General features: G+C 41.0%; 1 protein-coding gene across 1 annotated transcript; it reads left to right on the forward strand.

Moving 5' to 3' along the window:
• Positions 1-32,458: 32,458 nt before the first annotated feature.
• FSCB (fibrous sheath CABYR binding protein) lies at positions 32,459-37,801 on the forward strand. The gene is made up of 5 exons (XM_070407826.1): positions 32,459-33,433; positions 33,854-34,024; positions 34,787-34,918; positions 35,246-36,523; positions 37,493-37,801. Exons 1-5 carry the CDS (start codon positions 32,459-32,461, stop codon positions 37,799-37,801), a joined length of 2,865 nt encoding a protein of 954 aa, XP_070263927.1.
• Positions 37,802-72,089: the final 34,288 nt, after the last annotated feature.

Below are 72,089 nucleotides of genomic sequence, written 5' to 3' on the forward strand. Positions count from 1 at the left end.
ACTAATGCAGTGAACAATAAACATACTTCTAATTATGGATACATGTTTGTGTAGTAAACAAGTATCCAAAAATCAAAACAATGAATTAAGAAAAAAATCCTCTGTTAGCCATAGGGCTTTCTTTTTTTAATTTACAATTCCATTTAGGGGAAAAGTGTGAACTTCTTTACATGGAAAAATAGAAATGGATTGGTTCTTTGGTTTTTGTGCTCATAAATTTACATCTCATCCACTTTTGCTTGTCCATTTTCCAAAAATGTATTCATTGATGTTGGTTACCATAGAAACCAGAAGTGCTCCATTTGTATGTAATTCTTTACACATATTCCCTTCCATTTTGTGCTTTCTAAGTCAGCTAAATTGCCTTATGTGGCATTTTATGTAGAATAACCTTTATTTGCTTTATGTCTTTTATAAAACAAAGTTTAATAACTTCAAATGTGTTACTTTATATTAAATAAATCATAATTTTGATTTGTGAATTTTGTTCAAAAATGGCTGACTGAATAAAACAAGATGTAAAATAGCCACACACACTTTAGAGTTAAAATTGAATAAGAAAACCAAAACATCTGTAGATTATTTCAGAAAAGCTCTAAATGTTATACTTTGCTATACCAAAAAGAAAAGTTTTAAAATAATTTGAATATTCTAAAGGTGAATGTTTTGGCAGGCATTACAATCAGCTACTTGGGAAGCAGCTATTGTATGCCCAGCTTTGGGCTAGGTCAAGGGTATTCAAAGACTTGAAAAGTAGAATGGAAGCTGTGGAAGTTAAATATTTTTAAGCCCTGTCTTTGAGAAATATGCAGAATACATGTGTATCTTACACAATGATTAAATACGCTAATCTGTGTCTACTGCCCCTTCTATGAGGTTAGTCACACACCTGTAAAAGATATCCTCCCCACCATTATTTGTGTTACATATTTTTTCTATGTCAGTTTTGATTCCAGATTGTTTGCCTTTCATTTATAACTCCCCAATAATCCTAAGGGAGGGCAGCATGCTAGTATAGAGCTAAAAGAGAATGCTGGACCTGTATACAAGAAACCAGAATTTAGCCCTATGTCTGCCACTAATAGCTGAGTATCTGTGTGCCCTTGAGTGGTCACTAACTTCACTTTATTTCTTTGTTTAAATCAATAAAGTAAGAGACTAGAGGAAGATTGTTTTAAGGTCCTTTGTCGCTCTAGGAAATGAATTCTAATTCTGTTATCCTAAAAAGGTATTTTCAGATACTATTGAATTCTAAGCAGTCTATATATGAAGAATCTGTTGGAGTTCCCCAGAAATGCCTTGAAGTTGTGCCAGGAGTGTCAGTTGGGAAGGAGGGCAGTGGAAAGGCCTTCTTGGCACAAGTTACCTTGCAGCTTCATATGTTGACAGGTGTGCAAAATTCCCATATTTTAGGGGCTGTTTTCAAATATGACAGGACCTCAGTGAAGCTGCATGATATCTGGGCATCCATGGTCCACACTATCTGCCAAGGTAATGTTTGGTTTAATTAGAATGTTGCTCCTCCAAAGATCCCTTTTCTAAAAAAAAATTCAGATACATTATCAGCTCAGAACCCATCTAAGCTGATAATATGAAGTCATCTAAATGTTTATAATATGTTTTCTCCAAGGCCTCATTTAGCTTTCTGTAGATATATTCACTCTCTTAGCAATTGTCAAATATTAGGGAGCTATTGCGTTAACACTAGGTTTGCCTATGTCTTCACTTTCATTGTGAATATATGTTATCTGCCAGTTTCATGGTTTTATTATGAATAACAAATAAGACCATTAATGTGAAAGAATTTTGTATATATATATATATATACATATATATAAATATATATGTATATATATGCATATATATGTATATATATACCCTATATAATAAAAGGCTAATATGCAAGTAGAGCAAACAGCAGAAAAACAGGTCACTATGATGTGCACTGACCACCAGGGGGGCAGATACTCAATGCAAGAGCTTCCCCCTGGTGGTCAGTGTGCTCCCACATGGGGAGCACTGCTCAGCCAGAAGCCCTGAACCAGGTTCATGGCTGATGAGAGCAGCAGCAGCGATGGCGGGAGCCTCTCCAACCTCTGCAGCAGCACTAAGGATGTCTGACTGATGGCTTAGGCCCACTCCTGGACTGCAAAAGGGCGCAGGCTGGGCTGAAGGACCCCTCACCCCCAGTGCATGAATTTTGTGCACCGGGCCTCTAGTATATATATAACGTGTGTGTGTGTGTGTGTGTGTGTGTGTATGCATGTGTGTTTTGATGTCCTTCCCATCAGGAAACTATTGTCATTATAATCATAGTGTTTCTACTTTGGGTAAGTGGTAAATCCCTCTTTCACACCTGTGTGTCTGCTTTCTCTAAATTGCTCCCATTATCACCTGCAGCACAGTATCCTCAGCTTCTTTTCTGATTGAGGCTATCATATTTTTCATCTAACTTAAACTTGCCCCCCACCCAAGACTTGGCCTCCCTCACAAACCTCTCAATTTGTAGCTGTTTTCTCTTTATGTCCTTCATACCACTGGCCTGGAGATGAGGCAAGTGTCTGTTACTCATTGTTGTTTGCACACCTTTATCTCTTTTTTACCTTAACCACCACCCACTTCCCCCAACCTAAGTTCTTCATTGCCTTTGCCATTAAACTATACAACCTTTAACAATAAGACACTATGTTCTAAGCACTTTATAGTTATCCACATATTTAACCTTTACAGCAATCCCATGAGGTTGATTTTTTTAAATCATTTTATTATCTCCATTTGACACAGAAATCAACTGAAGTGCAGAGAATTTAAGTAACTAACCTACTATTGTAGAGATGGTGAGAAGCAGAGCTAGGATTCAAACCTTGGCAGCATGGCCTCCCTTTCTAGGCTATATCTATATTGACTCTATCTATGTTACCTCTGGCCATTTCTCTCCATCCCCTTATCCTGATTTATTTTTATTCAAAGCACTTTTACCACCTAAAATCTTACATATTTACTTGTCTATTTGTTTACCATCTGTATCCCCCTATCAAAATGTTACCTCCATCAAAGCAGGAGCATTGTTCTTTTGTTCAGGCTTACAGGTGCCTGGAATATAGTAGGTTTTAGAAATATTTGGGGAATGAATGAATGAATGAATGAATGAACATTACACCATGTGTTAGTTATTTAGCAACTGCCTCTCAGCTGGAGCTAGGATACTGAAAACCACCTTTGGTTTGGGACACTGGCTGGCTCTCTGTTAGAATCTGTAATTAAGGGAGAGGGAAGGGAAAGACTCAACTCCACCCTGTCTGTTCTTCTGTTAGCATCTCCCCAGCAAAGCTTCTTCACTTCAGCCACAGCAGTTCCATTCTGTAGCTGCATTTGATATCAGATTGCAGTTTTTCTAACATTGGCAGAACCAACCCCATCCTGACCCCTCAGAGATACAGCACCAGTTGGGCAGTGTCACCGCTTCAGAGATCTGGTTTTAGGTCTCTGGGTCCCTCCTCCTAGCATCTCAGTTTTAGTCACTGTATCTTCTTTAATTTGCCACCCTATCTGTTGATGGTAGTTATAACTTCTTGCAATTACTATCTCCATGATTTCTGGGTATTCCCTTTTTGCTTTTTTAATTTTCCAATACATGGTTAATATTTTTATTAGATTTTCTTTGCTCCAATAAATACTATATATGGTTTCTGTCTTCTGACTTTTTTTTCTGACCAAGAATTGGTAGTCTCAGGAAATAGAACCTCAAAGATGAGACTTTATGATTGACCTGGTTGTACCTGAGTTTGCACAGTACTGGATCTGTGCAAATGTGCAAGGGGATGTTAGTAATCTATGGTCTGCAATATTATTAGAATTAATCAAAATTTCATCTGCCCTTGATTGTGTTGAAGTGCCTAGCAAGTAAGTACATTGACAGCTGCTGATAGTTATGGAATTAATGATGACTATAAGCATTGTGGCATAGGGTGACTTCCTTTGATGTTATGGGAGTACTCAGAGAAGAAATTCAAACTCAGACATTTAATCTCTCAGCCAAAGTAATTTTCAGAAAATCTGAGAGCTTCTTAAAAGAATATCTTATTTCTTACTGAAAATCAGGCACAAAATGTAATTGTGCATGCAGAATTACAACCTAAGTTTTAGTCTTGCTCAGTCTTCTATGCAAAAGAGAATTCATTGGGAAGACATGAAGCCTTGAGATTCCAAGTGGAGACATCTGTTTGGATTCCCAATAAATATGAAATATTAGTCAATGAATATAACCATAAAATCAATAAAAATCAGGAGGAAAAAATCATACTTTAAATGACTATTAGTAAAACTATGTACATTAATGTTCATTAGTAGAGAAATCTCAGTGGATTAGCCCAAATTTTGCATTGTCTTTTCCCAAAGAGTCACTGGAAAAGGAAATGTTTGAGTCTAAAAAATGGCATCAGTGGGCTGTACTGTTAGGAACCATTACTGAAAGATTTGTTGTAATTCATGAAGTCTGCTTGTCATTGGCAGTTGTCAGAATGCCTCCCTGCTTCAATGCTCACAACTACATGTATAAAATCCCCAGGCTTGCTCCTACTTTTCGTCACCATCCTACTGTTTTATACCATCTTCTCATTCATTCTGAGATGGAAGGGTGACAGTTTGCACCAATTGTGTCATGTATTGACCCCAGTAATAGATTCTTCTTTTGTAATAAATAAATGGTAAGGAGTTGAAATGTTGGGTTTATAGTAATATCAACCCATGAGAGAAGAATTATTGCGTAGTAATTAAATGAATAGATTTTGGAATTGGAATAATTTTGAATTCTGGTACAGGCACCTGCTAGCTGGATAAATTTAGGCAAGTTAACTAAAGTAAATTCTCTAAGACTTAGTTCCTTTATCAGTAAAATATCAATAATAATTAATTCATATAATTTTTTGAATACTAAATTAAATAATATAATACTCAATGTTTTAGTTTCTGAAGGCTGCTCTAACAAATTATCACAAATTTAATGGCTTAAAATAACACACATTTTACTCTTACAATTCTGGAGAGGAGAAGTCTGAATTGGGTCTTACTAGGCTAAAATGAAGATATCAGCGGAGCTGTATTGTTTCTGGTGGTTCTAGAGGCGACACATTTCCTTGCCTTTCGAACTTCAAGAGGTCACATAGAAATAACTAAATGAGTAGACTTTGGAATCTGACAAGCAGACTCCATGAATGACAACAAAGCTTTCCTTGACTTCTAGTTCCTTCCTTTACCTTCAAAGTCAGCAGTGTAGCCTCTTCAAATCAAATATTTCACTCTACTGCCTCTTTTTCACTTATAAGGACCATTGGCCTTAATTTGTAGATTAATTACATTTGGACTACCTGGATAGTCCAGGATAATCTCTGCAGCTCAAGGTCAACTGATTGACAGCTTTAATCCCTTCTGCAAACAATTCTTTTGCTGTGGAAGCTAACATGATTACAAGTTAGGATTTGGACATCTTTAGGAGGCCATTATTTTGCCTACCACACTCAAAAAATATTCATTAAATAAATAATACATATGAAGTGTTTAGTACTGTGCCTGGCACATGGTCAGCCATTAATAGAGATATTATTTTTCAGTTCCATTCAAAGTTCTTAAAATCTTTCTTTATTTGAAGTTAATAAAAATTATAACTAAAGATAATTTAAAAGGAACATGAGCAATATGGGGGAATTTAAGAAAGTGGTGGCTATGGATGAGTCCATTTTTTGTTTGGAGACAAGGGCAATGATCACTAAATTACTGACTTTCACTGATGCCCATCTTGTCCTCTTTCCCACTCCAAGCTTTATCAAAATTATCTCACATGGAAAAATGCCATATCTTTTAAAGCTGTTTTTGTTAATTTCACCAGATGTTCTAATATCACTGATATTTACCTGGCTGAATAGAAGAGTTAAACATTTATTTTATGACCATTCAGAAAACTTGGCAGTGTTGCTAATGCAACTCAATATTATTGAAGATATATGTTTACTGGGAAATTTGCTTTCTGGCAAAAACATAAATGGTGTGACAATTATTTTTTTTCTCATATTCTTTTTTGTGTTATATGTTAGGAACACATGCTAGTTGATATTTTTAATGATATCCATAAACAGGTTATTAGAGGCAGTACTTAGAGTGTTAATGTGTTTTTGAATAATTTTCTATGATGAGATTGAACCTTGGCAAAATTGTGAAATAGGCAAAGATTTTTTTTTTGCAGTATCTTCCATCCCTTTTTACCTTGTGTTTCCTATTTTCTCCTTTTTAAAGATATTTAGGACCTACATGTTTTCTTCCTTCTGTCCACTATCAAGGTCTATTCTGAAAAACAAACAAACAAACAAACAAACAACACCAAAATATCATTTATAAACTTATTGTAAAAAGAAATCAATCATTTTCTTCTCTGAAGGACATTTGTAAGTAGATTACATTTCTTTTTTTTTAAATCCACTTTATTTTTTTTATTTTTTCATTATTATTTTTTAATATGTCTTATTGATTTTTTACAGAGAGGAAGGGAGAGAGATAGAGAGTTAGAAACATCAATGAGAGAGAAACATCGATCAGCTGCCTCCTGCACACCCCCCACTGGGGATGTGCCAGCAACCAAGGTACATGACCTTGACCGGAATCGAACCTGGGACCCTCCAGTCTGCAGGCCGACGCTCTATCCACTGAGCCAAACCTGCCAGGGCAGATTACATTTCTTATAGAACGGCTTTGTCTCTTATTAAATACACTTTTAGCAGCAGAGTTGGGAGAAGGCCTTATGTTTAGAATCACATTAATATATATGTAGAACTATCCCCCCCAATACAGATATGTGTGCACTTTCTGATTTAAACAATCTGAGTCAAATCACATTTAAAAATTTAGAAATGTCTGTTTCATCTCATTTGATGCAACATCAGTATTTAGTTTGTATTGACATACTTGTCTTCAATTAATGCCTACTTGGAATCTCTGCTGCAGGTTAAGCCTATTTTGGCTGGACTTCTGTTACTTCAATCTGAAAGTGCCATTGCAAAGTATTATTTTACCATAGCTTTTATTTGTTTTTCTTTTTTTCTTTTTAAAATTTGTTTTATTGCTTAAAGTATTACAAAGAGTATTACATATGTCTCCTTTTTTTCCCCCTTGACCTTTCCCCAGCCTCCCCTACCCCCCGTGTCTTGTGTCCATTGGTTATGCTTATATGCATGCATACAAGTCCTTAGGTAGCTTTTTTAAAACAACAGAACACAAAACAGAAGCATAGTTGTATAAGTGCTTGTTTGTATGATTGAAGCGGAAAACTTACATTTCAAGTTGAGGTAAGGATGCTTTCCAGTTTTCAAAATACATCATCAAATTTTTCTCTTGAGCCCTATGGGCTTCACGCTTAAAGAGATCTAGCCATGCACTGAATGTGATATAGCCTAACGTCAGGTTGAAATTCAGGAGAGAGGGGATCCCATTTCCTCAGCCTGCCTTTTATTGCCGACAGTGGTTTTTAGTGACTCCTGGTGCCAAGTAGTTAGGAACAATGTTATCATCAGAGAACAGTGCTTGGGTTTTAATGCCTTTCAATGCTAGAGCTGACAAGTCATACCTTTAGAATGAATCTCCAGAGTCATGTGCTATGCTCCATTTGCATGTGCAGTAGCTTCTATAGTCCACAGAGAGCTTTGACCTTTCAGCAGGAGCTGAGCATGTCCAATACAAGGAGTTATATTGTTCAGCTGAGTTAGAACTTTAGTTCTTTATACATTCAATCCCTTAACAATGATTATTTTAAATGTCTTCATTTCATAAGGATATATATTTTTTTCTCAGCTGCTCTAATGCTACTTTTGTTACGTGTTTATAAGGTCATACATTTCAGGAATAGTAGATGTAGGGATTTTTTAATCTACATGACACCATGGGGCTATTTGAAGCAGGAGGCTCTGGAAGTTACTTGGGAGGTGCTGTTCCTGTGGACAGAAGAGTCAGGAAGCACTTGCGTTTTAAGGGTCAGATATAATTTGGGTAAAATACAGCCACACCTTAGATCCCACAATCCTATTGCAAAAACTTTGGTCCAAAAACTTTGGTTCAACTCTTTTCACCTCTTCAAATGTAGACTTGTAGGGCAGAGAGGCAAGAAGGTAGGCTTATTCTGGAAAGGATAGCAGGTATTGAACAAGTAGAGTTTACCTCATTCCCTTCTTATACAAACTTCTGGTGAGTGTATTTATGGAAATGGTCTGCAGTCATCCATCATCTAAAGTCAGAATGAATAGAAGGAACTCTGATATCCTTTTAAAGTTCTTTCTCAGCAAGTACAAAATGTGTCCCTGGAGTATATTTCCTAGCATCTTTCTCTCGGCATTTTAAAAACTTTGTTCTTCTCTTCTTTAATAAAGAATTTTAATAGCCTTTCAAATAGCTGAATATCCATTTTTAATAGTATTTTTCCTGCTTGAGTATTTCTGCCTCTATATAATTAGGACATCTCAAAGTAGAATTTATGTGTACTTTTTCACATTTTTATCAAAATAATACTTTTTATAAAGTTAAATAAAATGTTTTAAAAGTAGTGACAAACCAAATAAAAAGTTTCACTCAAAGAGTTCACTCAAATTGCTGTACATGAACAATTAATTCTTTTTTTAAAAAAAAATATATCTTATTGATTTTTTACAGAGAGGAAGGGAGAGAGATAGAGAGCTAGAAATATCAATGAGAGAGAAACATCGATCAGCTTCCTTCTGCACATCTCCCACTGGGGATGTGCCCGCAACCCAGGTACATGCCCTTGACTGGAATCGAACCCGGGACCCCTTAGTCCGCAGGCCGACGCTCTATCCACTGAGCTAAACTGGTTTCGGCGACAATTAATTCTTTAAGCAGGCTTATATGTCATTTATCTAAGGAGAAACTGAAGTTAGGATGATCCTTAAAAGTCATTCACAAAGGTATGAAAATTGTTATTAATACAATTTGACTCTAATATTCTCTAGATCTGAAGAGATTAGATTATTTATTTATTTATTTATTTATTTATTTATTAATCCTCACCCAACCATATTTTTTCCATTGATTTTTTTTTTTTTTTCGGAGTGGAAGGGAGAGGGAGAGGCAGAGAGAGAAACATCCATGTGAGAGACACATTGACTGGTTGCCTCCCACATGCGCCTTGATCAGGGCCAGGGATTGAGCCTGCAACCTAGGTATGTGCTCTTGACTGGAATCAAACCGAGACCCTTCAGTCTGAGGGCCAAAGCTCTCTCCACTGAGCCAAACTGACTAGGGCTGGAGAGATGATACTTTAGATTTAGAGATGATCTAGAGGAATACTTTACTGTTTTATTATATTTCATTTTTCCCTGTAATTTTTCAGAGGTTTTAAATCTACATATGAGATTTTCTTAAGTTCTCTTCACAGTTAATTGTCTTAGGAGAAGAAGAAAAAATACTAAATGTTTAATCTGTATAGGGATTTTAAGTCTTTAGATGAAAAAAGGGAATGTTAAGACTTTATATTGAACAGCAATTGCTTCCTCCAAGAATGTTTTAATCCTTCATATTAGAAATATATTTAATAATTAAGAAGAAACATTTTCAATTTTTGTAAATAAAAATTTAATTCTAATTAAATTTCTATTCTGATGTAGTAAATTTTTAGGTTAGACCAAGGAGCAGAAGACACTTCTGGTAATGAAATGACTTCTGTAACACTACAAGCAGGATTACTGGATATGCATCCTACTTTTTCACAAAACTCATATCCTCTGTAAAAGAGGCTAATCAGGGCCTAGTAGCAACTATGCTATGGCGTCAAAGGAATTATTGCTCTCCTCCTCGTTGCTACGTTATATCCATCCCAAAGGAGAATTCTACGTTATAAAGGAGAATCATTATAGTAGAACTAGGGATGGGAATATGGAAGATGACTGCTGTCATTGAGGCCACTCCCTCTGATTCCTGCAATGTAGCCTATTTATTAAGAGCTTTATTGATAATATAACCAATACCTAATTTTATTTTTTCCGATGTGAGTAGATTAAAAAAATGGCATAAACTGATTCCTCAATTCCCTTATTTCTCTAGCTAAACTTGTGTATAATCTGAAACAAACTACTATTTATCAGAAATATATAGAGAAAGAAGTATTTTTTTAACTGTACATTTTTTATTATCTGGGATTCGTAATTTAAACCATATACCATATAATGAGTTTGAAATTTATAATATAATAACATCCTCAAATCCTTAAACTTATACACTGAGTGGCCAGATTATTATGACCACCTGACATTTGTAGGCAAATTAGCTATAATTTCACGCTGAAGTTGCTAGAGGGCCAGATCATTATAAACGTCCGAATAGCTCAACATACATAAGTATCGTTGCTGATCAAGTTCATCCTATCATGTTGATGGCGTATCCCAATGGAGATGGCTTCTTCCAACAAGACATTGCGCCATGCCATGGTGCTCATATTGTGCAGGAGTGGTTTCAAGAACATGAGGGAGACTTTACCTTGCTTAGGTGCCCCCACAAACACCAGATCTCAATCCAATTGAGCATTTGTGGGACGAAGTTAAAAGAGCTCTCAGGCAGCTGGTTCCACAAGCATCAATCTCACAGAACTGGACAGTGCTACTCATCAGGCATGGTGTCAGATTCCTCACATCACCTTTCAACATCTCCTGGAGTCAATGCCAAGAAGAATTGCTGCAGTATTGAAAGCAAAAGGTGGCCCAACAAAGTACTTATGGGGTGGTCATAATAATTTGGCCGTCATAATAATCTGGCCACTTAGTGTATATGTATCATTCTGTAGAGGAAAATACTGTTTGGGCAATTTAAGGAGAGTTTCATAAAGGGAGTATTAATAAAAGCCTGGGCAGAGGGTGGGGAATCATAAAAAAATAGTATAGAACCCTGAACTAGTAACATGACTGTTACTAGGCTGAAAGGGGCAGGTAAAGGTCTTAGGTAACAAGGGAGGGAGGGAGAGAAAGAGAGAGGAGGATGGAGTTGTATGGAGAGAGTTCTCTGCAAAGGATCCTATAGAAGCTATGACATTTGAGAGAGACTCAGCCAGCTTTGAGCCACTCTTAGTAATGATGATGGGAAACCTTCCTCTTCTGCCTCCTTTAGCCTTCCTGTCAAGTATACTCCATTTTCTGAATCCAACCAAAGTGGAAAAGCAAGGTTACCTGCCATTGCAGTCCATTTGGACCAGATTCCTGAGGTACAATTTAGGGTGGAAAAGAAGTAGTAAGAAAATCTAGAATGGCAAACAGAAAACATCATAACAATATGTAATTTAAATTTTGAAGATTCAGAAGACAGTGAAATATTGCTGCATGTTCGTGGATAATCAGCTTGAGTATTGGTTCTCATCCTATCTAATAGTAGACAAACATGGTAATTAACAGTACCTCCGACATGCTTCCCATTGGCTAATCAGGGTGATATGCAAATTAACTGCCAACCAAGATGGCCGCCGGCAGCCAGGCAGCTGAAGCGAACAGGAGGCTTGCTTGCTCCAGTGATGGAGGAAGCCAAGGTTCCCCGCCTGCTGCTGCCGGCCTCTGAGCTGCACTCTAAGAAACAATGTTGCAATTATAGAAGCTAAACAAACCCCAGAAACCTGCTTTCAGCCAGCCAGGCCTCAGAGCTGGAGCTGCAACAGTGTTTCAATTATAGAAGCAAAAATAACCCAGATACCTGCTTTCAGCAGCCAAGGTCTGAGAACTGGAGCCGAGCCTCAGAGCTAAAGCCGGCTCTCAGTTCCAGTGACAGCCATAGAAGGTAAATAAATCCCAGAATTAAAAAAGAAAAAAGAAAAAAAGGAGAGGTTGGGAGCTTCAGTCACTCGCCAGCCTGAAAACAGCCCTCAGCCCCTCACCCAGACTGGCCAGGCACCCCAGTGGGGACCCCCACCCTGAAGAGGGTGTGACCACCTGCAAACAGCCATCATCCCCTCATCCAGGCTGGCCAGGCACCCAAGCAGGACCCCCACCCTGATCCGGGACACCCTTCAGGGCAAACCAGCTGGCCCCCACCCGTGCACCAGGCCTTTATTCTATATAGTAAAAGGGTAATATGCAAACTGACCCTAACAGCAGAAAGACTGGGAATGACTGGTCACTATGACACACACTGACCACCAGGGGGCAGACGCTCAATGCAGGAGCTGCCCTCTGGTGGTCAGGGCATTCTCACATGGGAGGAGCTCTGCTCAGCCACAAGCCAGGCTGATGGCTGCCAGTACAGCGGTGGTGGTGGGAGCCTCTCCTGCCTCCTCAGCAGTGCTAAGGATGTCCAACTGCAGTTTAGGCCTGCTCCCCGCTGGCAAGTGGACACCCCCCAAGGGCTGCCGGGCTGCCAGAAGGATGTCTGATTGCCATCTTAGGCCAAATCCCCCGGGGAGCCGGCCTAAGCCAACAGGTGGTCATCCCCTGAGGGGTCCCAAACTTTGAGAGGGTACAGGCTGGGCTGAGAGACCCCCCTTTCCCCCCCGAGTGCACAAATTTTTGTGCACTGGGCCTCTAGTCATATAATATTTGAAGAAATTATGCACTAACTATTGTAGTCTGGAAGTAAAAGTGAAGGATTGTGTTAGGGACAGAAATAGAATATTAGAAATTAACTATAATTATAAGAAATATTAATCATGCTCTGTTAACCATGATTATTCTTTTCTGATTAAGAGAAAGTAATTCTAACCTTGCTGAGAGTTGTATGCCCTGGGACATGGGCGCTAACATCGGAATGCAGTCCCTCCTCCTGAGAACTGCCTATCATTATGGAAAGATTTACAATTCCGAGGCACCTAGTCCTGGAGACAGCTGCTTTTTACAACCCCCTACCCCTATTACCTGTAATCTGGTCCCTCTGTGACTACCACCTACCCCCCTCACCCCCCACCCAGCCCGCATGACTTGTAACCTGTAATGATTATCCCATACCCACTTTCCCATACCTGTAATTCCTACTTCCCCTTCTACCCAATATAAGCTGTTGGCTTATGGTGGGGTGCAGAGCAGATTTTTGTGGAGGACCTGCTGCTCTCCCATACTGCCAGCATTATTGGAATAAATGCTCATATATGATTCAACCCTGTCTCTGCTTAATTGGCTGAAGTAGTGACAGGCAGCTCAGGTCACTTGGTTGTCCAGTTACAATTGCACGAGCATCCACTAAGAAAGCAATATCCTCTACCCCATTTTTCTAGTTACTTAAGTTTACAGTTTCTAGGTGTTTCAGCTAGTAAAATAGTTACAAAAATAGTATCTTAAAAACAAATTCTGCCATATATACAGTTACAACTTTTTACCATAGACACTTAGTAAAAAGAAGAGTGGGGCAAAGATAATTCAACAGTGGCCTGGTGCATGAAATTAATGCACATTAAAAGGGGATTAATTAGAGGAAATATTTTAATATTGCTATTTTCCCTTTCTCTATAAAAGAAGTGTCAGAGATGAAAGAAAATCAGTAAAATGTATTTGAAAATCTTCCTCTTGTCAGAGTCTGGGGCGCACCATGGGACCCAGAGTCAAGTCCCTGCCTACCAATATGGGCCTCAAAATCGCAGGAGACCCAGACCCAGCCGCCCCCCATCCATTGGGCTAGATCCAGACCTAGCCAGTTCCATCCTTGTCAAGCCCCGCCAGGTGGGGGGCGCAGCCTCAGGTGCCCTGGCCCAGCACTGGGGCAGGGGGCACGGCTTCAGGTCCCCTGGCCTGGTGCTGGGGCGGGGGGCATGGCCTGAGGTCCCCTGTCAAGCTCCACTGGGCTCTGGGGCTGGGGGCACGGCCTGAGGTACCCTGGCCTGGTGTTAGGGTGGGGGGAGCAGCCTGAGGTCCCCCAGCCTGGTGCCAGGGCTGGGGGCATGGCCTCAGGTCCCCCATCAAGCCCTGCCAGGTGGGGGCATGGCCTGCTCGGTCCCAACTGCCCCCCGTGCTGGCCTGATCACCTCCACCTGTCCCCCCCTGTGGGCCTGCTTGCCCCCAACTGCCCCCTCTGCTGACCTGATCTCCCCTAACTACCCCCCGTGAGGACCTGCTCGCCCCTTCCTGCCCCTCCTGCCGGCCTTCTCATCCCTAACTGCCCACCCTGCTGGTCTTCTCGCCCCCACCTGCCCCCGCTGCTGGCCTGCTCAACCCCAACTGCACCCCCTGCTGGCCTTCTTGCCCCTCTAGTCCCCCCTGCTGGCCAGCTCACCCCCAACTGCCCCCCCGTCTGACCTGATCACCCCCAACTGCCCCCCCCCGCCATCCTGCTCTCCCCCAACTGCAGCCCCCAACCCCCCTGCTGGCCTGCTTGCCTCAACTGCCTCCCCGCTGGCCTGGTCATTCTTAACCTGCCTCTGCCTCGGTGCTGCCACGGTGTTTTTATCTGGAAGATCTCCTGGAAGGTCTCCTGGTCTAATTAGCATATTACCCTTTTATTAGTATAGATCATATCCTTTATTTTATTGGAAAACAAAGCACTTTGCCTTTTTTATCTTAAATTATAGCATCCCACGTTCTCACCACCTGTTCTTATATTTTTCATTTCCTTACTTCTTTGCTTCCATTATTCTTGTTCATTGAGCCTAGCCTCTTTCACTTCCCCCTACATCTCCATTTGTATTTGTCTTCACTTCCTATCGGAGCTAGCCTTAGTTTAGCATTCTAGATGATTTTCATAATTTTTTTTTTTTACCTCCTGTGGTAGGCAAATATTTAAGATGACTTTGAGAAGCAAGATGGCGGCGATATAGGCAGACGCGTCCCAGGTCTTGTCCCGGAGCAAACAGAGTAAGCAGCTGAAACTAATAACACCCACCCCGAATTGGCAAATTTACTCAGCTGGTGAGACGGTTTGCAGCCGGGAAGGGCAGACCTCCCCTGGAAAGGTTAAAAACCAGGGATCTGGGCAGGAAAGTTTGCCAGACCTGAGCCCAGAGGGTCGGAGGGAGACCGCATGGCAGACAGCCGCGTCTCTTGGGACAGACACAGACCCTGACCGGGGTAAGGAGTTCCGCGGGTTTGCTGGTGCCAGGAGATTTGAGATTTGGATTTTGTGATTGCGGAGAACTGAGACTAAAGGGGGCATCCTGAGGAACTGATCAGACCATGCAGTGCCCATAAGAGAGGAGCGTTTCCCAGACCATGCAGTGCTGGTAAGAGAGGAGCGTTTCCCAGACCAGTAAGAGAGGAGCGTTTCCACGGCCGGCCGGCGTTTGTCTGTTTCTTTGTTTTCACTGAACCCTGCTCATAGGACAGTTCGGATACAGACACTCACCTGTGCTGAAGAGAGGGTGAAGGTGCAGACGAGGGGAATCTGGGGAGAGGCTGAGGAAAGAGGGGGAGCCGGAGGAGGTGGCAGCGAATTGAGTGCTGAGACCCCCCTGGGCCCAGGACTGGGGCAGCCATTCCTCCAGAGGGTGGAATTCCTCCCCCCAGCCCCCCCAGGCAAGGAGCACAGCCACACCCAGATTCCACCCTGTATGAGATAAAGGATTAAAACAAGCTGATTAGTCCCTGGGAGTTACCAGGGTCTGGCCTATAGAGGGATTTTCAGTCCCACCAACAACACAGAGCAGGGTAAGGATTAAAAAAGGATAGAGAAGCTGTATAGCCTCAGAGGCCAACCCAAAAACTCTGCCACCCAGAGGCTGAGCCACAAACTGACTCTTAGGGGAATACAAATTAAGGCAGACTGGATCACAAATACGGCCTGCTTTAAAATCAGGACTGTGATTTACAACACGGAGGAACAGTGTAATGCAGGCAAATTCAACACTCTCCTAAATACCTGGCAGGACTAAGGCGAACCAGGCTGAAGAGTAGAAGAACTGAAAGACCATCACTACTGCAAATTTTTTCTTTTTCTTTTTCTTTTTAATTTTTTCACCTTTTTACTAAGAAACCAATTTTTTTTTCTCTTTTTCTTCTTTTTCCATCACCTGATTTTACCCTTTCAATTACCACATTTTTATTTTTAACCAGTATTATTACTGCTACCATTTTACCATTTTTTAAAGTGCCATTTTATTTTCTCTTTATTTTCTTTTGGGATTAGTGTTCTCCATTCTATTTTCATCGTTCCTTTAGCATTAATTTTCCCTATCTCAATTTCACCTCTTTGCTAAAACCCTCTTCCTTACTTTTCCCCTTTTGGTGTCCTGTTTCTCTTACCCTATTCCTGCTCCAGACTTTCCCAATTCCCTCTTTTTACCCCCTGTCTAATTCCACCCTACTTATATATCCTATTTCCAATCTACTGCTCTAAATCCTTATACACCTATTCTTTATCCTTCTTCACTTTCCAAACATTTTTTTCTCTCTTATCTTTCTATTGTTTTCTTGATTGTTGAATATATTGGGCTTTTTTTTTTTTTTTATTTGTTTGTTTGTTTTGTTTTGTGTTTTTTCTTCTTTTTTAGGACTGGTTGTGAGGTTGTTTTTCTTTTTCTTTTTCTTTTTTTTTTTTCTGCTGGTTTTTCCCTTCCCTCCCCCACCCCACCCCGGTTATTTTTGTGCTTCTGTTTTCCCTTACCCCTCTGGATATTATTGGTGGTTTGTAGTTTGCATTCATCTCCAGGGATCTGTTGCTGGAATTTGTTGAGATTAGTGGCAGTTCTATTGGAGTTTGCTCCTCATACCAATAGTCTCTTCCCCGCTTCTACTTCATTCTCTTTTTTCGCTCTCTTTTTTTCCCCCATCTTTTTTCCCAATTCTATTTTTGCACTCCTTTTTTGTTTGTTTTTTTCTTATTTTTCTTTTCTGTTCTCTCTTTTATCTTCTTCTCTTCTTTCTCCCTTATCCCCTAATTCTCTTAATTCGGGTGGTCACCTTTATTTGGGGTTATTAATATTGTGAATATACTTGTGTTCAGTGCCTGGTACGTTGTGCCTTGCTCTGTTGTATTTTGTGCCTTTAAATCATCCCAGCAGATCCAAGCAACAGCAGCCCCCTGATCACCGCAGCCTCCTGATCACCACAGCTTCCTGATAACCACACCCTCTGTCTGTGGAACAGCAGCTGTACGTGAAGCCTCCCCCCACCAGCCAGAAGAGCCAACACAGCTGTGAACAACACCCACCAGAGGAGCTGCTGCCAACTGGAAAGCAGCTGCTACCGCAACCGTCTGAGCAGCAACCACAACCCAAGGAGACCCTGCCACCCAGGGAGCAGCCACTGAACATCTCAACATCTACATATGTCAGCGAGATCAAACATGGGTAGGCAAAGAAACCCCCAAAGGAAAGAAAAGGAGGACTCGCCAGAAAAGCAGCTAAGTGAGACAGAGATATGCAACATGACGGAAAAAGAATTCAGAATAAGGTTCCTAGAGTACATGCACCAGATGTTCAAGAAGCAAGAAGAAACAGATGAAAAACTCAACTACTTATGCAAGAAGCTAGAAGAAACAGATGAAAAAATCAACAACTTAAGTAAGTCCCAAGAAGAAATGAAGAGTGACATAGCTTCAATAAAAAACTCCATTGAAAGTATCAACAGTAGACTGGGAGAAGCGGAGGACCGAATTAGTGAATTAGAAGACAAGGAAGCAAAACACACTCAAACTGTACGGCAAATGGAGAAAAAAATTAAAAGACAGGAGGAGAGCCTAAGGGAGCTTTGGGACAACATGAAACGAAACAACATACGAATAATAGGGGTGCCAGAACAACAGAAAGATGAACATGGATTAGAAAACCTATTCGAAGAAATAATATCAGAAAACTTCCCTGAGGTGGGGAAGAAAAAAGTCACACAAGCCCAGAGAGTCCCAAACAAGGTGAACCCGAAAAGACCCACACCAAGACACATCATAATTACCATGGCAAATGTTCAGGATAAAGAGAGAATCTTACAGGCTGCAAGAGAGAGACAGAAAGTAACATACAAGGGATCTCCCATTAGATTATCAAATGATTTCTCAACAGAAACACATCAGGCCAGAAAAGAATGGACGGAAATCTACAAAGTGATGCAAAGCAAAGGACTGAATCCAAGAATACTCTATCCAGCAAGGCTATCATTCAAAATTGAAGGGGAAATAAGAAGCTTCACAGACAAAAAAGGGCTAAGGGAGTTTATCACCACCAAGCCAGCCATGCAAGAAATGCTAAAGGGACTGGTGTAAAAAGAAGAAATAAAAAGCTCAGAAAGAAAACAGCCACACACACACACACAAAAAGAAATGGCTACAAACAAGTACCTTTCAATAATAACTTTAAATGTAAATGGACTAAATGCTCCAACCAAAAGACATCGAGTGGCTGAATGGATAAAAAAACATGACCCATACATCTGCTGTCTACAAGAGACCCACCTCATTAGAAGGGACTCACACAGACTGAAAGTGAAGGGATGGAAAAATATATTTCACGCAAATGGAAAGGAAAAGAAAGCTGGGGTAGCAATACTTATATCTGACAAAATACATCTCAAAGTGAAGGCCATAACCAGAGATAAGGAAGGCCACTTCATAATACTAAAGGGATCAATACAACAAGAAGATATAACCCTGGTAAACATATATGCACCCAATGCAGGAGCACCCACATACATAAGAAAACTTCTGGAAGATATCAGGGGAGAGATCGACAACAATACAATCATAGTAGGGGACTTTAATACACCACTGACATCACTGGATAAATCCGCTAGACAAAAACTCAGCAAAGAAACAGCAATCCTAAATGACTCACTAGATCAGATGGACTTAATTGACATCTTCAGAACACTTCACCCCACAGCTGCGGAATATACATTCCTCTCAGGTGCTCATGGGACATATTCAAAAATAGACCACATATTGGGTCACAAGCAAAGTCTCCACAAATTCAAGAAGATTGAAATCATAAAAAGCTTCTTCACAGACCACGATGGCATAATGTTAGAAATAAACTACAATAAAAACAACCCAAAATACTCAAACACTTGGAAGCTGAATAGCATGTTATTAAATATTGATTGGGTTACCGATGACATCAAAGAAGAAATTAAAAACATCCTGGACACTAATGACAATGAAAACACAACAATCCAAAACCTCTGGGACACAATGAAAGCAGTCCTGAGAGGAAAGTTTATAGCTCTACAGGCCTATCTCAAAAAACAAGAAAAAATGGTAGTCAATCATCTAACTCTACAACTCAAAGAATTAGAAAGAGAGCAACAAGAAAACCCCAGAGTGAGCAGAAGGAAGGAGATAATAAAGATTAGAGCAGAAATCAATGACATAGAGACCAAAAAAACAATACAGAAAATCAATGAAACCAAGAGCTGGTTCTTTGAAAGGATAAACAAGATTGACAAACCCCTAGCCAGGCTCACCAAGAAGCAAAGAGAGAGGTCCCAAATAAACCAAATCAGAAATGATAGAGGCGAAATAACAACAGACCCCACAGAAATACAAATGATTGTTAAACAATACTACGGGCAACTCTACTCCAACAAACTAGACAACCTGGAGGAAATGGACAAATTCCTAGAAAAATACAACATTCCAAAACTCAATCAGGAAGAATCTAAAAACCTCAATAGGCCAATAACTATGGAAGAAATTGAAGCAGTCATCAGAAAGCTTCCAGCAAACAAAAGCCCAGGGCCAGACGGCTTCACAGGGGAGTTCTACCAAACATTCAAGGAAGAACTAAAACCTACCCTCCTCAGACTACTACAAAAAATTCAAGAGGAAGGAACGCTTCCAAGCTCATTCTATGAAGCCAGCATCACCCTAATACCAAAACCAGGTAAAGACATCACAATGAAAGAGAATTACAGGCCAATATCCCTCATGAACATAGATGCCAAAATCCTCAACAAAATCTTAGCAAATCGGATCCAGCAGTACATCAGAAGGATCATACACCATGACCAAGTAGGATTTATCCCAGAGATGCAAGGATGGTACAACATCCGTAAATCAATAAATGTGATACATCACATAAACAAATTGAAAGAAAAAAACCACATGGTCATCTCAATTGATGCAGAAAAAGCATTCGACAAAATCCAACACCCATTTTTGATAAAAACTCTCAGAAAGGTGGGAATAGAAGGATCATACCTCAACATAATAAAAGCCATATATGACAGGCCCACAGCCAACATCATACTCAATGGACAAAAACTAACACCATTTCCCCTAAGAACAGGAACAAGACAGGGATGCCCACTCTCACCACTCCTGTTCAACATAGTACTGGAAGTATTAGCCATTGCAATTAGGCAAGAAGAAGAAATAAAAGGCATCCAAATTGGAAAAGAGGAAGTAAAACTGTCCTTATTTGCAGATGACATGATATTATACATACAAAACCCTAGAGACTCCATCAAAAAGCTACTAGACTTAATACATGAATTTGGCAATGTAGCAGGATACAAAATTAACCCCAAGAAATCTGAGGCATTTCTATACACCAATAGTGAACTTTCAGAAAGGGAGATCAGAAAAACAATCCCATTTACCATCGCACCAAAAAAATTAAGATACCTAGGAATAAACTTAACTAAAGAGGTTAAAGACCTCTACTCAGAAAACTACAGGACGTTGAAAAAAGAGATAGAGGAAGACATAAACAGATGGAAGAACATACCATGTTCTTGGATTGGTAGAATCAACATCATTAAAATGTCCATACTACCCAAAGCAATCTATACATTCAACGCACTTCCCATTAAAATACCAATGGCCTTCTTCAAAGATCTAGAACGAACTCTCCAAAAATTCATCTGGAATAAAAAAAGACCCCGAATAGCTGCAGCGATCCTGAGAAAGAACAAAGTAGGTGGGATCTCAATGCCAGATATCAAGCTGTATTACAAAGCCACTGTTCTCAAAACTGCCTGGTACTGGCACAAGAACAGACATATAGATCAGTGGAATAGAATAGAGAGTCCAGAAATTAGCCCGAACCAATATGCTCAATTAATTTTTGACAAAGGAGGCATGAACATAAAATGGAGCCAAGATAGTCTCTTCAATAAATGGTGTTGGGAAAATTGGACAGACATATGCAAGAAAATGAAACTAGACCACCAACTTACACCATACACAAGAATAAACTCAAAATGGATAAAGGACTTAAATGTACGACAGGAAACCATAAAAATTCTAGAAGAATACAAAGGCAACAAAATCTCAGACATATGCCAAAACAATTTCTTCACTGATACAGCTCCTAGGGCAGTTGAAACTAAAGAGAAACTGAACAAATGGGACTACATCAAAATAAAAAGCTTCTGCACAGCAAAAGAAACCATCAACAAAAAAACAAGAAAACCCACCTCGTGGGAAAACATATTTGCCAACGTCATATCTGATAAGGGCTTAATCTCCAAAATTTATAGGGAACTCATACAACTTAACAAAAAGAAGATAAACAATCCAATCAAAAAATGGGCAAAGGATCTAAATAGACACCTTTCAAAAGAGGACATTCAGAAAGCCAAGAGACATATGAAAACATGCTCAAAGTCACTAATCATCCGAGAGATGCAAATCAAAACAACAATGAGGTACCATCTCACACCTGTCAGAATGGCCATCATCAACAAATCAACAAACGACAAGTGCTGGAGAGGATGTGGAGAAAAAGGAACACTTGTGCACTGCTGGTGGGAATGCAGACTGGTGCAGCCACTATGGAAGGCAGTATGGAGGTTCCTCAAAAAATTGGAAATGGAACTCCCATTTGACCCTGTGATCCCACTTCTAGGAATATATCCCAAGAAACCAGAAACACCAATCAGAAAGGATATATGTACCCAGATGTTCATAGCAGCACAATTCACCATAGCTAAGATCTGGAAACAGCCTAAGTGCCCATCAGTAGATGAATGGATTAGAAAACTTTGGTACATCTACACGATGGAATACTATGCTGCTGTTAAAAAGAAGGAACTCCTACCATTTGCAACATCATGGATGGAACTGGAGAGCATTATGCTAAGTGAAACAAGCCAGTCAATGAAGGAAAAATACCACATGATCTCACTCATTCATGGATAATAAAGACCATTACAAACTTTTGAACAATAATAGATACAGAGGCAGAGCTGCCTCAAACTGATTGTCAAACTGCAGTGGGAAGGCCAGAGAGAGTTGGGGGGCAGGAGGGAGGGGAGTAAGAGATCAACCGAAGGACTTGTATGCATGCATATAAGCATAACTAATGGACATAAGACACTGGGGGGTAAGGGAGGGTAGGGGTTTGTCAAGGGCGGGGGGGAAAAAAGGACACTTATGTAATACCCTTTGTAATACTTTAAGCGAAAAATAAAAAAAAAAAAAAATTAAAAAAAAAAAAAAGATGACTTTAAAATTTCCTGCTACCTGGTCTCTATGCCATGTAAAATCACTTTCCCTTGAGTGTGGGTGAGACCTTTGAATATCATGGGGTATAGTAGATAATATAGGATAATTGATTAGGTTACGTTATATGATAAAAGTGATGTCATTTCCCGTAGTGTTCTTGTCAGGCTTTGCTGTCAGGATAAAGCTTGTGATAACTCTGCATTATATGAGATTCTGCTGTAGCAAATGGAAAAGAGATTGTCCTACTTACTGGCTTTGAAAAATTAAATTGGCATATTGTGAGAAGGCCACATGGCTAGGAATTAAAGGCAGTCCCTGGTGGTTGAGAGCTAATCTGGCTGATAGTAAGCCTTTCAAACCCAGTCTAGGGTTTTGCTGTTGTTCTTGTAAAAAATGTGTATATTCATGTAAAAGCTTTATCTCAGACTGTAATTAAATATTCTTCAAGGTGATTGTGTGATTATTGTCTTCTTTCTTACTAAGTGTAAATAATACATACATCACAATCAAGTGGGCACAAGGATGGTTCAACATATGAAAATCAAGCAATGAAATATACCACATTAACAAAGGAATGAATAAAAATAATAATCTTATCAATAAATTCAGAAAAAAACATTTGATAAGATATAACATCCACCTATCCATTTATGATTAAAACATTTCATAAAATAGGAATAGAAGGAAAGACCATCTATGACAAACCCTCAGCTAATATCATGCTCAATGGTGAAAAACTGAAAGTTTTTCTTTAAGATAAGGAAAAAGACAAGAATGTCCACTCTCACCACTCTTATTCAACATCTGCTAGAAGTCCGAGCAAGAGCAATAAGGCAAAAAAAATAAATAAAAGACATCCAAATTGGGAAGGAAAAAATAAAAGTGTCAGTTTTTGCTGACAACACTACCCCAAGAAACTATTTGAAAAAATAAACAAATACAGTAAATCGCAGGATATAAAATCAATATACAAAACTCCACTGCTTTACTGTTTACTAACAACAAAACTTCAAAACAGTAAATGAAAAAGAATCCCCTTTGAAATTGCGACCAAAATAATAAAACAACTAGAAATAAACTTAACAAAAAATATGAAAGACCTATATACTGAAAATTACAAAGCATTATTGAAAGAGATTGAAAAAGATACAACAAGATGAAAAAATATCCTGTGTTCATGGATTGGAAGAAACAATGTAGTTAAAATGGCCATATTACCCAAAGCAAAACTCAGATTTAATGCAATCCCCATCAAAATCCAAATGTCTTTTTTTAAGGAAATAGAATGAAAAACCATCAGATTTGTATGGAGTCACAAAAGATGAGAAAAAGAATGAAGCTAGAGTTATCATGCTACCTGACTTGAAATTATACTACACAGCTACAATAATCAAAATAGGATGATATTGGTAGAGAAACAGACACACAGATCAATGGGACAGAATAGACAGCCCAGCTATAAAACCACATGTATACGAACAGATAATTTTCGACAAAGAAGCCAAAAACACTTAATGGGGTAAAGATAGTCTATTCAATAAATGGTGCTAGGAAAACTGAAAAGCCACATGCAAACGAATGAAAACTGGATTATAGTTTGACCCCATGTACAAATATGAATCCACAATGGATCAAAGACCTAAATATAAGATCAGAAACAATAAGTTACATAGGAGAAAATATAGGTACCAAGCATATGGATCTTGGTAATAAAGAACATTTTATGAACTTGACCCCAAAGGCAAGGGAAGTAAAGGCAAAAATAAATGAATGGGACTAAATCAAACTAAAAAGCTTCTGCAAAGCAAAAGAAACTGACAACAAAATAAAGAGACAGCCAAGTAGATGGGAGATAATATTTTCAAACAGTAGCTCTGACAAAGGTTTAATTTCCAAAATATATAAAGAACTCATAAAACTCAAAACCAAACAAACAACCCAAGCAAAAAGTAGGCAGAGGACTGAAAATACACATCTCCCAAGAAGACATATGAACAGACAATAGATATATGAAAAGATGTTCAACCTCACTAGAAATTAGGGAAATGCAAATCAAATCTACAATAAGATACCACTCACACCAGCTACAGTGGTTATTATCAATAGGACAAGCAATAACAAGTGTTGGAGGGGTTGTAGAGAAAAGGGAACCCTCATTCACTGCTGGTGGGAATGTAGACTGGTAACACCACTCTGGAAAGAAGTCTAGTGATTCCTCAAAATATTAAGAATAGAGCTATCATACGTCCCAGCAATCCCTTTCTTGGGCATATATCTGAAAAACATGAAATAATGTATTCAAAAAGATATATGCACTCCTATGTTCATTGCAGCATTATTCACGGTGGTTAAGACATGGAAACCAAAAAAAGTGTACTATGATGGAGGGCTGCATGTGTGATATGCACAATGGAATACTACTCAGCCATAAGAAAGAATAAAAAAACTGCCATTTGCAACAACATGGATGGACCTTGATAATATTATGATAAGTGAAATAAGTCGGTCAGAAAAAACCAAGAACCATATGATTTCACTCATATGTGGGATATAAAACTGAAACTCGTAAACACAAACAACTGTGTGGTGGTTGCCAGAGGGAAGGGGCTGGGGGTAGAAGAGATTTTGGGAGAAGATTTGACTTTGGGTAGTGGGTACACGGTACAATATAGAGACCTTGTAACATATAAACCCACACCTGAAACCTATATGATCATGTCAACCAATATCACCCTAATAAATTTAATTAGAAAAATAAAAAAAGAATTTTTTGCATACATGCTCGTCAGTAATATTGGCCTATGATTATCATTTCCTGTAGTGCTCTTGTCAGGCTTTGGTGTTAGGATAATGCTGGACTCATAAGATGATTTTGGAATTGCTCTCTTCAAGATTTTTAAAGAGTTTGAGAGGATTAAATTCTCATTTAAATGTGTGGTACAATTTACCAGTGAAGGGAGCATTCCTAGGTTTTTTTTTGTTGGAGGGGCAGTTTGATTACTGACTTAATCTTATTTCTTATCATTGGTCTGTTTAGATTTTCTTTTTCTTCATGATTCAAAGTTGGTAGATTGTATTTTTCTAGAAATGTATCCATTTCTTCTAGATAATTTAATCTGTGGGTATATAATTGTTAATAGTAGTCTGTTATAATCCTCATTATTTCTATTACATATAATGTCTTCTCTTTCATTTTTTATTTTATTGAATGTTTTTTTTTCTAAGTCTGTTTAGACATTTGTCAATTTTATTTATCTTTTAAAATATCTTCATTTTTTAAGTCTTTCTACTGTTTTTCTAACCACTATATCATTTATTTATGCTCTGTTCTTTGTTATTTTCTTTTTTCTGCTGACTTTTGGTTTAGTTTGTTATTTTCCGATTCCTTGAGGTGTAAAGTTAGGTTTTTTACTTGAGATCTTTCTTTTAAAGAAAATGTAGGCATTTATTGCTATACACATTCCTTTTAGAGCTGCCTTTGCCACATTCCATAAGTTTTGGTATGCTGTGTTTACTTTTTTCCCCCCTCAAGATATTTATATTTCCCTCTTTTTTTAAATATATATATTTCCCTCTTGATTTCTTCCTAGACCCATAGGATATTCAGCAATTTTTTGTCTAACATTCAAATATTTGTGGATTTTTGTTATCTTTTGTAATGATTTCTAATTTCACATCATTGTTATTTTAAAAAGATGCTTGATATGATTTCAATCTTCTTAATTTTTTTTCACAGTTGTTTTGTCAGTTAACCTGTGATATAACCTGGAGAATGTTACATGTGTGTGCTTGAAAAGAATGTTTATTTTGCTGATGTTGGAAGGAATAGTAATATATGACCCTTAGGTCCATCTGATTTAAAGTGTAATTTAAGTCCAATGTTTCTTTATTAATTTTCTATCTTGATAATCCATCTATTAATAAAAGTTGTGGCCCTGGCCAGTTTTGTTAGAGTGTCAGCCTGCAGACCGCAGAATCACAGGTTTAATTCCCAGTCAAGGGCATGTACCTGGGTTGCAGGTTTGATCCAGAACCCTGTTCGGGGTGGATGTGGGAGGCAACCACTTGATGTGTCTCTCTCATATCAATGGTTCTTTCTCTTTCTCTCTCTTTCTCTCTCTCTTCCTCCCTCCCTTTTACTCTCTCAAAAATATCAATGGGAAAAATATCCTCAGGTGAGGATTAACAATCCTATATAATAAAAGCCTAATATGCTGTGTCCAGTTGTCTGTTCAACCAATCAAAGCATAATATGCTAATGATATGCTAAGGCTGCTCAATCACTTGTTATGACATGCAATGACCACCAGGGGGAAGACAGTCGGCTGTTGACTAGTCACTATGATGTGCACTGACCACCAGGGGGAAGATTCCCCAACTGGTAAGTGAGCTTGCCGCTGGAGTTTGGCATATTGGGACTGAGCAAGATGGGCCAGACACACCCTGGAGCCCTGCCGTGGTCCCTCCCCAGATGGCTAACCTCCTGAGTGCCTCCCCAGCCTGATTGTACACCAGTGGGGTCCCTTCAGCCTGGCCTGCACCCCCTCAAAATCTGGGACCCCTCAGGGAATATCGGAGAGCCAGTTTTAGCCCAATCCCACAGGCCAGGTTGAGGGACCCCACTGGTGCACAAATTTTTGCACTGGGCCTCTAGTAAATAAATAAGTTGTGTAATCAAGTCAACTACTATATTATATTGTTGTGTACTTGTCCCTTCAGATTTATTAATAGTTGCTTTATATGTTTAGGTGCTGTCTTGTTGGGTGCACAAATATTTATAATTGTTATATCAAAACTAACAATACTTCAGAGAGTCTGTGGGTCAGTGCATAATCAGGCCTCTAGCTACTTCTTCAAGCAAATCTCATAAATGCTCTTTGCTCACTTTTGCCTTTTCTCCTGCCATGGCGGATTTCTTTCAGTTCCTAGAATATGGCATTTTATTCCTGTTACATCTTTAGATGATTTCTCAATTAGATGCTCTCTCCTATAGACCCACTTAGTCCTATTACTCTAGGTAAGGATAAAGTATATTTTTTCTTCAGAACTTAGCAATATTTTTCACAATTTTTATACTTCTTTATTCAGTTTCTTCCATTAGACTGTGATATTCACAAGGATAGGAAAAAATATCTTTTTGTATTTGGTTGTCACCCCAATACCTAGTAGTTGTTCCTGGAATAGATAAGTTCTCAATACATATTTCTTGAAGGAACCATTATTTCCAAAAAATTAAGTTTCTTATAAGTAGAATTTTTGGCAAATGGTATGCACATTTAAAAAACTTTTGATATTTACTTTCAAATTATCCAGAATAAAGATTATATCAATTTAAACTCCTGCTAGTAATTAATGTAGGACCATCCATTTAATAATATGCTTCCTTTTTGGGAGGTAGGGTATTATCTTTAAAAAAATATTTGCTAAAAAATTCTGCTAATTTTACATTGGTATTATTTTAATTTTAATATTATAAGTAAATTGTATCTTTTATATATGCTTATTGGTCACTTATTTCCTTCTATACATTTTCTACTTATGTCCTTTGTTAATATTTCATTGTTATATTTATTTTGATTTCTAAGATCTTTTAGTATTTTAAGTATAGTTCTTTGTGATATTTTTACATACTTATTTTTCATGTTTTTTATTGTATTTTAATTTTGTTTCTTTTTAATTCACAGATTTAGAATTTTATGTCTTCTATTAGAGGCCCAGTGCACGAAATAAGTGCATGGGTGTGGTTCCTAGGCCTGGCCAGTGATTGAGTGCCTGGCATGGAAGGACAGGTCCCAGCTGACCTCTGGGCCCTGCGCAGCACCTGGGCCACTGGAATCCCTACGTTCCCCCCTCTGCCTGAGTCATGGCGCCAGAGTCCCCTTGCAGAGATGCGGTAAGTGTGGCTGGATGCTGGATGCCGTGGGCCAGGGCACAGCATGGGCCTCTGGGCCACCCATTGGCGCTGCACAGAAGCTGGGCAGGCAGTGCACTCTTTCCTGGCTGGCCTCGCAGATCAGCTCCTGCATGAACCCACAGGAAGCCTGACTGGCCCCTGTGGTCCTCGCTGCTGCAGCCCGGCTCATCTGGAAGAGGCCGTGAGAGCCCTGGCGTCCTGGGGGAGGGTAGCAGGGGGAGTTAGAGCAAGCTTGGCAGACACCCCGTATTCTCATCATACCTCCATTCCTGTCACCCCTGCCCCCATGTAGCTGGCAAGAGGTCACAGCCCCTGCTTGGGCACTGAAGGAGGTTGGTCACTGCCACCCACCCCCAGTTCCCAGTCCCAGCCTGGGGTCTGGCCCCAGTTGGGCGATCAGGGCCTGTGGATGCTGGTTCCTATCTGCAGGGCGATCAGTCGGGGCCAGGATCCCTGCACCCTGCCACCGCCACTGATCACCATACGCAGGGTGATCGGCAGGGCGATCGGCCCCCTGCTCACACTTGCCTTGGCCTGGCGCCGCCTACTCACCTGCTCCAACATCCTGCCACGGTCCTGCTGTTGTCAGGGTCCATTGGGGACTGCAGCGTCTCCACTGCTGCCCACTGCCAGTGCCACGTCGCCAATGCCTGCCATGTTTGTGCTGCCCCCTGGTGGTCAGCGCACATCATAGCGAGCAGTCAAACTCCCAGTAGAACTGCCAGTTGAGGGGACAATTTGCACATTGGGCTTTTATTATAAAGGATCTTCACCCTTACACTGAAATTGCTCTTACTAAAATGACCAATGACTTAGTAGTTGTTATATTCAATGGGAATTTTTCAGACTTCAACTTCTTTGATCTACTTAATTAAGAACAAAGCCATATAAGTCACAGTTTAGATATTTGGTTTATATTGATTTGAAACATCTCTGCTATCTATAAAATAATAGTTTTTAAAGTCATTAAAATTATAAATAAAATTACGTGCCACTCAACAAATTTGTTTTTGGTAAAATTAAATGTAAATCATTTGGCAGAGGCCTTTTAGTAAATCCTTTTGGTTTTATGATTATAGAATAAGCCAAATATTGTGTGAAACTAAATGCCAGACCTGAGTTAGAGATAAAGAAATTAGCCCTGGAGATTGATAAAGAGTCAGAAGTACAGCATGATAGGTAGGATTAAAATATATGAGGCTCTGAAAAGAAGTTGTATTAGTTTCTTAGGGTTTCCATAAGAAAATAGCACAAACTGGGTTAAAACAACAGTCATTCTCTCACAGCTGTAGAGACCCAGATGAAGGTGTTGGCAGGGCCATAATCCCTCTGAAGCCTCTAGGGGAGGCTCTTTCATTGCTTCCTCAGGCTTCCATTATCTCTGGGTGTTCATTGTTTTATTGAAGCATAACTCTAATCTCTGTCCTCATCTTCACATGGCCATCTTACCTCTGTGTCTTTTTGTAGTAAAATTTTCTTCTTTTTATAATGGTACCATCTTAACTTGATTACATCCAGAAAGACTCTTTCCAAATAAAGTCACATTAGCAGGAGATTAGGACTTATCTTTTTGGGCTACACAATTCAAGATGTGAACCAAATGAAGTAGAGAGAGCTGAATTATGAGAGGTTGCCAGAACAAGGGGTAAAACACCAAACCCTAAATTGACAGCATAGATTCATGATTAGTTGGTTAGGTAGATCATCAAGACAAAAGGAGCATTTGTGAATGTTAAAAGATATGATGAGAAACTGCTACATGAAATCCTTCATAATTCTATTTGAAATCTCAAGTAAATTTTAACAGATTATTTAGGTGCGCTAATTTGCTTTTATGAATAAGCTAGTGCAAAAGGCAGCTTACTATGATAGCTTGGTGTATAATTAAGAAAGATCAAGCTTTTCATTATTTCCTGGATGAAAAAAATATATAAATATTAAAGAATAGGAAATTGCTAATTTAATTTAACTAAATTAGAAATTCAGTTTATGTCTCTGGAAAATTTGATAAAATTTTATTTAAGTTGTGGCAGCAAAATTAGTTTGATACATGCAGTTATATTAACTCAATTATTATAAATCCCTTTTTGACACTTATTTCTTGTTATAAATGGGCCCAAAATAGACACTGGAGATACTAAATAAAATGTCAGAAACTTGAGTATAAAATACACATGCAATAGTTTACAGATGCAATTGCAAGGAACACTAGACACAAAGAGGATGATAAATAACCTAGTTTTCAAACTGTATCAGATATGATTAAAACCTATGTCAATTCAATTGTAAATGACTATTTGAAAGATATAACACAATGAAGTAGAATGGACAAAAATGAGAGCAGAAGTAGTTGAGATAAAAGACAAGCAGTCAGGGAGAGGGCAATGGGGGGATAAGGACACATATGTAATACCTTAATCAATAAAGAAAGGGACAAAAAGACAAGCAGTCAGAATTTTTTGAAATAATGGTTCCTTCAATTTAATAATTTTCCTCCAATGATGACACTGAACAAATATTCACTGATCCCTTCCAAGAGACAGAGTGTTTTAGGGGCTGGGTCAAAAAATGTGGAAAGTCCTCATTTATTTGGCTAAGATAACCTAGCTATAGTTATGACTAATGTGTATCAAATAAAGGGAATTATTCAATGATACTTTTATATTTCCTAGAGGCAACACAGCATTAACATTTTTTAAATCCTCAGGTTAGGATATGTTTATTGATTTTTTTTCTTGAAAAGAGAGAGAGAGAGAGAGGGAGAGAGAGAGAGAGAGAGAGAGAGAGAGAGACCATTGATATAAGAGAAAAACATTGATCGGTTGCCACCCAAATGCCCCTGACCGGGTATCAAATCCGTACCTAGGTATGTGCCTTCACCAGAAATCAAACCTTCCATCTTTTTGGTGTACAGCACAATGCTCCAACCAACTGAGCCACCATTTAAAAAAATATTTTCAGGTTAATAAAGTCATAATGATTGTTTAAATGTTTATTACCTTTTCTCTTTTGATTATACTATATTTTTAAAGTCTATTTCCTCCTCTTGAACTTTCTTTAGTCTAAAGAAATATATTTTTGTACATCTTTTGACCAATGTTCATCTTTCTAGTAAAATTTTTGTCACATATAAGTTAAAGTTTTATTTATATTCCAAATAGAATATAGTGCCATTTTCAGTTTGCTAAATGGGGTTTCTGTTTTTCAAAGCTTCAGTTTAAATTTTTAATTTTCATTGGGGAATTCATTTCTATGTGGTTATTAAGCAGAATATGTAGTGATTACATTAAAATACATTATTTTTTCACTTGATTTATCTTTAGACTCAACATTATTTATTTGGCAAACTTTGAATGAAACTATTTTCTGAAATAGTTGAAAACAAAAATATCTAGCATGGCATACTATATATATATATATACACATATATAACACATATATATATATATCACAATGGAGTAGAAGAATATCTATCTATCTATATCTATATCTATATCTATATCTATCTATATAGATATAGATATAGATATAGATATAGATATAGATAGATAGATATTCTTGTTTTGCTGAATGTTAAAGACATAAGAAAGGCGTTTACAAGGATATGATCCTCAGAACTCAAATTTTTCAAACAATATTAACTTTCAAATCACAAAATCATACATTGATTGAATATTGTCAAATATCTGTTAGTTGTTTTCTCCAACAATTGAAACTAGCCTGCAGCATTGTGAACTCTGCAATTTAACTGTCTTTGATAGTAGGATGAAAAGAACAGAATTGAAAGTTCAATTTTAGTTATTAGACAGCAGCATTACTGGAGTTTACTTATGTTCCCATGATAGACAGATTCTTTTTCAACTTGATGTTTCAAAAGTAGATCTCTCACTTGCAGCCATTTCCCATGAGTGTTTACCAAGTTAAAAAGTGCTGGGAGTACCATAGATGGAACATTGTAGTGAGAATTGCCTATGATGTCATAGACACTTGAGGAAAACTTCTAGAAGTGAAATTTAGTCACAGTAGAGACTAAATAAGAAAGATGCTTACTGAGTAAGGTGGGGTCCAAAAAGTGTAATGCAGAATTCAGTAATTTATAAATTACTTTTTTTTCTGAAAGAGCTCAACCGAATAACACTTAATGAAGGAAAGTAAAGGCTTAACCATTTGGTACATTGTGATTCCTGCTGTTAGTAAATTTCAAATTCAGCAGTTTTAAATATGGAAGGAAGTGATGAACCCGATCAGCCTATCTCAGCAGGGAGGCAAGAAATTCGAAAGAAAAGAAGACCTACCCAACCAATGGTAGACAAATCCCAACAGACTGACATATCAGAGATAAAGTGTCTCTTGCCTATACCACAATCATGTGGCCCCAAAGCTAACCTTAATATTAGTAACATTCCTGAAAGCAAAGTCAACTATGAGTCTCTTAGATTATCTTCTCAGCTTCAGAAAACTTGGACAAAGAGAAAGCGTGGGCAAGAAAAGGTTGATGAATGTTTGCAGACAGACATTATTACTGAAGAGATAAAGGAAACCAAGCCAGGTGATGCAACAGTGGTACCTAAAGAAAAGCCAGCTGCTGTTGGAGAAGCAGCTTCTGAATTTCCAGAGAGTGTTCATGGAGTAGAAATTCCATCAAGCAAACATTCAGGTCAACAAAAATTAGACAGATCTGACCAAACCATTCATTCTGGAGATGAAAACAAAGAACAGAAGAGCTTTGGTGAATCAAAAGTAGTTACTGGCAGGCCAAGTAGTTCTTTTTCAAAGTCAAAGGAGGCTGTGCAGAAACGTAAATCCTCAGGGAAGACTTTAATTACTGAGCATCCTGAATTTCAACCTGCAACAAGTAGCAATGAGGAAATTAGGAAGAAAAGTACCAACAGATCTTCATTTAGTCAACAAATCAAAGAAGATACTCGAGTACTTTTATATGAGCATGACTTTGCAGTTGAAGTAAGGCCTCCGAAAACAGGAAAGATCTCTGCTGAAGTGCAATCTCCACCAGCTGACGAGGCCCCTGCAGAAGAGGCCCCAGTGCAAGTTAAGTCTCCACCAGCTGAGGCAGCCTCTGAAAAAGAGGCCCCAGTGCAAGTTAAGTCTCCACCAGCTGAGAAGGTCCCTGCAGAAAAGGCCCCAGTGAAAATTAAGTCTCCACCAGCTGAGAAGGTCCCTGCAGAAGAGGCCCCAGTGAAAGTTAAGTCTCCACCAGCTGGGAAGGTCCCTGCAGAAGGGGCCCCAGTGAAAGTTAAGTCTCCACCAGCTGAGAAGGTCCCTGCAGAAGAGGCCCCAGTGAAAGTTAAGTCTCCACCAGCTGAGAAGGCCTCTGAAAAAGAGGCCCCAGAGAAATTTAAGTCTCCACCAGCTGAGAAGGTCCCTGCAAAAGGGGCCCCAGTGAAAGTTAAGTCTCCACCAGCTGAGAAGGTCCCTGCAGAAGGGGCCCCAGTGAAAGTTAAGTCTCCACCAGCTGAGAAGGCCTCAGCAGAAGGGGCCCCAGTGAAAGTTAAGTCTCCACCAGCTGAGAAGGCCTCTGCGGACGACGCCCCAGTGAAAGTTAAGTCTCCACCAGCTGAGAAGGCCTCTGCGGACGAGGCCCCAGTGAAAGTTAAGTCTCCACCAGCTGAGAAGGTCCCTGCAGAAGAGGCCCCAGTGAAAGTTAAGTCTCCACCAGCTGAGAAGGTACCTGCAGAAGGGGCCCCAGTGAAAGTTAAGTCTCCACCAGCTGAGAAGGCCTCAGCGGAAGAGGCCCCAGTGAAAGTTAAGTCTCCACCAGCTGAGAAGGTCCCTGCAGAAGAGGCCCCAGTGAAAGTTAAGTCTCCACCAGCTGAGAAGGTACCTGCAGAAGGGGCCCCAGTGAAAGTTAAGTCTCCACCAGCTGAGAAGGCCTCTGCGGACGAGGCCCCAGTGAAAGTTAAGTCTCCACCAGCTGAAAAGGTCTCTGCAGAAGAGGAACCAGTGAAAGTTAAGTCTCCACCAGCTGAGAAGGTCCCTGCAGAAGAGGCCCCAGTGAAAGTTAAGTCTCCACCAGCTGAGAAGGTCCCTGCAGAAGATGCCCCAGTGAAAGTTAAGTCTCCACCAGCTGAGAAGGTACCTGCAGAAGGGGCCCCAGTGAAAGTTAAGTCTCCACCAGCTGAGAAGGCCTCTGCGGACGAGGCCCCAGTGAAAGTTAAGTCTCCACCAACTGAGGGGGCCTCTGCAGAAGAGGCCCCAGTGAAAGTTAAGTCTCCACCAGCTGAGAAGGTCCCTGCAGAAGAGGCCCCAGTGAAAGTTAAGTCTCCACCAGCTGAGAAGGTCTTTGGGGAAGAGGCCCCAGTGAAAGTTAAGTCTCCACCAGCTGAGAAGGCCTCTGAAAAAGAGGCCCCAATGAAAGTTAAGTCTCCACCAGCTGAGAAGGCCTCAGTGGAAGAGGCCCCAGTGAAAGTTAAGTCTCCACCAGCTGAGAAGGCCTCTGAAAAAGAGGCCCCAATGAAAGTTAAGTCTCCACCAGCTGAGAAGGCCTCAGTGGAAGAGGCCCCAGTGAAAGTTAAGTCTCCACCAGCTGAGAAGGTCCCTGCAGAAGAGGCCCCAGTGAAAGTTAAGTCTCCACCAGCTGAGAAGGTCCCTGCAGAAGAGGCCCCAGTGAAAGTTCAGTCTCCACCAGCTGAGAAGGTCTCTGGGGAAGAGGCCCCAGTGAAAGTTCAGTCTCCACCAGCTGAGAAGGTCTCTGGGGATGAGGCCCCAGTGAAAGTTAAGTCTCCACTAGCTGAGAAGGTCTCTGGGGAAGAGGCCCCAGTGAAAGTTAAGTCTCCACCAGCTGAGAAGGCCTCAGCGGAAGAGGCCCCAGTGAAAGTTAAGTCTCCACCTGCTGAGAAGGCCTCAGCGGAAGAGGCCCCAGTGAAAGTTAAGTCTCCACCAGCTGAGAAGGTCCCTGCAGAAGAGGCCCCAGAGAAAGTTCAGTCTCCACCAGCTGAGAAGGCCTCAGCGGAAGAGGCCCCAGTGAAAGTTAAGTCTCCGCCAGCTGAGAAGGCCTCAGCGGAAGAGGCCCCAGTGAAAGTTAAGTCTCCACCTGCTGAGAAGGCCTCAGCAGAAGAGGCCCCAGTGAAAGTTAAGTCTCCGCCAGCTGAGAAGGCCTCAGCAGAAGAGGCCCCAGTGAAAGTTAAGTCTCCACCAGCTGAGAAGGTCCCTGCAGAAGAGGCCCCAGAGAAAGTTCAGTCTCCACCAGCTGATAAGGTCCCTGCAGAAGAGGGACCAGTGAAAGTTAAGTCTCCACCAGCTGAGAAGGCCTCAGCGGAAGAGGCCCCAGTGAAAGTTCAGTCTCCACCAGCTGAGAAGGCCTCAGCGGAAGAGGCCCCAGTGAAAGTTAAGTCTCCACCAGCTGAGAAGGTACCTGCAGAAGAGGCCCCAGAGAAAGTTCAGTCTCCACCAGCTGATAAGGTCCCTGCAGAAGAGGGACCAGTGAAAGTTAAGTCTCCACCAGCTGAGAAGGCCTCAGCGGAAGAGGCCCCAGTGAAAGTTCAGTCTCCACCAGCTGAGAAGGCCTCAGCGGAAGAGGCCCCAGTGAAAGTTCAGTCTCCACCAGCTGAGAAGGCCTCAGCGGAAGAGGCCCCAGTGAAAGTTCAGTCTCCACCAGCTGAGAAGGCCTCAGCGGAAGAGGCCCCAGTGAAAGTTAAGTCTCCGCCCGCTGAGAAGGCCTCAGCAGAAGAGGCCCCAGTGAAAGTTAAGTCTCCACCTGCTGAGAAGGCCTCAGCAGAAGAGGGACCAGTGAAAGTTAAGTCTCCGCCAGCTGAGAAGGCCTCAGCAGAAGAGGCCCCAGTGAAAGTTAAGTCTCCACCTGCTGAGAAGGCCTCAGCAGAAGAGGGCCCAGTGAAAGTTAAGTCTCCGCCAGCTGAGAAGGCCTCAGCAGAAGAGGCCCCAGTGAAAGTTAAGTCTCCACCAGCTGAGAAGGTCCCTGCAGAAGAGGCCCCAGAGAAAGTTCAGTCTCCACCAGCTGAGAAGGTCCCTGCAGAAGAGGCCCCAGTGAAAGTTAAGTCTCCACCAGCTGAGAAGGTCCCTGCAGAAGAGGCCCCAGAGAAAGTTCAGTCTCCACCAGCTGAGAAGGCTTCTGCGGAAGAGGCCCCAGAGAAAGTTCAGTCTCCACCAGCTGAGAAGGCCTCAGCAGAAGAGGCCCCAGTGCAAGTTAAGTCTCCACCAGCTGAGAAGGCCTCAGCGGAAGAGGCCCCAGTGAAAGTTCAGTCTCCACCAGCTGAGAAGGCCTCAGCGGAAGAGGCCCCAGTGAAAGTTAAGTCTCCGCCCGCTGAGAAGGCCTCAGCAGAAGAGGCCCCAGTGAAAGTTCAGTCTCCACCAGCTGAGAAGGCCTCAGCGGAAGAGGCCCCAGTGAAAGTTAAGTCTCCGCCCGCTGAGAAGGCCTCAGCAGAAGAGGCCCCAGTGAAAGTTAAGTCTCCACCAGCTGAGAAGGTCCCTGCAGAAGAGGCCCCAGTGAAAGTTCAGTCTCCACCAGCTGAGAAGGTCCCTGCAGAAGAGGGACCAGTGAAAGTTAAGTCTCCACCAGCTGAGAAGGCCTCTGGGGAAGAGGCCCCAGTGAAAGTTAAGTCTCCACCAGCTGAGAAGGCCTCTGGGGAAGAGGCTCCAGTGGAAGTTCAGTCTCCACCAGCTGAGAAGGTCCCTGCAGAAGAGGGACCAGTGAAAGTTAAGTCTCCACCAGCTGAGAAGGCTTCTGCGGAAGAGGCCCCAGAGAAAGTTCAGTCTCCACCAGCTGAGAAGGCCTCAGCAGAAGAGGCCCCAGTGAAAGTTAAGTCTCCGCCAGCTGAGAAGGCCTCTGGGGAAGAGGCCTCAGTGAAAGTTAAGTCTCCACCAGCTGAGAAGGCCTCAGCGGAAGAGGCCCCAGAGAAAGTTCAGTCTCCACCAGCTGAGAAGGTCCCTGCAGAAGAGGGACCAGTGAAAGTTCAGTCTCCACCAGCTGAGAAGGCCTCTTTGGAAGAGGCCCCAGAGAAAGTTCAGTCTCCACCAGCTGAGAAGGTCCCTGCAGAAGATGGACCAATTAAAGTTCAGTCTCTACCAGCTGAGAAGGCCTCACTGGAAGATGCCCCAGAGAAAGTTCAGTCTCCACCAGCTGAGAAGGTCCCTGCAGAAGAGCCTACAGCTGAAGTTCAAGCTCCACCAGCTGAGGAGGCCCCTGCAGAAGAGGCCCCAGAGAAAGTTCATTGTCCACCAGCTGAGAAGGTCCCTGCAGAAGAAGCCCTAGTGAAAGTTAAGTCTCCACCAGCTGAGCAGGCCCCAACTGAAAATATTGCTGCTGAACTTCATCTTCCACCAACTGAAGAAATGACTTCAGAAATGGTCTCTGTTGCCAAAAAACTAGCATCATCTGAAGAGGCCAATATTTCAAATATCTCTCCAACATACTCCATTGAGGAAGTTCAGACTCCACTATCTAAAACACCTCCTGCAGATGAGGATCTGGTAGAGAATATATCTACTGAATTTCAATCTTCCATAACAATGGATGTTCCGGAAATAGTAACTTTAAAAGAGAATCCAAAATTTGAAGGGCCTTTTCCATTGCCTACTGTTCCTGAATAGGTTTGTACTATTGAAATATAGAGTGTCAACCATATAGAACTAAAGGAGCGGCCTCTTCCACAGCTATAGTGAAGTCCTAACTAAGCTAGCTATCAGAGGCTAGGGGATTCTGGAACTACATACTTTAAAACATGGTAGTCATTTGGAAGGCGGTTTGTGAACAGGGAAATGAAAGGAAACCCCAAGATGTGGCCTGCAGGTTGGAAAATGAATAATAAAAATGACTTGTTTAAAATTACTTGTTATTATCATTCAATCCAGAGTGTATAAAATATACTTATTTTGATGTAAAATAAGTGTATGATTGAAATAATTACTCAAAATATCCTATTTAAACTAAACCCTGTTGACAAGGGTAAAGTATACAGACATATATATTTTCTCTATATGTAGCTTGTAGTGAAAAAGGCATTTTCTTTTCTTCAGTTCTCTTATCTACTTTAAATTTCTTGAGTTTGATTCACATATTGACAGTTATGTGGTATTTTCTTTTTCTTAGTATAATTCATTATATCCTTTATTCTCTTTCCAATTGATACCTTCTGAGACAAACATTTCTATCCTGTTTCCACTCCTATCTTCTTGTATATTTTATATTTCAATGTCTAGATATGGAAATTTATTTATTTGGAAAAAATTTTCATTTCAATCAAAATAACCATAGATGAAGTATTTAAAAAGCAGTATAAGCATTAAGAAAAATATACTTAGATTGCCTTAAGGCCATATTCTTATTTAGTTTTAAATTCATTTGAGGTTACAATGTGATGAGACCTTTAGAAGCTTGGCTTGTATTTTTTTGCACTCTGATCTTGTGGCAAAGAGAAACTTAGAATAAAATTGAATTACTATAGTATAAGTTATTAACATTTTAAAAGAGTAATTATGAATTATTTTGTCTATTATTAAATGACATCTTCATTTCTATGATTATGACAACTTTTCAGAGAAGATTTTGTCGAGCTACAATGTTCTGGTTACACTGTTCTGAAATGATTCTCATAAATATTTCAATTTGGTAAGTGTATTTCTTTGTTTAGTGACAACTCTAGATTGATAATTTGATGATTATAAACCTTGTTAAGCTTTGATGCCTTATAATTATTAAATTTTTCTCACTTTCTTCATTACCTCTATAGCCAAGAATATGTGATATTTTAAAGTAAAATTTTCAGAATTTATAAAAAATTTGGAAGCACAGTTGTCCCTTGGTATATATGGGGGATTGGTTCAAGCACCCTCTACAGGTAACAAAATCTGAGAATTGATAAGTCCCTTATGCAAAATGATATAGTAAAAAGTATACAGCTGATTGAAAATACTGTTTTTGATCATGGTTGGTTAAATTTGTAGATTCAAAACCAACAGATACAGAGGATTGAATATATGTTGTACTTTTTAAAAAATTGTGACCAGATTTGAGACTGAGAAAAATTATTCTAGATTTGAATGAGGGTTGCTTTTCGGATATTTCAAGTCCTTTTTATTTTATTTTTTTGAGATATTTTAAATCCAGTTAAATTTATTTTTCTATATTTGAAAATGATTTAAAAAGTAATTTTAGATATTGTATTATGGCTTTCTGTTCTGTTTTAAAAAATTGTTTGGATTTGAATTTTTTTACCTTCCAGCATTATTAAGATATAATTAACTTATTGTGTAAATTTAAGATGTACAATGTGATGATTTGCTATATGTAACATTGCAAAATACTTGCTTCATTGAGGTTAATACATCCACCACCTCACATAATTAAATTTTTTTGAAATGGTGACATAATTTAAGACCTAATTTAAGTATATAATACAGTATATAATATATAATATACACTCACCATTTGGTACTTCAGATGTCAATAACTTATCCTATCTAATAATAGACAAACATGGTAATTGACTGCACCTTTGCTACGCCTCCCATTGGCTAATCAGCTTGCTATGCAAATTAACCACCAACAAAGATAGCGGCTAACTTGCATTGCAGGCAGGGCGGGACAGCGCGAGCTGCCAGCATGCCGCCATCCAGGGCAGGCCCACCCCAGGAGCCCCAGCAGCCAGCCGTGCCTTGCCGCCCAGGGACCCCATCATTGGCGGGTCCCGGAGTGACAAGGCACGCCCGCCCCAGAAGCCCCAGAAGCCACCTGATATGGTAGAAACTCTGAAAGTCAGTGGCATAAATGCACCAATTAAAAGACAGATTATGAGGGTGAATCAAAAAAAAAAACAAACACTTTAAAATATAAAGAAACATATAGATTAAAATTAAATGAATTAAGCTGCAGCCTGTTTTGCTCAGTGGATAAAGCATTAGCCCGTGGACTGAAGTGTCCCAGGTTCGATTCCAGTCAAGGGCATGTACCTCAGTTGCTGGCTTGATCCCCAGTCACTATCAAAGCATGTGCAAGAGGCAACCAATCAATGTGTCTCTCCCTTTCCCTTCACTCTCTCTAAAATTCAATGGAAAAATATCCTTGGGTGAAGATTAACAAAAACAAAGTAAATGGATTAAGTAACATTAAAGAGATTATAAGAAAAACATATTCCAAATTTTGTTTCTTAGTTGTATAATGGTTATGTTTAAATTATTAACACCTATGAAATTGGATGAAGGGTACATATAATATGCTGTAGTATTTTATAGTTTTTTTACATGTATGAGATTATTTCAAATTAAATTATTAAAAAACTAAAAATTAATAAAATATTAATTGAAATGTGTATGCATTACATGAAAAATCTCCTAATTGCTTCTAGCATAATTTATTAAATTGTGCTAAAATTTTCAATGGTTCAATTAAAAAATATCTTAATTCTAAATGATATAATAGAAAATATATAATAGTGCAGTTATAAGCACTTATCTGAAAATAAAAATGTAACGAAGTGAATTTAAAGAAGGGATTAGCCAAAGAAAATATATGCACAACACATGGATACAGATAACAGTATGGTGATGGCCAGAGAGAAGTGGGGGGCAAGAGCTGGGTGGAGGGGGCAAATGGGGGAAATAGAGACATCCTATATAATAATAATAAAAGGCTAATATGCACATGGACTGAACAGCAGAATGACCGGTTGCTATGATGCCACTGGCGTCCAGTGGGCAGACACTCAATGCAGGGGCTGTCCCTGGTGGTCAGTGCACTTCCATATGGGGAGTGCACTCAGCCAAAAGCTGGCTCATGGCTGGCCAGCACAGAGTTGGTGGCAGGATCCTCTCCCACTTCCGTGGCAGCACTAAGAATGTCCAACTAACGGTTTAGACCCGACCCCTTGGGGGCCTAAGCCTTTAGTCAGACACCCCCTGAGGGATCCCTGGTTGCAAGAAGGATGTATGACTGCAAGCTTAGCCACAGGGAGTGGGCCTAAGTCGACAGGTGGACATCCCCCAAGGGGTCCTGGACTGTGAATGGGTGCAGGCCAGGCTGAGGGACCCTCCCCCACAAGTGCACAAATTTATGTGCACTGGGTCTCTAGTTCATTTTATAACTGGAAGTTGTACCCTTTAACCAACATCTCCATTTTCTCCCACCTCCTAACTCCTAGGAGCTACCATTCTACTCTTTGTTTTTATGACCACATATAAATTATATCACAAATAAGTCTTTGTCTGACTTATTTCATTTAGCATAATTCCCTGAAGGTTCATCCATGTTATCATCTTATTATTATTACTAGAGGCCCAGTACACAAAAATTTGTGAACTTGTGGGAGGGCGTCCCTCAGCCTGGCCTGTGCCCTCTCGCAGTCTGGGACCCCTTGGGGGATGACCACCTGCTGGCTTAGGCCCACTCCCCGGGGGATTGGGCCTAAGCTGGCAATCAGACATCCCTCTTGCAGCCTGGGAGCCCTCAGGGGATGTCCACTTGCCAGTGGGGAGCAGGCCTAAGCTGCAGTCAGACACCCTTAGCACTGCTGAGAAGGTGGGAGAGGCTCCCACCACCACTGCTGTACTGGCAGTCATCAGCCTGGCTTGTGGCTGAGCAGAGCTCCCCTGTGGGAGCGCACTGACCACCAGGGGGCAGCTCCTGCATTGAGCGTCTGCCCCCTGGTGGTTAGTGTGTGTCATAGTGACCAGTCATTCCCAGTCTTTCTGCTGTTAGGGTCAGTTTGCATATTACCCTTTTACTATATAGGATAGAGGCCTGGTACATGGGTGAAGGCCATCTGCTTTGCCCTGAAGGGTGTCCCAGATCAGAGTGGGGGTCCCCACTGGGGTGCCTGGCCAGCCTGGGTGAGGGACTGATGGGTGTTTACAGCTGCTCACACCTCCTTCAGGGTGGAGGTTCCCACTGGGGTGCCTGGCCAGCCTGGGTGAGGGGCTAATGGCGGTTTCCAGACTGGCCACACCCCCTTTAGGGTCAGGGGGTCCCTACTGGGTTGCCTGGCCAGTCTGGGTGAGGGGATGAGGGCTGTTTTCAGGCTGGCCAAGCCCCCCGATGATGGAAGCTCCCAGCCTCTCCTTTTTTTCTTTTTATTCTGAGATTTATTTACCTTCTATAATTGAAACTTTGTAGCCTTTAGTGGAGCTCAGAGCCGGGCAGGGCAGACGAGAAGCTTGGCTTTCTCCATCACCAGGGGCAACCCAAGCCTCATACTCGCTCCAGTTCTGTGGCCATGGCTGACTGCAAGCAGGTATCTGGGGTTTATTTATCTTCTATCATTGAAACTTTGTTGCTTTGAGTGGAGCTCAGAGCCATCCAGGGCAGGCGGGAAGCTTGGCTTCCTCCATCACTGGAGCAACCAAGCCTTCTGCTCGCTCCAGCTACGTGGCTGCTGGCCGCCATCTTGGTTGGCTTTATTTGCATATAGTCGCTCTGATTGACTGGTGGGCATGGCTTAAGGCATAGCAAAGGTACGGTCAATTTGCATGTTTGTCATTTATTAGATTAGATTATTAATATAGAATATTATACCATTGTGTATATGTATGCCACATCTTCTTTGTCCATCCATTGATGAACACTTAGGTTGTTTTCATACCACGGTTATTATAATGCTGCAATGAACAAAGAAGTATAGATATCTCTTTGAGGTAATCATTTCATTTGGAGTGAAGTGAGATTTCTGGATCATATGGTAGTTCCATTTTTAATTTCTTGAGGAGCCTTAATACTAGTTTCATAATGGCTATACCAGTTTATATTCCCACTGACTGTGTTCAAGGGTTCCCAATTCTCTACATCCTTTCCAGCATCTGTTATTGTCTTTTTATAATAGACATCCTAACATGTATAAAGTGATAATGTCATTTTGGTTTTGATTTGCATTTCCCTGGTTACCAGTGATATTGGGTTACTGTTGTGTTTTTTTTTTCAAGAGAGTTGTATGAATTCCTTGTATATTTTGATATTAACTCAATATCAAATATGTGCTTTGCAAATATTTTCTCCCATTTCATTGGTTGCCTTTTCATTTTGTTGATGGTCCTTTGCTGTGCAGAAGATTAATTTAGTGTAGTTTCACTTGTTTATTTTTGTTATCTTTGTTTTTGGTATAAAAAAAAATTATTGCCAAACCAATGTCAAGAATTTTACCCTTTATTTTTTTCTTCCAGGAGTTTTATGGTTTCAGGTCTCATGTTCAACTTTTTAATCTATTTTGAGTTGATTTTTTTGTATGATGTATGATAAGGGTTCAGTTTATTCTTTTACATGTGGTTATGCATTTTTTCCCAGCACTATTTATTGAGTAAATTATCTTTTTCCCACTGTTTATTTTGGTATGTTTGTTAAAAATTAATTAACCATGTATTCAGAAGGTTAGTTCTGGGCTCTATATTCCACTGATCTATGTGTCCATTTTAATGTCAATGCCATATTGTTTTAATTATTATGGCTTTGTAGTACAGTTTGAAAGCAGGAATGTAATACCTCCACCTTTGTTCTTCTTTTTCAAAATAGCTTTGGCTATTTGTAGTATTTTGTGGTTCCATATGAATTTTAGAATCGCTTTTTCTATTTCTATGAAAATGCCATTGGAATTTTGGTAGGCATTACATTCAATCTATAGATGACTTTGGGTGGAACAAATATTTCTTAAAAATACTAATTTTTATAATTTATGAATATGGAATATCTTTTCATTTATTTGTGTTGTCTTTAATTTGTTTAATCAATATCTTATAGGTTCCAGTGTAGAGATCTTTCATCTCCTTGGTTAATTTGTTCTTAAGTATTACATTGTTTGTTTTTGATAATATTGTAAATGTAACCATTTATTAATTTCTCTTTACAATAGTTTGTTGTATAAAACTCAAGTGATTTTTATATGGTCATTTTATACTCTCTAGATTTACTAAATTTAATAGTTTTTAGTGAAATTTTTAGGATTTTATATGTAAAATATGTTATGTGCAATAATGGACAATTTTACTTCTTTCATTTCAATTTGGATACCTTTCATATCTTTTTCTGACTAATTACTCTGAATGGGATTTCTAGTAAGTACTATCCTATCTAATAAAAGAGAAACATGGTAATTAGCCGTACCTCTGCTACCCTTCCCATTTGCTAATCAGGGCGATTTGCAAATTAACTGCCAGCCAAGATGGTGGCAGGCAGCCAGGCAGCTTGAAACTAACATGAGGCTTGCTTGCTTCAGTGACGGAGGACTCCAATATTCCCCGCCTGCCGCTGCCGGCCTCTGAGCTTGCAGTTTGAAACATTGTTACAAATATAGAAGCTAAACAAACTCCAGAAACCTGCTTTCAGCCAGCTGGGATCACAGAGCTGGAGTTGAAACAGTGTTTCGATCATAGAAGCCAAACAAACCAGATACCTGCTTTCAGCAGGCGAGGCTTAAGAGCTGGAGCCAAGCCTCAGAGCTAAAGCTGACCCAGAATAAAAAAAAAAAAAAGAAAGAAAAAAAGGAGCGGTAGGGAGCTTCAGTTGCCCGCCAGCCTGAAAACAGCCCTCAGCCTCTCACCCAGACTGGCCAGGCACCCCAGTGGGGACCCCCACCCTGAAGGGTGTGTGACCAGCTGCAAAACAGCCATCATCCCCTCATTCAGGCTGGCCAGGCACCCCAGTGGGGACCACCACCCTGATCCAGGACACCCTTCAGGGCAAACCAGCAGGCCCCCACCCGTGCACCAGGCCTCTATCCTATATAGTAAAAAGGTAATATGCTTCCCAGCACCAGAATCAGTGGAGCCGCGAGGCCTCCTAGCACCGGGATCAGTGTGACAGGGGGCAGCACCCAAATCCCCTGATCGCTCTGTGTGTGACAGGGGGCGGAGCCACAACCTCCCTATCTACCCTGCTCTGTTCGTGACAGGGGAAGGCGCCCCAACCCCCTGATCAGCCCTGCTCTGTGCCTGATAGGGAGGAGCTCCCCAACCCCCTGATCGCCCTGCGGCTCTGTGTATGACAGGGTGCGGCACCCCCACCCCCTGATCCGCCCTGCTCTGTGTGTGACAGGGTGCGGCACCCCCACCCCCTGATCCGCCCTGCTCTGTGTGTGACAGTGGGCGGTGCCCCAACTCCCCTATTGGCCCTACTCTGTGAGTGACAGGGGGGAGCTCCTCAACCCCCTGATCGGTCCTTCTCTGTGTGTGACAAGGGCGAGCTCCCCAACCCCCTGATGGGCACTGCTCTGTGAGTGACAGGAGGCAGTGCCCCAACCCCCTGATCGGCCCTGCTCTGTGCGTGACAGGGGGTGGCGCCGCAACCTCCTCATCGACCCTGCCTTGAGTTTTACAGGGGGCAGTGCCCCAACCCCCCAATCGGCCCTACCCTGAGCGTGACTAGGGGTGGCATCCCAACCTCCTGATCTGCCCTGCTCTGTGCATGACAAAGGGCAGTACCCCAATTCCCCAATCGGCCCTCTTCTGAGCCCAACCAGGGGCTGGACTTAGGGATTGGGCCTGCCCTCTGCCACCCGGGAGCAGGCCTAAGCCAGCAGGTCGTTATCTCCAGAGGGGTCTCTGACTGCAAGAGGGCACAGGCCGGGCTGAGGGACCCCCCCTCCCTCCAAGTGCACAAATTTTTGTGCACCAGGCCTCTAGTCTACATTATAAAAGGCCAGTGTCCCCAATGACTGCAACGACCAGATGGATGACTGGTCACCATGAGGTGCATTGAGCAGCTCCCAGCAGCGGGATGGGGTGGCTCTCAGCTCCCAATGCAGAAAATTCAAACCAAGGGGGTTGGACTGAGGCAGCAGATCATATTCTAAGATAATTTCTTTTGCGACACAAATGTGGAGCTGGAAAAGCGGTCCGGCTAGGCCAATGGTTCTCAACCTGAGGGTCGCGACCCCTTTGGAGGTCGAATGACCATTTCACAGGGGTCACCTAAGACCATTGGAAAACACATACATAATTACATATTGTTTTTGTGATTAATCACTATGCTTTAATTATGTTCAATTTGTAACAATGAAATTGAGGTGTCACCACAACATGAGGAGCTGTATTAAAGGGTTGCGGCATTAGGAAGGTTGAGAACCACTGGGCGAGACAGTGTCTCTCACAAGACTTATTACCATGTGTTCCTCCTCCAGCTTGCCCAATGTCCTCAGTGCTGACTGGAGGTACTGCTGCAGAAAGTCGGGTGACTTGTGGCTGCGAGCGGCAGGGCCCAGGGGCTCTTCCTTCCTTCACAATGTCCCACACAGCAGTGGGGGCGGGGGCAGCCTCCCTCCTTTCCAACCCCCAACACCCTCCAAAACCCTGAGAAGAAGTGCCCGCCTGCCCAACCAGGATCTGCACCTCAGGCTCCCCACCCTCTGAGGCCGCTGGCACTGGAGGAGCAGAGAGGAGGAGGGAAGGAACTCTGTTGGGTTCAGCAGGCTGCCTGCAAGCTCTTCCTGTGTGCCTCCCTGCCCCGCCTCTGCCGAGGGAACCCTGCCCCTGATGCGCATTTGGCAGGGTTGCTGTCCTCTTGGGAAGGTCAACACCAGGCTGACTACCAAGGCCTCAGGCAGTAGATGCCCTGCGGTCGCCATGGCAAAGGGGTCATTGAGGGTCAGGACACCGCCTCTGGTTGAAGCAGGTGCTTTGGGAGCAAAGGGACCAAAAAAATGGTATGACCAATAGCCATCTAACTCCACATGGTGTGCAAATTAGTCATTGTTAGTACTGTTGTGCCCCATTTTAAGCAGACCCTCCAAATAAACTTACCATGTTGATAATGCACTTTACTACAGAAAGAATGCACAAAGATTCTTGAAATAAGCAAAATATTTTCACCTCATAGTACAAAACATTTAAACATCATTAAAAATAATCTCTATGAGTAAAGGGAGTTGATATTAGTAACACCTAATATACCCAATTCAAAATGTCATTCAGAAATGCATCCACTATGTAAAATCGAAGTATGGGATCTAGGTTTTGGAGAAAGCAACTTGACTCCGCTCTACCTGCACATCCCTTCAGCCCTATGCTTTGCACAAAAGTCCCAATAAAGAGATGGAGCAGAAGGAAAAGTAATGCCTCATGGCACTGAAATTTATCAGTTTCTTCAACAAATATTTATAAAAGTTGTATTAACTTTGTGCCTGTATTATAGAAACACAATACAGCTCTGTCCCTATGTTCAAAGGGCTTAAAGTCTCTGTGAGTTCCCGGTAAGGTAAACCTGTAAACAGCCAAAGAAGGAGCAGGTTCCAATACAATTCTTATTATAAAAATTACTGAGTAAAAAACTGTCCTCACTCTCCCTCTAGAACAAGAATTAAAAGGAGCAAATAAATATAATGAATAAACTCCTTTGGGGACCCCAACCCTCAGGGACTAACACAGGTTTTGTGAGGCCTAACGTTTACTTAACCCGAAGAACTAACTTTAGGGGGGTATTTAATAAGGTTCAAAAATGACTTTATTTAGAATAAGAAAATAAATTATAAATAACTGTAGGCTTGGGGCATCTATCTGTCCCTTTCTTTTTTAAGTCATTTTAGGCAGGTTATCCAAAATGCTGCAATTCTTTCTTTTTAAATTTTACCGAAGTAGTAAATATATACTTCATAATGTATCTTTTTTTCCCCTAATAGGTGTGTAGTGTAGTGGTATATCATTGTTGTTTTTATTCTATTGTTGACACTATTATAAATTTCTCCCATTTCCCCCCCTTTCCCCTCCTTCACCCAGCCCCCCCCCACCTCTGGCCATCACCACACTTATGTCTATGCCCATCCCCCTCCCTTCTGAACTCTGTCAGTCCCTCCCATCCTATATAATAAAAGGCTAATATGCAAATCAACCAAACAGTGGAACAACCAGTCGCTATGCTGCACACTGATGACCAGGGGGCAGATGCTGAATGCAGGAGGTCTGTGCGCTCCCACAGGAGGAGCACCACTCAACCAGAAGCGCTGAGCTGGGCTCAAGGCTGGCAAGCACAGCAGCAGTGGCGGGAGCCTCTCCCATCTCCATAGCAGAGCTAAGGATGTCTGACTGCTGGCTTAGGCCTGCTCCCCTGAGGTCATCCCCTGAGGGTTCCTGGACTGTGAGAGGGCACAGACCAGGCTGAGGGATGCCAGGTGTATGCATGTTGGGGGGGTGACCAGGCCGGCAGGGGAGGGTTGTTAGGGGCGACCAGGCAGAGACAGTTAGGTGCAATCAGGCTGGCAGTGGGGAGCAGTTAGAGGCATTAGGCAGGCAGGCAGGTGAGTGGTTAGGAGCCAGTTGTCCTGGATTGCGAGAGGGATGTCTGACTGCTGGTTTAGGCCCATTCCTGCAGGAATCGGGCCTAAACCGGCAGTTGGACATCCCCCAAGGGGTCCTGGATTGGAGAGGGTGCAGGCCAGGCTGAGGGAACCCCACCTCCCATGCACAAATTTTGTGCACCGGGCCCCTAGTATTGAATAAAAATAGAGGGAGTAGGAATTTCTGTTGTTTATTTATCTTCTGTTATTAAATGTATTAGGGTTATATTGGTTAATATAATTATATAGGTTTAAAGTGCACAGTTCTATAATGCATCATCTTTATATTGCATTGTGTATTCACCACCCAAGTCATGTCTCTTTCTATCACCCCTTTATCTTCTCATGCCTTTCCTGACCTCCACTTTCCTCTGGTAATGACCATACTGTTGTCTGTACCTATGAGGTTTTTTTTCCTTAATGCCCTCACCTTTTTCACCCATCTCTCTTCATTCTTCCCCTCTGACAGCAATGATTCTGTTTCTATTTTGTTTGTTAGTTTATTGTGTTCATTGGATTTCACATATAAGTGAATTCATATGGTATTTGTCTTTCTCTGGCTTCATTTAGCATAATACTTTCCAGGTCCACCCATGCTGTTGCAAAAGGTAAGGCTTCCTTCTTTTTTTATGTCAGAGTAGTATTCTATTGTGTAAATGAACCACGGCTTTTTTATCCTCTCATTTACTGATGGCACTTGGGTTGCTTCCAAATCTTGGCTATTGTAAATAATGCCACAGTGAACACATCGAGTGCATATATCCTTTGGAATCAGGGTTTCTGACTTCTTAGATAAATTCCCAGAAGTGGAATTGCTGGGTCATAAGGCAGTTCCATTTTTAAATGTTTGAGGTAACTCCATACTGCTTTCCACAGTGGCTGCACCAATCTGCATTAACACCAGGGTTCCACGAGGGTTCCCTTTTTTCCACATCCTTGCCAGCACTGGTATTTGTTGATTTTATGATGATAGCCATTCTGACAGGTGTTTCTGATCTTAGAGAAAAAGCTTTCTTTTATTCATCATTAGATATAATGTTAGCTGTGGGCTTGTCATACATTACCTTTATTATGATGAGGAACACTCCTTTTATACATAATTTGCTAAGAGTTTTTATCATGAAAGAATATTGATTTTGTCCAGTGCTTTCTCTGCTTCTACTGAGATGATCATATGATTGACAACTGCTTGTTTGCTATAGTCCTCTGGCAAACCTTGTTGGCTTTCAAAGCTAGGACATTTTGAGGCCCCAACTTCAGTGGCAGCCTTAAAAGTTGGGGCACTAGATGTCTGGTTCAAATCCTCACTACTCAAGAAGAAGCTGGAGTTGGGGGTCCCCCTTCTGATTGTATGACCATGTATAGGGGTAGGGTGTATGGCAAGAGTGTATCTCAGACTTCACTACCTATTTCAAGTATTTTCTTATTCACCTGATGTGTAGGAGTCTCTTGCTAGTTTATAAAATTCTCTTAGAGGGGATTGCTCTACATGTAGCTGTATACTTGGTGCATCTGTGGGATGAGGGACATTCAGGAACTTGCTATATTGTCATCTTGTCTGGACTACAAGCAAGACTTTTGTTGAGTAAAATTCCTATGGGAAAGTTTTTAAGTAAAAACTCTAATTCTTTAATAAATATTAGGTTTATTTGTATTATTTCTTATAAGATTTCTTCCGTTTTTATGTCTATAAGGTCTGTAATGATATTCTTTCTCTAATTATGGTATCACTAGTAGCCCGGTGCACATTAAAAGGGAATTAATTGCCCTAACCGGTTTGGCTCAGTGGATAGAGCATCGGCCTGTGCACTCAAGGGTACTGGGTTCAATTCTGGTCAAGGGCATGTACCTTGGTTGCTGGCACATCCCCAGTGGAGGGTGTGCAGGAGGCAGCTGATCAATGTTTCTCTCTCATTGATGTTTCTAACTCTCTATCCCTCTCCCTTCCTCTCTGTAAAAAATCAATAAAATATATTTTTTAAAAAAGGGGAATTAATTAGCAGAGATATTTTAACATTGCTATTTGCCCTTTCTCTATAATAGAAATGTAAGAGATGAAAGGAAATTAGTAAAATGTATATGAAAATAATATATAAATTTATTAATAAATAAATAGTAACAAAAGGATATAACAACAACAGAGGCATGATATAAAAATGACAAAAACATGATATGAAAACAAAAACATGATATAAAAACAACAGTGATGCAAACAACGACTGATAAAGTGATTAAACTTATTCTAATATCTCCCTGTACACCACATTAAGAGTGAAAACACCTTCAGAGTGCTTGACTAATTTCCCTTGTGAGGAAGTACTTAGAACTTTAACTGTAACATCACATGCTCTTCAAACTCGAGAGAAAGCAACATATAACTGACCATGTGCAAAAACGGGTTCAGGTAGGAACATGCCTACTCTGTCTAGAGTTTGTCCTTGTGATTTATTAATAGTCATCACAAATGCTGACATCACAGGAAACCGTCGTCGAATCAATTTAAATGGGAGTCCAGTGTCAGATGGGGACAAATTAATTCTTGGAATCAGAACAGCCTCTCCCTCTGCAGATCCTGTTAATACTTCAGCTTTGATAATGTTAGGTCGTAATCTTTTGATAATAAATCTGGTACCATTACAAAGACCCCATTTACTATTGAGATTTCTCAATGGCATGATGATTGTACCCACTTTCAATTTTAATTTATGACATGGCATTCCCGAAGGAGTAATACTATTCAGAAATTCGATGGGGAAATTTTCCTTTGTTTCTTTGTTATGGGGTGGGGCCACAACATTAGTAACAAAGAAACAGAATTAAAACTTTATTGTGGGGAGCCGCTACAGTGTTTTGGACAGGTTCAAGCCTTGGACTGATGAGAGGGCACAGTCCTCTCATTGCCACATGCAAGTCCCAGCTTGGAGGGCAGGGCCCTCCCAGCACAATTATAGCCAACAGCTGTAGTTGTAAGCTTGAACCTATGGTCGGAACACGTGGCCCCACGTGCCTGAGTGATGTGGGCTTGATAGAGTTCAGGTGCATGTAGTTGAGTAGGATTGAAACCCAGGAGAATGTTTGTAAACATCTTGGTCACACCCTTACTTTGCCTCTTAGCATCTGTTATAAAATAAAGGCATGGCTGTGGGCGTGGTCGCTGTCTCTCAGAGAAGCAATGTCCCACCGAGACCCAGCTTTCATTCTCTTGTCTGTCTTTTCTAAGCCTTTCAGCCGCCCCACTCAGGTTCACCCCTGGCCATGCTGGCGCAGCACACTTTAGAAAGTTCTGTCTCCATGCTCCCACGGTGGGTTCCTGCCTCAAACTCTGCCCTTCCAGGAAACAGCTTCAGGAAACAGCTTGGGGGAGGGCACAGCCATTGCCAAGACAACCCCTGTAGGACTGACTTCCTTCTGCTGGGTCCCTGTTCATTTGTCTGTATGTGATGAACACCACCCATGGTTTTTATATAAGTAGATTATTAACACCTTATACCAATACTTATAATTGGTGTCTTCTCTCCTTCCCTCTCTTTTTTTCTCTTTTCCCCCAAGCTAGTCTGGCTTGAGGTTTATCATTTTTATTGATCTTCCCAAAGAATCAGCTCTTGGTTTCATTGATTTCTCTATTTTTTAAAATTGGATTGACATCTGCTTTCATCTTTATTATTTGTACTTTTCTGCTTAACTTATTTTTTATTTTTTGCTTTTTTTTGCTTTCGTTTTTCTTACTTTTTATTTTATTTTATTTATTTTTTTATTGCTTAGAGTATTACAAAGGGTATTACATATGTCTCCTTTTCCCCCCCCCCACCCTTGACAATACCCTGGCCTCCCCTACCCCCCAGTGTCTTATGTCCATTGGTTATGCTTATATGCATGCATATAAGTCCTTCAGTTGATCTCTTAACCCCCTCTTCTGCACCCTTACCCTCCCCAGCCTTCCTGCTGCAGTTTGACAGTCTGTTTGAGGCAGCTCTGCCTCTGTATCTATTTTTGTTCATAAGTTTATAATGGTCTCTATTATCCATGAATGAGTGAGATCATGTGGTATTTTTCCTTCATTGACTGGCTTATTTCACTTAGCATAATGCTCTCCAGTTCCATCCATGCCATTGCAAATGGTAAGAGTTCCTTCTTTTTCACAGCAGCATAGTATTCCATCGTGTAGATGTACCAAAGTTTTCTAATCCATTCATCTACTGATGGGCACTTAGGCTGTTTCCAGATCTTAGCTATGGTGAATTGTGCTGCTATGAACATATGGGTGCATATATCCTTTCTGATTGGTGTTTCTGGTTTCTTGGGGTATATTCCTAGAAGTGGGATCACAGGGTCAAATGGGAGTTCAATTTTAGTTTTTTGAGGAAACTCCATACTGTCTTCCATAGTGGCTGCACCAGTCTGCATTCCCACCAGCAGTGCACAAGTGTTCCTTTTTCTCCACATCCTCTCCAGCACTTGTCGTTTGTTGATTTGTTGATGATAGCCAGTCTGACAGGTGTGAGATGGTACCTCATTGTTGTTTTGATTTGCATTTCTCAGATGATTAGTGACTTTGAGCATGTTTTCATATGTCTCTTGGCTTTCTGAATGTCCTCTTTTGAAAGGTGTCTATTTAGATCCTTTGCCCATTTTTTGATTGGATTGTTTATCTTCCTTTTGTTAAGTTGTATGAGTGCCCTATAAATTTTGGAATTTAGGCCCTTATCAGATATGACATTGGCAAATATGTTTTCCCACGCAGTGGGCTTTCTTGTTGTTTTGTTGATGGTTTCTTTTGCTGTGCAGAAGCTTTTTATTTTGATGTAGTCCCATTTGTTTATTTTCTCTTTAGTTTCCAATGCCCTAGGATCTGTATCAGTGAAGAAATTGCTTCAGCATATGTCTGAGATTTTCTTGCCTTTTGATTATTCTAGTATTTTTATGGTTTCCCTTCTTACAATTAAGTCCTTTATCCATTTTGAGTTTATTTTTGTGTATGGTGTAAGTTGGTGGTCTAGTTTCATTTTCTTGCATATATCTGTCCAATTTTCCCAACACCATTTATTGAAGAGACTATCTTGGCTCCATTGTATGTTCCTGCCTCCTTTGTCAAATATTAATTGAGCATATTGGTTCAGGCTGATTTCTGGGTTCTCTATTCTATTCCATTGATCTATATGCCTGTTCTTGTGCCAGTACTAGGCAGTTTTGAGAACAGTGGCTTTGTATTATAGCTTGATATCTGGTATTGAGATCCCACCTACTTTGTTCTTCCTCTGGATCACTGCAGCTACCGGGGTTTTTTTTTATTCCAGGTGAATTTTTGGAGAGTTCGTTCTAGGTCTGTGAAATATGCTGTTGGTATTTTAATGGGAAGTACATTGAATTTATCAATTGCTTTGGGTAGTATGGACATTTTAATGATGTTGATTCTACCAATCCAAGAACATGGTATGTTCTTCCATGTGTTTATGTCTTTCTCTATCTCTTTTTTTCAATGTCCTGTAGTTTTCTGAGTAGAGGTCTTTTACCTCTTTAGTTAAGTTTATTCCTAGGTAGCTTAAATTTTTTGGTGCGATGGTAAATAGGATTGTTTTTTTAGTCTCTCTTTCTGCAGGTTCACTATTGGTGTACAGAAATGCAATAGATTTCTTGGCGTTAATTTTGTATCCTGCTACATTAAAGAATTTATTTATTAAGTCTAATAATTTTTGATGTAGTCTTTAGGGTTTTTTATGTATAATATCATGTCATCTGCAAATAAGGACAGTTTTACTTCTTCTTTTCCAATTTGGATGCCTTTTATTTCTTCTTCTTGTCTAATTGCAATGGCTAAAACTTCCAGTACTATGTTGAACAGGAGTGGTGAGAGTGGGCATCCCTGTCTTGTTCCTGTTCTTAGGGGAAATGGTGTTAGTTTTTGTCCATTGAGTATGATGTTGGCTGTGGGTTTGTCATATATGGCTTTTATTATGTTGAGGTATGATCCTTCTATTCCCACCTTGCTGAGAGGTTTTATCAAACATGGGTGTTGGATTTTGTCAAATGCTTTTTCTGCATTAATTGATATGACTATATGGTTTTTTTCTCTAAATTTGTTTATGTAATGTATCACGTTTATTGATTTGCAGATATTGTACCATCCTTGCATCCCTGGGATAAATCGTACTTGGTCATGGTGTATGATCTTTCTGATGTACTGCTGGATCTGATTTGCTAAGATTTTGTTGAGGATTTTGGCATCTATGTTCATGAGGGATATTGGCCTGTAATTCTCTTTCATTGTGTTGTCTTTATCTGGTTTTGGTATGAGGGTGACGCTGGCTTCATAGAATGAGCTTGGAAGTGTTCCTTCCTCTTGAATTTTTTGTAGTAGTCTTAGGAGGATAGGTTTTAGTTTTTCCTTGAATGTTTGGTAAAACTCCCCTGTGAAGCCATCTGGTCATGGGCTTTTGTTTGCTGGAAGCTTTTTGATGACTGCTTCAATTTCTTCCATAGTTATTGGCCTGTTGAGATTTTTAAATTCTTCCTGATTAAGTTTTTGAATGTTGTATTTTTCTAGGAATATGTCCATTTCCTCCAGGTTGTCTAGTTCGTTGGAGTAGAGTTGTCCATAGTATTTTGTAACAATCACTTGTATTTCTGTGGGGTCTGTTGTTATTTCGCCTCTATCATTTCTGATTTTGTTGATTTGTGTCCTCTCTCTTTGCTTCTTGGTGAGCCTGGCTAGAGGTTCATCAATCTTGTTTATCCTTTCAAAGAACCAGCTCTTGGTTTCATTGATTTTCTGTATTGTTTTTTTGGTCTCTATGTCATTTATTTCTGCTCTAATCTTTATTATCTCCTTCCTTCTGCTCACTCTGGGGTTTTCTTGTTGCTCTCTTTCTAGTTCTTTGAGATGTAGAGTTAGATGATTTACTACCATTTTTTCTTGTTTCTTGAGATAGGCAGGTAGAGCTATAAACTTTCCTCTCAGGACTACTTTCGTTGTGTCCCATAGGTTTTGGATTGTTGTGTTTTCATTGTCATTAGTTTCCAGGATGTTTTTAATTCCTTCTTTGATGTCATCGGTAACCCAATCAATATTTAATAACATGCTATTCAGCTTCCAAGTGTTTGAGTGTTTTGGGTTGTTTTTATTGTAGTTTATTTCTAATATTTTTCATCGTGGTCTGAGAAGATGCTTGGTATGATTTCAATCTTCTTGAATTTGGGGAGACGTTGTTTGTGACCCAATATGTGGTCTATTTTTGAATGTGTCCTATGAGCACTTGAGTAGAATGTATATTCCGTGGCTTTGGGGTAAAGTGTTCTGAAGATGTCAATTAAGTCCATCTGATCTAGTGAGTTATTTAGGATTGCTGTTTCTTTTCTGATTGTTTGTCTAGAGGATTTATCCAGTGATGTCAGTGGTGTATTAAGGTCCCCTACTATGATTGTATTGTTATCGATCACTCCTTTGATATCTTCCAGGAGTTTTTTTTTTTATGTATTTCGGTACTCCTGCATTGGGTGCATATATGTTTATCAGGGTTATATCTTCTTGTTGTATTGATCCCTTTAGTATTATGAAGTGGCCTTCCTTATCTCTTGTTATGGCCTTCACCTTGAGGTCTATTTTGTCTGATATAAGTATTGCTACCCCAGCTTTCCTTTGATTTCCATTTGCCTGAAAGATATTTTTCCATCCCTTCACTTTTAGTCTGTGTGAGTCCCTTCTTCTGAGGTGGGTCTCTTGTAGACAGCAAATATATGGGTTATGTTTTTTTATCCATTTGGCCACTCGATGTCTTTTGGTTAGAGCATTTAGTCTGTTTACATTTAAAGTTATTATTGAAACGTACTGTTTGTAGCCATTTCTTTTTGTGTGTGGCTGTTTTCTTTCTGATCTTTTTATTTCTTCTTTTTACACCAGTCCCTTTATCATTTCTTGCATTGCTGGCTTGATAGTGATAAACTCCCTTAGCCTTTTTTTTTGTCTGTGAAGCTTCTTATTTCCCCTTCAATTTTGAATGATAGCCTTGCTGGATAGAGTATTCTTGGATTCAGTCATTTGCTTTGTATCACTTTGTAGATTTCCATCCATTCTCTTCTGGCCTGATGTGTTTCTGTTGAGAAATCATTTGATAATCTAATGGGAGATCCCTTGTATGTAACTTTCTGTCTCTCTCTTACAGCCTGTAAGATTCTCTCTTTGTCCTGAACATTTGCCATGGTAATTATAATGTGTTTTGGTGTGGGTCTTTTTGGGTTCATCTTGTTTGGGACTCTCTGTGCTTGTGTGACTTTTTTCTTCCCTACCTCAGGGAAGTTTTCTGATATTATTTCTTCAAATAGGTTTTCTAATCCATGTTCCTCTTTCTGTTGTTCTGGAACCCCTATTATTCGTATGTTGTTTCATTTCATGTTGTCCCATAGCTCCCTTAGGCTCTCCTCCGGTCTTTTAATTTTTTTCTCCAATTGCAGTTCAGTTTGGGTGTGTTTTGCTTCCTGGTCTTCTAATTCATTAATTCGATCCTTTGCTTCTCCTCGTCTACTGTTGAAACTTTCTTTTTTTGTTTAATAATTTTTATTTCTTGAAGTATTGTAAAGAGTATTACATATGTCTCCTTTCCCCCTCCCCGTTGACATTCCCCCGGCCTCCCCTACCCCCTAGTGTCTTGTGTCCATTGGTTAGTCTTATATGCATGCATATCAGTCCTTTGGTTGATCTCTTAATGCCCCTCCAAAACCTCCCCAGGCTTCCCACTGTAGTTTGACAGTCTGTTCAATCTGCTCTGCCTCTGCATCTACCCCTGTTCATCAGTCTATACTGGTCCCCATTATGCGTTTCAATCTCACGAGGGCTGTCCTGACCGCATTGGAGCTATTCCTACCTCACCGGGGCCGTTTTGGCCTCACCGGGGCAGTCCCGACCTCACCGGGGCTGTCCTGACCTCACCAGGGCTATTCTGACCTCTACGGGGCCATTTTGGCCTCACCGGGGCCGTCCCAACCTCACTGGTGTTGTCTCGACCTCACAGGGGCCGTCCCAACCTACTGGGGCAGTCTAGGCCTCACTGGGTCTGTCCCGGGCTCACCGGGGCCCTCCCGACCTCACTAGGGCCGTCTCGATCTCACCGGGGCCGTCTCGAACTCTCCGGGGTCATCCCGACCTCACCGGAGTCGTCTCGACCTCACCGGGGCCATTTCGGCCTCACCAGGGCTGTCCCGACCTCACTGGGGCTGTCCTGACCTCACAGGGGCTGTCCCAACCTCACTAGGGCCATCCCGACCTCACTGGGGCTGTTTCAACCTCATCGGGGCCGTCCCGACCTCACCGGGGCAACAGGAAGTTTGGCACTCTGTTCCCTGCCCTGCGGCTCCCCACCAGACAAAACTCCAGGCTTTCCTGGTGGCTGAACATCTGGCATGCCTGCTCGGACTTCACCCTCCACCAAATGTACAGACTGCCCATCTTCCATCCCCCAGCGGCCCATGTGAGACTGGAACCAGTGGATGTGCTTGTGTGCCTGCTGGTACAGTGGTTCCACATCGCCGGCCCAGCCGGGCCCGGCCCCGGCTTCCACCGAACCCAACTTCGCTCCCTGAGCACGTCCCTCCCAGATGCGAGGAGCTGAAATCTGCAGCCTGCTGGGTTGGGCTCTGTACTTGGTTCCTCTGCACATCCTACTCAGTCTCAATGCTCTTCTTTCTTTCCTTCCAGTTGTAGAGCTTCCACTGAGCCAGCTTTCCTATGGTTCCATATGATAGCTGTATGTCCTATAGTTGGTAGTTTCGATGTTGTTGTGGGAGGCAGCACACACAGGTCTCTACCTTATGCTGCCATCTTGGTTCTCCTGGGTCTGTTCTTGAGTGTGTCTCCCATGGGTACAAAGAGTTGAAGTCTGCAGTTTGTTGGGTTAGGCTGCAAAAGTGCAGGTGGGTCTTTTTGTGTCACTGGCACAGCTTGGATGGGGATGTAAATTGAGTAGGGCAGAGTCTCAGGGAATCTCTGGAGCTCTGGGACTTCATGTCCCCCAGTGCCAGCGAGGAGCTACACACCAGAGCCTCCCTCACTTTCTGACTGCTGCAAGGCCATGTCGCCTCTCCCCGTGGGGCCTGGGGCCTCAGAGACCCACCCCGAGCAAGCCCAGAGGATTCGAGAGTTTGTAAAAGCACAGGCCTTTCCCCTTGTGCCTCTGGCACAGCTTGGATGGGGATGTAAATTGAGTAGGGCGGGGTCTCAGGGAGTCACCAGGGTGGAGCAAATAGCAATGGCGGAGTCTCCGTGGCTCCTGGCCTTTCCGGGACTCCAGGACTTGGCATCCCCCAGTGCCAGCAAGGAGCTGTGCACCAGAGCCTCCTTTGCTTTCTGACCACTGCCGCCTCTACCCATGGGGTCTGGGGCCTCAGATACCTGCCCCGAGCAAGCCCAGAGGATTCTAGAGTTTGTAACCCCTTCGATTGAAAAAAAACCTGCACATCCAGTTGCAGTCCGCCTGGCACGCGACGCAGTACCTCTGTTTTTGGCGCCTCTGTAGCTCCTACTCAGTCTCACTGAGCTTCTTTCTTTCCTTCCAGTTGTAAAACTTCCACTGGGCCAACTTTCCCATGGTTCTGAATGGTGGTTCTTTGTCTTATAGTTGGTAGTTTCAATGATGTTGTTGGAGGCAGCACGCACAGGTCTACACCCTATGCCACCATCTTGGTTCTCTCTACTGTTGAAACTTTCAATGGTGTTTTTTATTGCAGCTATATCGCTCTTCATTTCTTCTTGGTTCTTACCTAAGTTATTGATTTTTTCATCCATTTCTTTTTGAGTCTTATATAAGTTATTGATTTTTTCATGTTTCTTCTTGCTTCTTGCATAAGTTGTTGATTTTTTCCTCCAACCGGTTTATGCACTCTAGGACCCTTAATCTGAATTCTTTTTCTGTCATGTTGCATGCCTCTGTATCACTTAGCTGCTTTTCTGGTGAGTCCTCCTTTTCTTTCCTTTGGGGATTTCTTTGTCTACCCATGTTTGATCTCACTGACATATCTAGATGTTGAGTCGTTTAGTGGCTGCTGCCTGGGTGGCAGTGGCTCCTCTAGCTGTGGTTGCTCCTCAGGCGGTTGTGGTAGCAGCTGCTTCTCAGTTGGCAGCAGCTCCTCTGGTGGGTGCTGTTCACAGCTGTGGTGGCTCTTCTGGTTGGTGGGGGGAGGCTTCACACACAGCTGCTGATCCTCAGACAGGGGGTGTGGTGATCAGGAGGCTGCTGTTGCTTGGATCTGCTGCATTGATTTAAAGGCACAAAATACAACACAACAAGGCACAATGTACCAGGCACTGAACACAAATGTATTCATGATATTAATAACCCCCAATAAAGGTGACCACTCGAGCTAAGAGAATTAGGGGATAAGGAAGAAAGAAGAGAAAAAGATAAAAGAGAAAAAAGAAAAAAAAAGGAGTGCCAAAATGAAATTGGGAAAACGGAGAAAAAAAAAGTAAGAGAGAAAAGAGAGAATGAAGTAGAAGAGGGGAAGAGACTATTTATATGAGGAGAAAACTCTGAAGAACCGCCACTAATCCAACAAATTCCAGCAACAGATCCCTGGAGATGAATGCAAACTACAAACAGCCAATAATATCAAGCAAGGCAAGGGAAAACAGAAGCCCAAAAATAACCAAGGGGGGCAGGGAACCAACAGAAAAATAAAAAGATAAAGCAAAACAACCTCACAAACAATCCTAAAAAAAACCAATATACTCAACAATCAAGCAAACAACAACAAAACAATAGAGAAAAGAAAAAAAATTGGATAGTGAAGAAATATATGGGAGAGGTGTATAAGTATTTAGAGCAGGGGATTGGAAATAGCATATATATGTAGGGTGAAATTTTGACAGGGGGTAAAAAGAAGGAATAGGGAAAATCTAAAGCAGGAGTAGGGTAAGAGAAACAGGACAACAAAAAGGGAAAAGTGAGGAAGAGGGTTTTAGCATAGAGGTAAAATTGAGGTAGAGAAAAATGATGTTAAAGGAACGATAAAAATAGAATGTAGAACACTAATCCCAAAATAAAATAAAGAGAAAATAAAATGACCCTTTAGAAAATGTTAAAATGGTAGGAGTAATAATACTGGTTAAAAATAAAAATGTAGTAATTAAAAGGGTAAAATCAGTTGATGAAAAAAAAAATTGGTTTCTTAGTTAAAAGGTGAAAAGAAAATAAAAAAAATAAATAAAAGTTTGCAGTAGTGAGGGTCCTTCGGTTCTTCTACTCTTCAGTCTGGCACGCCTTAGTTCTGCCAGGTATTCAGGAGAGTGTTGAATTTCCCTGCCATACACTGTTCCTCCGTGTTGTAAACCACAGTCCTGATTTTAAAGCAGGCCGTATTTGTTTCCCAGACTGCCTTAATTTGTATTTACATAAGAGTCAGTTTGTGGCTCAGCCTCTGGGTGGCAGTGTTTCTGGATTGACCTCCGAGGCTATACGGCCTCTCTATCCAATAGTTGGGGTTTATTTTCTCTATTACACTTAAAACTGGTTTGAGGAAGTCCACTGCCCAGAGCTGGTTCCCCAATCTTACCCCGCTCTGTTTCCCAGATTCCACAAACACAGCTTAACCCTGCAGTCTCCACGAGTGTCCCCAACTGGGCAATCCCATGCACTGGGTTTAATAATCAAATGCAAAGATTTAAGGAGAAGAGAAAGAGAAAGAAAAACAACAACAACAACAAAAAACAAACAAAAAAAAACAAAAAACAAGAGCCTGTGGAGTTGCGCGAACTCGAAACCCTGCACCTTCCATCCCACACAGTCTCTTCTGCGTGCCCTCTATCTCCTTACATTGAGTAACCTGCAGACAGGCAAAATCTGAGGTTGCCTTTTTGCATCCAGTCCAGCTATGGGCTAATTTTAAGCGTTCCCTTCTTCCAGCAGCCCTGTGGAAGCTCTTCCACACTTGAGGATCACGCTGGCCCCACAGGCAGAGGTCTTTGTGGGGCGTAGACCTTCCCTCGCACACTCCTCTCCCCAACCTGAATTGCCAACCGCACCTTCAGGCGAGACCTGACCTTTCCGTGAGAAGCAGGACTCCATGTAGTCGCTCTGTCCCAGATCCCATGTCTCCGGGTTAGCAGCCGATCTCTGGATGCTGGGTCTTTGGGTGTACAGTATATGTTTCCAAAAAAACAGCCACTCAAGATGGCGTGGTTTCCACAGCTGAGCCAGCACTCTGGGAGAGATATCAGCTGCAGTCTCCAACTTTCAATCTGCTTTCTCCAGGATTCCTCTGCCTTTCCCAGCTGCAAACTGTCTCTCAGCTGAATATCCTCTGCTTATTTGGGCTGTATGTTATCCGCTTCAGCTGCTCACCCTAACAGCTCCAGGACAAGGCATGGGACACGTCCGTCTATACCTCCGCCATTTTTTCCTCCCCTTAACTTCTTTATGTACCTTTTTTCTTAGTTTTTTTTTTCCAGATAAAATATCATGTCATTGATTGAGTCTTTACTTTTCTAGTATGGTTTTTTAGTGCTGCACATTTCTTTGAGCAATGTTATAGTGTAGTCCATAAATCCCAGTATCTTGGGCTTTTATAATTTAATTCAAATATTTTTAATTTTGTTTTTGATATATTTTTTAACATTACTAAACAGTATGTTATTTGATTTCCAAATATTTGGAGATTTTTCACTTTTAATTTTTGCTGTTGATTATTCATTTAATTACTTTTTTGTTAGAAAATATACTTTGTTTAGTTGACATTTGAAATTTATTGAGACTTGTTTTATGACCCAGCATATGACCTATCTTGGTAAGTGCTCTACATTCTAAAATATTCTATTGTTATTTTGTTGGAGGGTTTTATAAATGTCAGCTTACAATCAACAATTGGTTGAAAGTATTGTTCTCTTTTTTATATCATTTCTGATTTTCTGTCTACCTGATCTAGGGATTACTGACAGAGGTATGTTGAAATCACTGACTGTAATTGAGAATTTGTCCATTTACCCTTGAAGTTCTATCAGTTTTAGTTTCATGTATCTTGAAGCTTTGCTATGAGCTGTAAAAGTGTTTGGAATTATTATATTCTTGAAAAAGACCCCTTTATATTCCTGGTAATAGCCTCTCCTTAGTAACATTGTCATTTGTCTAGTTCAGGTAATTAATATCCTTTGTTTATTGTGGCCATTATCTGCTTTTCTTATCCTAGTCTTTCTTTTAAATAACCTTTCCTATAATTGCCAGAGTTGTTTGTTTCTTTTAAACAAAAATCTGCTCATATAGTCACTTGCTTAGAGAATAAAAGTTCTATTCCTTAAAAACAGTCATAGTCCTTTACAATCTACATTAGCCTATTTTCTATCACCCTCATTAAGTATAGAGTAAGGGTATAAAGTGGAAGTTAATATCATCACTGCCAGTTTGCAAATCCTGACTTCATCATTTATGAGCTGTTTGGGTTAAAGTTAAATAAGCTCCCTGTACTTCAGTTTAATCACCTGAAAAGCTAGCATAATAAGAACAATGACTATCCAATTGTTGTGAATCACAAAATAGTTAATCCATAGTAAGTTTTTTGAATAATACCTAGTACACTGTAAGCAACAGATGCTGGTTCTCCCTCTCATTATTTAATTCCTCTCTGCCCATTCTCTCTTGAACCTGTTCCAATCAGTCTTTGACTCCCACTGCTCCACTGAAACTGCTCTTGTAGAGGTCCATGGTGCTCATTGCCAAATCTAATAGGTAATCATCTTTATCTTATTTAGCCTGATACATCATGTAACAGTGCATCAATCATCTCTTCCTTGGTTTATTTCCCTCTCTGCATTCAAAATCCCTTTTTCCTAACTCATTGGCTTATTATTGTCAATTTTCCTTGCTAATTCCTCCCCATCTCCCAGAATTCTAATCTGGAGAAATCCAGGTTTCTTTTCCTGCATCTCTTTTTTCCCTTCTCTCCTCTATGTACATTCACTTCCATAGTAAACTCATTTAATCTTATGGATAAAATATTGTTTCAATTATCTGATGATTTGTATCTCCCCATGCAGATCTCTGAGACAGCCTACTCACAACCTTCACTTGTTGACTGATAGACATTTTTCCACTGGAAAGGTACTACAATTTAAAAATAGCCAGAATTTTGTTTTTCATCTCTGTTTCTATCTTTTTATTTATACCTGAGACAACAAAAATAATTTTCAGAAAATAACTAGGTTTAAAAGAAAGGAATACTGATGGTGGAACATTGCATCTTGACAAGAAAAGAGGTGAGTATGAGAAAAAGGAGGAAGAAGGCTTTGGTTTGAGTATATTTTGATATCATAATATCAAAATGTGATCCATTATTTAGAGTGTAATATAGTTAAGTAGGGAAAGGAGGTTGGGGAGAGTTTCCATTTCCTTCAGCAGAACTCCAAAAACCAGCCTTGAAAAAGAGAACTTGAGTTTATTCTTCAGATCTTAAGAGGTATTTCTAAGGCCAGCAACCTATATATATAGTTTCCAAACCACTGCAAGTTTTCTTTGTGAAGCAAACTACACAAATTGAACTGGCAAACCTAAACATACCACAGAGAATGTAAAGTTGTTATTGTCTCCCTTCATGTCCTAATATGTGGTCTAGCCTAGAAAATATTTCATGTGCCCTTGAAAAGAATGTATATTCTTCTGCCTTGGGGTGGAATGCTCTGAAGATGTCAATTAAATCCATTTGATGTAGTGTGTCATTTAAGATTGCCATCTCCTTTCTGTCTGAAAGATCTATCCATTGATGTCAATGGGGTGTTAAAATCCTTTACTATAAATGTATTACTGTCATTTTCCCCCTTTATGTCCATCAGGATTTGCATTAAATATTTAGATGCTCCTAGGTTGGAAGCATAAATGTTTACAAGGGTTATATCCTCTTGTTGAATGGATCCCTTTATCATTATGTAGTGTCCTTTGTCTCTTACTATAGCCTTGGTTTTAAAGTCTATTTTGTAGGATATAAGTATTGTTAACCCAGTTTTTTTTTTCATTTCCATTTATATATTCCATTAAATATATTCCATTAAATATATATTTTTTAATCTCTGTACTTTCATGCTGTATGTATCTTTTGTTCTGAGGTGGGTCTCTTGAAGACAGCATATGCATGGGTCTTGTTTTCTTATTGATTCAGTTATCTTATGTATTTTTATTGTAGCATTTAAGCCATTTATATTTAAAGTGATTATTGACAGGTATATATTTATTGCCATTTTATTTTTAACTACGATCTTCTGTTATTATTTATTTATTTAATTAATTTTTAAAAATTGATTTCAGAGAGGAAGGGAGAGGGAGAGAGAGATGGAAGCATCAATGATGAGAAAGAATCATTGATTGGCTGCCTCATATCCCCCCTCCCCCATTGGGGGTTAAGCCCACAACCTTGGCATGTGCTCCTACAGTGGAATTGAACCATGACCAATAGGGTCATAGGTTGAAGCTCAACCACTGAGCCACACTGGCCAGGAGGTTGTGTTTTTTTTTTTGTTTTTTTTTCCATATCTTAAAGCAAGCTCTTTAACATTTCTTGTAATACTGGTTTGGTGGTAATAAACTCCTTTACCTTTTTCTTGCCTAGAAAGGTTTTTATTTTCATTTTTATTTATTATTTTTTAATTTTTATTGTTGAAAGTATTATATATGTCCCCTTTTTCCCCATTGACCTCTCCCATCCCACCCCACCCAACACCCCAGGCCTTCACCACCCTATTATCTGTGTCCAAGGGTTACGCATATACACATATGAGTTCATTGGTTGAACTCTCCCCACCCCCCTCACCACACACACCCCCATCCTCCTGTGCCTCAGGTTTGATGTTCATCAGTCACTGGGTCTATTTTCGTTCATCAGTTTACGTTGTTTATTAGATTCCACATATAGGTGAGATCTTGTGAAACTTATCTTTCTCTGACTGGTTTATTTTGCTTAGCATAATGCTCTCCAGATCCATCCATGCTGTTGCAAATGATAAGAGTTTGTTCATTTATATAGCTGCAAAGTATTCCATTGTATAGATTTGCGACAGTTTTTTAAATATATTTTATTGATTTTTTTACAGAGAGGGAGAGGGATAGAGAGTTAGAAACATCAATGAGAGAGAAACATCGATCAGCTGCCTTCTGCACAGCCTTCACTGGGAATGTGCCCGCAACCAAGGTACATGCCCTTGACAGGAACCGAACCTGGGACCCTTCAGTCTGCAGGCTGACGCTCTATCCACTGAGCCAAACCTGTTGGGGCTTGCCACAGTTTTTAAATCCACTCATCTGCTGATGGGCATTTAGGTTGTTTCCAAACTTTAGCTATTATAAATTGAGCTACTATGAACATGGGGGTGCATATATTCTTTCTGATGAGTGCTTCTAATTTCTGAGGATACATTCCTAGAAATGGGATCACTGGGTCAAATGGGAGTTCCATTTTTAATTTTCTGAGGAAACTTCATTCTGTTTTTCACAGAGGCTGCACCAGTCTGCATTCCCAACAGGAGTGTAAGAGAGTTCCCTTTTCTCCACATCCTTGCCAAAACTTGCTGTTTGTTGATTTGTTAATGATAGCCATTCTGACAGGTGTGAGGTGGTATGCCATTATCATTTTGTTTTGCGTCTCTTGGATGATTAGTGACATTGAACATTTTTTTTCATATGCCTTTTGGCCCTCTGTATGTCCACTTTGGAGAACTGCATGTTTAGGTCCTTTGCTCATTTTTTAAATTGGATTGTTTATTTTCCTTTTGTTAAATTTTATGAGTTCCCTCTAAATTTTGGAGGTTAACCTCTTATCAATGTATCATTGGCAAATATGTTTCCCCATGCAATAGGCTCTCTTGTTATTTTGTTGATGGTTTTTTCCTGTGCAGCAGCTTTTTATTTGGATGTAGTCCCATTTGTTCATTTTCTCCTTATTTTCCCATTGTCCTAGGAGATGTATCTGTACAAATATTGCTATGAGAGTTATCTGAGATTTTGTTGCCAATGATTTCTTCTAGGATTTTTATGATTTCACATCTTATATTTAAGTCTTTTATGCATTTTGAGTTTATTTTTGTGTATGGTGTAAGTTGGTGGTCTAGTTTCATTTTTTTTCATGTATCTGTCCAATTTTACCAGCACCATTTATTGAAGAGCTTACTCCATTATAAACTCTTGCCTCCTTTGTCAAATATTAATTGAGTATAACAGCTTAGTTCAATTTATGGGTTTTCTGTTCTGTTCCCTTGGTCTATATGTCTGTTCTTGTACCAATAACAGGCTGTTTTGAGTACACTGGCTTTGTAGTATAACTTGATATCTGATATTGTGATCCATAAAACTTAGTCCCTTCTCAAGATTGCTTCAGCTATTCAGGGTATTTTTCGGTTTCCATATAAATTTTTGGAATCTTTGTTCTAGGTTTATGAAATATGCCATTAGTATTTTAATGGGGATTGCCTTGAATCTATAGATTGCTTTGGGTAGTATGGCCATTTAATGATGTTAATTCTACCAATCCATGAACACAGAATATTCTTCTACTTGTGTATATCTTCCTCTATCTCGTTTTTCATATCCAGTAGTTTTTGGAATACAGGTCTTTTTCCTCCTTGGTTAAGTTTATTCCTAAGTATCTTCTGTTGTTCTTGTTGTTGTTGTTGCAATGGTAAATCAGATTGTTTGTTTAGTTTCTCTTTCTGAGAGTTTATTATTGGTGCATAAAAATACCAGAAATTTCTAGGTGTTAATTTTATATCCTGCTACATTGCCAAATTTAAATATTAAATAGTTTTTTAATAGAGTCTTTTCTATTTGTAATATCATGTGGTCTGTGAATAATGACAATTTTATGTCCTTCTTTCCAATTTGGATGCCTTTTATTTCTTCTTCTTGTCTGATAGCTATGACTAGCACTTCCAGTACTATGTTGAACAGGAGTGGTGAAAGTGGGCATTCTTGTCTTGTCCCTATTTTTAGGGGAAATGGTTTTAGGTTTTGCCCACTGAGTATGATGTTTGCTGTAGATTTGTGATATAAGGCTTTTATTATGTTGAGGTATGATGTCTCTATTCCCACTTTGCTGAGAGTTTTATCAAAAATTGGTTTTATATTTTTTGAATGGTTTTTTTACATCATTTGATATGATCATGTGGTGATATGATCATGTGGTTTTTACCTTTCAGTTAGTTTATGAGATGTATCACATTTATTAATTTGTGAATATTTTACCAGCCCTGCATCCCTGTCATAAATCCCACTTGGTCATGGTGTATTATCTTTCTAGTATATTGCTGGATCTGATTTGCTAGAATTTTGTTGAGGATTTTAGCATCTATGTTCATCAGGGATATTGGCCTGTAATTCTCTTTCTTTGTAGTGCCTTTATCTGGTTTTGTGATTAGGGTAATGATGGCCTCATAGAAAACCTTGGAAGTGTTCCTTCCTCTTGAATTCTTTGTAATAGTTTGAGGAGAATAGATGTTTATCCTTCTTTGAATGTTTGGTAAAACTCCCAGGTGAAGCCATACAGACCAGAGATTTTGTTTGTGAGGAGTTTTTGGTTACTTCAATTTCTTCAGTGGTTATTGGTCTATTTAGGTTTTCTGATTCTCCCTGATTGAGTTTTGGAAGATCATATTTTTCTAGGATTATGTGCATTTGGTCAAGATTGTCCAATTTGTTGGAATAGGGTTGTTCATAGTATTTTTTTTTTATGATCCTTTGTATCTCTGTGGGTTCAGTTGTTACTTTACCTCTTTTTTTTCTGATTTTGCTTATTTGGGTCCTCTCTATTTCTTGGTGAGTCTGGCAAGAAGTTCATCAATCTTATTTATCCTTTCAAATAAACAGCTCTTGGTTTTATTGATCTTTTACATTTTTAAAAATCTCTATGTCATTTATTTCCACTCTGATCTTTACTATTTCCTTCTTTCTACTTACTCTGGGTAGATGACTTATTACACATTTTTCTTGTTTTTTGAGGTAAACCTGTACTGCTATGAACTTCCCTTTCAGGATTGCTTTCATGGCAATGCATACATTTTGGATTGTTGCGTTTTCATTGTTATTCTTTTTCCAGGATGTTTTTTATTTCTTCTTTGACCCCTTTGGTAACCCGTTCATTGTTCAATAGCATGCTATTTAGCCTCCATGTGTTTGATTTTTTTATTGCTTATATTGTAGTTGATTTCTAATTTTATGCCACTGTGCTCTGAGAAGGGTGTTCTGGGAAACCCTAAACTTGAGTTATTTGAGATCTCCTGATATAGTTGGGTCTTGAATATTATTCTCCCATTGGTGGATGAAGTCTCCTTATAGGTTGTCTGACAATGTGACTCACCCCTGACCTTGTTGTGCAAGCTGTTGTGGATGTGCTCGGGCCCTGGCTTCTGTGGTAACGGTCGCCTGAGGTCTCACTCACATGCAACTCACTGCACATTCCTGGAGCCTGCTGCTGGAGCAGCCAGTGCTCTGCAAGTTACTGCGGAGTCCCTGAGTTTGAGACCATGGCAATGCTACCCACTGCAGGGACCTGAGCCTATGACAGTTTGGTGCATGGCTCTGATATGACTCATTGCAAGGGTCCTGGAGCCCATGGCTAGGGTGGTGGGTGTCCTGGAGCCTGTGGCCCAGGTGGGGGAGTTCTGAAACCCTTGGCTGGGGTAGCATGCACTTAGCAACTCACTGTGGAGGTCCTGGAGCCCACGGTATGGTGGCATGACTCTGGCTGGGGTGGCATGCACTCTGTGGCTCACTGCACAGTCCATGTTGTTGTCCATGGCTAATCTGGTTTGTGGTGAGGCTGCACTCCTAGTCAAGGCTACTCTCCCCTTCAAGATGGAGTTGTTTCCCTGCCAGAGCAGCGCAGCCTGGGGAATGCCCATGGTGGTAGCAGTGGCTCCCTGTCTATGAGAGCCTGATCCGCCAGCCCCCAAGACTCCTGAGAGAGCTAACTGTCCCTTAGTCACACACACACACACCAATCACATCCACACACTCCCTTCTCACTCCCTTAATCACACTCTTGTCCCCTCTCCTGTCTTGCTGACCACATGTTTTTTTCTTCTCTCCTTTGATTTTAAATGAAGGCTGGGTAAAGCAGCCTTGTTTGTAGGTCCTTGATTTTCATCACTTTGAATATTTTATGCCAATGCCTTCTAGCCTGAAATGTTTCTGTTGAGAAATTAGCTGACAGTCTTATGGGAGCTCCTAAGGGTGTGGCTATTCCTTTCCCCCTAGGCTCCTAGACTCTCTAGTCCACTCTGCCCTCTTTCTTCAGAGCACAAGGTGAATGGCTGCTTATTAAATTTTGTCCATTGGCCCTTTAAGAAGGTGCCTGCATTTTTAGCTGTCTCTCCCAGGCAGACAGAAACTCTGCTGCTTTTCATAGTCAGATGTTATGTGGGCACTCTTCCCAATTCTGGTGCTCTGGGCTGGGGAGCTCAGTTTGTGGTTTAGACCCCAGACTTCTCAGGGGGAACCCCCTTCAGCTGAGATATCCCTCTGGAACTTCAGCTTCTGCCTGTGGGAGCCCAGCCAGCTCTCTTGTGCCTCCACACTTCTCCAAGTAGCCTCATTTTTAAGTCCTTGATTATGAGACTTCTCTCTAGTTAGTCTTCAGTTGATTATTCAGGATGATTTTTCCATATTTTAGTTGTAATTCCATTTTGGTCCTGGAAGAAGCTCAGTGTAGCTTGCATCTAATCTGCTGCCATGTTAAACCCTCAACATTTTTTAAAATTTTATTTTATTGTTTAAAGTATTACAAATAGTAATATATATGTCTCCTTTCTTCCCCCCATTGATCTCCCGCCAGCGTCCCCTACCCCTTGGCACATGCCCTCACCACCCCCACCCCCAATGTCTTGCATCCATTGGTTATGCATATATGCATGCATATGAGTCCTTTGGTTGATCTCTTACTTCCCCCACCTAACCCTCCCCTGCCTTCCCGCTGTAGTTTGACAGTCTGTTCGATGCTCCCTTGCCTCTGTATCTATTTTTGTTCCTCAGTTTATAATGTTCTTTATATTCCACAAATAAGTTAGATCATGTGATATTTATCTTTCACTGACTGGCTTATTTCACTTAGCATAATGCTCTCCGTTCCATCCATGCTGTTGCAAATGATAAGAATTCCTTCTTTTTTATAACAGCATAGTATTCCATTGTGTAGACGTACCACAGTTTTCTAATCCATTCATCTGCTGATGGGCATTTAGGCAGTATGGAGTTTCCTCAAAAATTTTTTTAAAATCCTCACCTGAGGTTATGTTTTTATTGATTTTGAGAGAGATAGAGAGATTGGTTGTTTCCGTATGCATTCCAACCAGGGATCAAACCTGCAACCTAGGTATGTGCCCTGACCAGGAATTGAACCCCAAACCTTTTGGTATACAGGATGATGCTCCAACCAACTAAGCCACCTGGCTAGGGCCATATGAAATTTAAAAATTTAATCATAAACTATTGGATGTTAGAATGAACCTTTAATCTGACATAAGAAATTGCTTTTGAAATGTTGTTCTTTCTGTTATGTTTTATCATAGGATTCACATGTGCAAACCCAATTATGCCTGGAAAAAGACCGAAAGGATTGTTATATGCTCATGATGGCTAATATTCTTGTTTATTTGGCAAGGCTATCGTGCCCAGTTATTTAATGAAATACCTAAGTGTTGCTGTGATGATATTTTGTAGATGTGGATAATAGCTAAAATAAGCTGACTTTAAGTAAAAGTAATTATCCTTGATAACTTGGATGAGCCTCAGCCAATCACTTAAAGGGAATAAGAGCAAAAATAGAGATTTCCTGGTGAGGAAATTGTGCCTCTAGACTGAAACATCGATGCCTGCCTCAGTTTCTAACCTGCTAACTTACTCTATGGATTTTTGACTTTCCAACCCCCACAACCATGAGAGCCAGTTCCTTAAAATGAGTCTGTTTGTACATATACTAGAGGCCCGGTGCACAAAAATTTGTGCACTCGGGGGGGAAGGGGGTCCCCCAGCCCGGCCTGTGCCCTCTCGCAGTCTGGGACCCCTCGGGAGATAACGATCTGCTGGCTTAGGCCTGCTCCCAGGTGGCAGAGGGCACGCCCAATCCCTAGGTGCAGCCCCTGGTCAGGCTCAGAGCAGGGCCAATTGGGGAGTTGGGGCGCTGCCCCCTGTCATGCACAGAGCAGGGCGGATTGGGAGGTTGTGATGCCACCCTCAGTCACGCTCAGGGTAGAGCCGATTGGGAGGTTGGGGCACCGCCCCCATCACACTCAAGGCAGGGTCGATGGGGAGGTTGTGGCGCCACCCCCTGTCACGCGCAGAACAGGGCCGATCAGGGGTTTGGGGCGCTGCCCCCTGTCACTCACAGAGCAGGGCCAATCAGGAGGTTGGGGAGCTCCCCCTGTCACTCACAGAGTAGGGCCAATAGGGGAGTTGGGGCACTGCCCCCTGTCACACACAGAGCAGGGCCAATGGGGAGGTTATGGCTCTACCCCGTCACACACAGAGCAGGGCCTGTGGCGGGGGGGGGAGGGTTGGGGCGCCGCACCCTGTCACACACAGAGCCGCAGGGCGATCAGGGGGTTGGGGAGCTCCCCCCATCAGGCAAAGAGCAGGGCTGATCAGGGGGTTGGGGCGCCTTCCCCTGTCACGAACAGAGCAGGGCCGATA

The sequence above is a fragment of the Myotis yumanensis genome, unplaced genomic scaffold (genome assembly GCF_028538775.1).
Source record: "Myotis yumanensis isolate MYYU_CA2020_CCGP unplaced genomic scaffold, mMyoYum1.0.hap1 SCAF_1, whole genome shotgun sequence".
NCBI lineage: Eukaryota > Metazoa > Chordata > Mammalia > Chiroptera > Vespertilionidae > Myotis > Myotis yumanensis.

Bases quoted from the DNA above. Each gene is read 5' to 3' on its own strand.
- FSCB (XM_070407826.1), top strand. From the start codon at position 32,459: ATGGAAGGAAGTGATGAACCCGATCAGCCTATCTCAGCAGGGAGGCAA. The intron at 33,434-33,853 runs GTGAAAGTTAAG...GTGAAAGTTAAG, and splicing joins TCCCTGCAGAAGAGGCCCCA to TCTCCACCAGCTGAGAAGGT. The intron at 36,524-37,492 runs GCCTCAGCAGAA...CCAGCTGAGCAG, and splicing joins AGTCTCCGCCCGCTGAGAAG to GCCCCAACTGAAAATATTGC.